Below are 70,013 nucleotides of genomic sequence, written 5' to 3' on the forward strand. Positions count from 1 at the left end.
CACTGCCCCCATGAGTGGGCATGAGGACCACCTCGTCAATGCACCCAAACTCTCTCAGATACCTCTGCATCTAGTCTGTGGTGTACTATTGTGCTGCTGCCAATGCTGTCACTGTGAGCTCCAGAGCTCTTCAACAAGAGGCAAGGAAAATAAAAGAGAAAAAAAAAGACAAGGAAAGAGAGAAAAATGGAAAAAAAGCAAAAGCTGGACAGAGCAGACAAGTCCTGGACTCATCATCCCTAAAACACTGCCATCTTACCAGAACCAAATGAGAACCCAAGTCTCTATGGTTTGTTACATGGCCTAATCTATAGAAGACCACATCACATCATGAGCCATCTCCCGACCCATTGACAAAATATTTAGTGTGTTCTCAACAGTTAAATACTGCGGATGCAGGAAACCCGAGATAAAAAGAGAAAGTGTTGGAGAAACTCAGCAGGTCTGGAAGCCCCTGTGAAGCGAGAACCAAAGTTAACATTTCCAAAACAATATGAGTCTTGAAGGACATTGAAGAGTCATGTTAGGCTTGATACACTGATTCTGTTTCTGTCTTCACAGAGGCTGCCTGACCAGGGGAGTTTTCGGTTTTAGTATGGGAACAATGGGCTCCAGTGCAGAACTTCAACCTGAGCTACAAATCTTTTCAAAACTCGCTGAATCAGTACCATGTTAGACATCACTGAGAAGAACTGACAGTGGCACGAGTACAGAATTTATTCTGGGTGGAGGTCACGAATGTTCAATACCAAGAGCAAACTTGGTTGCATAGTAAGTGGGCTAGTAACTCAGAGACCAAATGAATGCTGTGAGATCCATATCTGAGTCTAAACATTGTAGATTGTAGAATTTGAATCCAGTAAAATCTGGAATTACAGATAGCTGACCATGTAACCATTGTTTATTATTGGAAAAAATCCATCTGATTTACTAATACTCCTTGCAAAATGAAATCCGCTGCTTTCTGGGGGAATTTAGCATGTATCACCAAGAGGGATTTTGTGATTTCACTGACTAAGCTGGCCAAATCCTGAAGGACATAGCTACTAGACTGGATCTGCGGTAACTGTGTTCAGCTGTAATCTGCAACCTTGTGGCATGGCATAGCCTTCACTTATCATTAACTTTAAGCCAGGGGCTCAACCCTGATTCAATGGAGTGTGCAGGCATACCAGGAACAGCACCAGGCATACTGAAAAATGAGGTGTCATCCCGGTTACCCACCCAAACAGCGTAAGTAACAAGTGTTAGGAATTCCACTATCTAATCTGTAACCTCCAGTCATGGATAGAAGTGAGTACCCAGCTTACTGGAGCAGAAGGCTCAACATATAATCCTGACCTCAATCCTGACGTCACTAGATATATACAAACAGCTCCAAGTTACACCATGTCCTGGTGTGGAACTCCAATAGTCAGTGGGGAAACTGAGGGACAGCATCTGCAGTCCTCACTTTCTCCTTGGACACATGGGTGGAAAAATAGCAAATGGAATTTAATCTGGACAAATGCAAGACAATGCATTTTGGAAGATCTAATGCAGGGGGAAGTAAACAGTAAATGGCAGAATCTTTAGTGGCTTCAACACATGGAGGGATCTGTGTGCACAGGTCCACAATTCCCTGAAAGTGGCAACACAAGTGGATAACGTGGCCAAGAAGGCAAATGGCTCGCTTGTCTTCCTTAGTCAGGGCATAGAGTATAAAAAATTGGCAAGTCATGTTGCAGCTGTATAGAACTTTGTTTAGGCCACATTTAGAATATTCCAAACTGTTCTGGTCGCCAAACTACCAAAGGATATAGAGGTTTTGGAAAAAATACAGAAACAGTTTCCAGGATGTTGCCTGGTTTGGAAAGTATTAGATATGAGGTGAAATTGGACAAATTCAATTTGTTTTCACTTGAACCTCAGAGGCTGAGGGCTGGCCTGATAGAAGTTCACAAAATTCTGAGAGGTGAGGATAGAATGGATAGTGGGAGTCTTTTTCCCAGGATAGAAATGTCAATTACTAAGAGACATAGATTTAAGGTAGAAGGGGGTATGTCTAAAGGAGATGTGAATGGCAAGTATTTTTTACACAGAGGGTAGTAAGTGCCTGGAATGTGCTGCCAAAGGAGGTGGTGGAGGTAGATACAATGACAACATTAAAGAGGCATCCTGATAGAGACATGAACAGACAGGGAATAGAGAGATACAGACTGTGTAGAGGCAAAAAGCTTTTATTTTGAAAGCAGGCACTTTGTCTAGTTCTGGGCTGAACACTTTAGGAGGGATGTGAACACATTGGAGAGAATACAGAAGGAGATTACAAGAATGGTTCCAGGGATGAGATACATTAGTTATGAGGAAAGGTTAGAGAGGTTTTCTTTGGAGGACAAGGCTCAGAGAATATCTGATAGAAGTTTTGAAAACCATGAGGGACTCTGGACGGAGCAGACAGGGAGAAACTGTTGCCACACTTAAACAGGTCGAGTACCAGAGCTATGCGAAAGAAGCAAAGGTGAAGTGAAAACAAAGAACTCCTTCATATGGAAAGTGATTGGGGTCTGGAATGCATTTCCTGGAAGTGTGCTACAGGCAGAGTCAAGTGAGGTATTCAAGAGGACACTGGATGAGTTTTAAAATCAAAACATTATGGAGAAAATGTAGGTGATTAGGGCTGGCACAGTGGCTCAGTGTCAAGATTAGAGTGGTGCTGGAAAAGCACAGCAGGTCAGGCAGCATCCGAGGAGCAGGAAAATCGACGGTTTGGGCGAAAGCCACAGTGACTCAGTGGTTAGTGCTGCTGCCCAGCAACACCAAGGACCCAGGTTCAATTCCAGCCTCAAGGTGACTGTCTGCGTGGAGTTTGTATAATCTCCCTATGTCTGTGTGGGTTTCCTCCCACAGTTCAAAGATGTGCAGGTTAGGTGGATTATCCATGGGAAACGGGGGCTTGTAGGGTAAGGAGAGTGGATCGGTTTGGATTTGATGGGCTGATTGGTCTGCTTCCACTCTGTGAATTACTATCACATTAAAATGCTCAGAGAGTTAAGGCAGATGTAAGGGCTGAATAACCTCATTCTACCCCATAATGGTTTTGTGATCCTGCGTTATAACATGTTCAGGGGAGCATGACAGCCCAAGATCAGGTTAGTTCATAGGAGAAAACAACATTTGATATCAAGCCACATAAAGAGCTGTTTGGACACATGACAATACGTTTGGTCAAAGGGTTTGAAGGACAATCTTCAAAGTGGAGCTGGTTAGGGGGCAGTTCCAGAGATTATGACCCCAGCAGCTGAAAATGCAGCCACCAATGGTCGTGGAATTAAAACCAGGGAAGTGCAAATCCAGAACCAGGGAGGTCCAGCGATCTTGGAAAGTTTAGGCTTGTCAAGGTCACAGAGATAGACAGCAGTTCATGTTCAACATTCAACATCACTGTGTCATCCCAAGAAATAGTGAGAAATTAAACTAGAGCTATATAACATCAGCTTTTCAATAGTGACAGGGTGAGAGGGGAAAGCTTTAAAAGGGACCGAAGAGACTTTTTCCACACAGAGGGTGGTGTGTGCATGGAATGAGCTGCCAGAAGAAGTGGTAGAGGCTGGTACAATTACAGCATTTAAAAGGCATCAGGATGGGTATATGAGTAGGAAGGATTTAGAGGGAAATGGGCCAAGGACTGGCAAGTAGGTATAGATTAGTTTAGGATATCTGGTCGGCATGGATGAGTTTGACTGAAGGGTCTATTTCCGTGCTGTACATCTCTAATACTCCATGACTCTATTTATGAAGACCACTGTACAGGTCTTTGACAGTATTAAATTCTGGCCGTTGCTCATTGGGGGGAATCCGCCCCTGTTTCTCTCTTAGTCTCACCCTACTTTCTCTTAATTCTAATCCCCAAACCACTCCTCAATTGCAATTCAAGCTCCTACCCAAGCAGTTTCATCCTTTCTTTCTTTAATCCCACTTCCCATTCTCCCTTCAGGCCCAGTTCCAAATCTCAGTTTTATCCCTAGCTCTCCTCTCTTGTTTCCAACCATCAGCCCATTACCCTCCTCCTCCTTGAAGTCTCAGTCTTGGCTCCTCCCCTCAGTCCTACACTCTGAGCAGAAAGTCCCACCAGATCGTTAGATTCTTCAGTGAAACCGCAACAGAAACAGGACAGAACTTGGAGGTGGTCTAAGGAGGTAAGGGAGGAGATTGTCCACGTGGGGAAACATGCCAAATGGAAGTGGTGAAGGGCAGGGGGAGCAGTTTGAATCTTCAGCTATGCTGGTTGAGATCTGGATTATTGTCTGCTTTGGTACAGTAGTATCGTGTACAATTCTATACTATGCTGTGAGCTGAGGCATTTTGTTGTGCAGAATGAAGGGAACTCTACTCTGTATCTAACACCGTGCTGTCCATATCCTGGGAGTGTTTAATGGGGACAGTGTCGAGGGAATGTTCTATCTAACCTTGTGATATCCTGGTCCCGGGAATGTTTGATGGGACACTTTAGAGGAAGCTTTATTCTGTATCTACCCCCATACTGTCCCTGTCCTGGGCATTTTTAATAGGGCCAGCATGGAGAATGCTCTATTCTGCATTTATCTCCTTACTGTACCTGCCCTGGGAGTGTATGATGGAACAATGTAGAATGCTTTCTAGTCTGTAATTAATGCTGTCCTATACCTGCCCTTGGGTTTTTTATTATGGACAGTAAAGAGGGAGCTTTACCCTGTAACCAACCCCAGGCTGTCCCTGTCCTGAGAGTGTTTAATGGGGATAGTGTAGAGGTTGCTTTACTCTGTAACCAACCTCATGCTGTCCCTATCCTAAGAGTGTTTCATGGACACAGTTTAGAGGAAGCTTTAATCTCTATCTAACCCTGTGCAGTCCCTGCCCTGGGAATGTTTGATGACAGTTTTGAGGCAGCTTCACTCTGTATCTAACCCCATGCTGTGCTATACCTGGCATGGAGGGTGGATTTTGTGGAATGGTTATGGGGCAATGTAGAGGGATGTTTTCTCTGTATCTAACTCTGCGCTGCACCTACCTTGCAAGTCTTCAATGGAGACAGTGTCGAGAGAGATCTAGTCTGTATCTAACCCTGTCTTTTACTTGTACAAACTAATACAGCTCACGGTTAATACCTGTACTGGGAACATTTGGTGAATAAGGCATGGAGGGAGCTTTACTCTGTATGCTGTACATGTCCTGTGTGTTTGAAGGAAAAAGTATAATGGGAGCTTTACTTGGACATACTACATTCTACACCTAACTCTGTAAAGCTCCAGCAATACTCTAGGGAAGATATAGTTTGACTCAGATACAAATTAAAGCTCACCCTGCATTGCCCTATTTAACAGCCCTCACCCAGCTGACATATAAGGCACTGAAATTGCAGGGTTCAAGAGAAGGTGAATTTTTTTTCTATTTCAGTGCCTGCTTACTGATAAAGTTAAGGCAGTCCTACCAGCAATGGAGAGCAAGAAATATAACTAAGACAAAAGTAGTTTGTTCTCAGTGACCTTGTGGTTGATAAAACTGAACTAAAATCCTGGAGAAATGACGTTTCTGTGAAAACATTGAAGTTTCAAGGACATTTAGAAAGCTGACTAAGATCAGTAAAGAGTCTGACAAGGATAAATTGGCTTGTTTGGATTACAAAACTGTGCTCACACATCCATCAGCATCACCACAAAGCTGTGAATAATTTCTAAATATAATTTATAGAAGCAGTTGCTTGAAACAGGGATATTGTAACAGAAAGGAGAAAGTGAGGACTGCAGATGCTGGAGATCAGAGTTGAGAGTGTGGTGCTGGAAAAGCACAGCCGGTCAGGTAGCAACCGAGGAGCAGGAGGATCAATGTTTTGGGCATAAGCCCTTCATCAATGATTCTGGGAGCAACAGAGCCCCATTCCTGATGAAAGGCTTATGTCTGAAACGTTGATTTTCCTGCTTCTTGAATGCTGCCCGACTGGGCTGTGCTTTTCTAGCACCACACTCTCGATATTGTAACAGAAAGTGAAGTCGGGAGGGCAGATGGCAGGAGTTATCCTGGAAAGCTGTCTTAAAATAATATAATAAGAATAAAATACAGCAGTTTCAGAAAATCTGAAACAAAATGCTGGCGAAACACAGAAGGTCTGGCACCATCTGTAGAAACAGAGTTAAACAATGTGTTTAAAGGAAGATAATTAAACCCATGAGAGAGAAAGAGAGAAAGTTGTTCAGAGAGCCATCTTACTTCTTTATCAACACCAGAAGTCACACGACACCAGGTTATAGTTCAACAGGTTTATTTGAAATCACAAGCTTTCAGGCAACCTGATGAAGGGGCTGTACTCCGAAAGCTTGTGATTTCAAATAAACCTGTTGGACTATAACCTGGTGTCGTGTGACGTCTGTGTCCACCCTTTCCAACAGCGGCACCTCAATATCATTACTTCTTTATCAGCGGTCGTAATACATTTGAAAACGGCATTAATAATGTACCGGGTTTATATCAATGCTTGTTAATAGGATTAGGTTTGATATTGAATCTGGGATGGGTAAGAGCACAGATACTAAATTAAGTAAGACAATCTTTGATGAGGCAGGAGGTTATTTGTCACAGTGCTGTTGACCTGCTAATGGAAGAGCCTAGACTGAAACAGGAGCATTTGATAGAATACCAAGCAAACACATGAACATAAAAGACAACAGCTTCATTTAAATTAATGGAGCACTAATTGAGTGTCTCACAGAACATGTCTGGTGGGGTTGGGGTAAAGGGGAGGAGGAATGTGGATCTAATGGGGTGGAGGCATTAGAGAGACAAATTAGTCTTCAAAGCCAGTGACCATAGGAAGAGGACAAAACTGTCACAAATTGAGATTTAATTCAAGGTTTGGATCCACCTGATCTCTATGTTGTTCTCCAACTTTTACAAGAGCAGGAATGACAAACCACATGAGGGGCTAATCACTAGAAAAGAGAAAGTTGATGTGGGACATGAGGTCATGTGATAAAGGATAGATGAAGTGAGGAAGAATCCAGGGTGGCATGGTGGCTCATCACAGCGCCAAGGGGCATGGGGTCAATTCTGCCCTCGGGCGACTGTCTGTGTGGCGTTTTCACATTCTCACTGTGTCTGCACTGGTTTCCTCCCACAGTCCAAAGATGTGCATGTTAAGTGGATTGACCATGGGAAATACAGGGATAGAGTTGGTCTGGATGGGACGCTCCTCAGCATGTCAATGGGGGACGCAATTAGCCTGCTTCTGTGCAGTAGGAATTCTATGATTTATTTGGATGCTCAATAAAAAGCTTTGTTAATTGAATAATAAATTCAGGGCAACATAACAACAATGTGTTTAAAGGAAGATAAATAAACCCATGAGAGAGAAAGAAGTCAAAGAATATCCTGCTAAAGTGAATTGCAGAGGGACATGGAGCAGAAACACTGGTCAGGACATATCGATCTACTTTGGGCTGTGCTCAACCATAATGTAGGTAAATAAGGTAATATGTTTTTTAAAAATACTTACTGTGGGTATCAAAGCCAACAGGAATTAATTGGTGAGAGGCCTCACCAATGTTCCTGTACATGACATCCCAGCCATTATACTCAAAGGTCTGAAGAATGATGGCAAGCGTGGTAAATACCTCTTCACCAGCCTGTCAATATGTGACCCAAATTTCAAAGAATTATGCAGCTAAACCTCTGGTTCTTTCTGAACTCCAACACTTGTCTTCACTGTAAAGGAAGCACAAATTCATCTGTTCAAGGGTCTCTGTGATTGAAAATAACACTTCCAAACGGTAATGGACAAAATGTTGGAACTTAAGTTTGACAAATTTCTGAGGACCTGATATTTTTCCCTCCAGGCTATTAAGAGGAATGGGTAAGAATATGTTGATCTGAGGATGTGCTATCATGGTAATGTCACTGGATTAGTAATCCAAAACCTCAAACTAATGTTCTGGCAACATAGATTTGAATCTCATGATGGCAGATGGTGAAATTTGAATTTACTCAACATGGAATTAAAAAGCTAGTCCAATGGTGACCATCTAGATCAGTAACATCCTTCAGGAAAGGAAATCTGCCAGCCTTATCTGGACTGCATTTAACTCCAGACCCATGACAGTGTGATTGACTGTTAATTGTCCATTCCAATGGCAAGCCACTCTGATCAAGGGGTGATTAGTCCTAAATTTCCAAGCTTGTCAGATTCAGCAAATTGGTTTACATGATGGCAAATGCCATCCCAATAATTAAAGTTGAAGGAAGAAATCAGTGGTACATTTTCATTCTTAAAATGAGTCACACCAGGATGATTTTCATGCAATGAAGCATGTTCAGGGATTGAGGGATATCAACTAATTATAGTGCAGGATGCACGTTGAATCTGGGGTGATTTGAAGATCTGTACAGGATTATAATGGAGGGATTGGCACAGTGGCACAGTGGTTAGCACTGCTGCCTCACAGCGCCAGAGGCCTGGGTTCAATTCCTGCCTCAGGCGACTGACTGTGTGGAGTTTGCACGTTCTCCCCGTGTCTGCGTGGGTTTCCTCCGGTTGCTCCGGTTTCCTCCCACAGTCCAAAAATGTGCAGGTCAGGTGAATTGGCCATGCTAAATTGCCCGTAGTGTTAGGTAAGGGGTAAATGTAGGGGTATGGGTGGGTTGCGCTTCGGCGGGGCGGTGTGGACTTGTTGGGCCGAAGGGCCTGTTTCAACACTGTAAGTAATCTAATCTAAGCTCGTGGTATTATGAAGCTGCAATGCCTGTCACATCTTCTTTCTTCCTAGGTGTTTTGTTTGTGGTTTCTGAAATACACAGTAAGATTATCTAAGAAACTGTTACCGAAGTCAATAGAATGTGTACCAGAAGCATGAAGAAGCTCTTGTTTCTGAGCACCATCCTCACGATCACAAGGGCAAAAACCTTTGACAAGTGTGAGTTAGCTCGAATCTTCAAGCGTGCTGGATTGGATGGTTTTGAAGGATACAGTCTACAAAACTGTGAGTTTCAGTAGCTGCTCATAAATAAATGCCCCAGTTATCATCATAGTCTGCCTAGTATCTCCTTCTGATTATTCTGAATGACATTAATGAGGTTTTTGGATAATAGCTTTGACTTTGTAACATTCTAAGTACAATTATATAACTTTTTTAAAATGAAGGAATAATTATGTATATATTGACACATTTTTGGAATAGAATGATTGAATAAGAGAAGGTTCACTCAGCCTTCTGAGATGTTGGGTTGTCTTCTGTGGGAAGGTTGGATAATTTAGGCCTGTATCCATTAGAGTTTAGAAGAGTGAGTGGCGATCATTTTGAAATCTAATGATCCTGAGGAGAATCGACAGGCTGGATACTTACAGCACATTTCCCCTTGTAGGGAGACTAGGGCCAGAGAACATACTTATGAATAAGACATCTCCTGAAAGAACTGTGGATGCTGTAAATCAGAAACAAAAACAGAAGTTGCTGGAAAAGCTCAGCAGGTCTGGCAGCATCTGTGATGAGAAATCAGAGTTAATGCTTTGGGTCCAGTGACCCTTCCTCAGAATTGGGGAAGAATCCTTTCTCTCAGATAGTCATTAAACTGTGAACATCTGTTCCCCAAAGTGGTGGAAGCAGGACGTTTGAATATTTCTAAGTCACAGGTGGACAGATTCTTGATTGATAAGGGAATCAAAAAGAGTAAGTGCAACATTGGGATTAAGGCCACAATCAGGTCAGTCAAAATTATTAAATCTGATCTTAGAGCTGGCACAACATTGAGGGCTGAAGGGCCTGTACCGTGCTGTACTGTTCTAGGTTCTCTGTTCAAATGGTGGAGTAGGCCTGAGGGGCGATTTGGCCTTCCCCTGCACCTAATTTGTAAGTTTATATGTCCATGCCATGGGGCAGCAAGGTGGCTCAGTGGTTAGCACTGCTGCCTTACAGTACCAGGGTAAATTGCCCATAGTGTTAGATGCATTAGTCAGAGGGAAGTGGGTCTGCGTGGGTCACTTGTCGGAGGGTCGGTGTGGACTGGTTGGGCCGAAAGGCCTGTTTCCACTCTGTATGGAATCTAATCTAATCATAAAACAACATGATGAATGAGCCACTATGGCTTGATTCCGAATATAGAAACATACAACCAGACAATACAGATCAGGCCCTTTGACCCATCGAGTCAGCACTTGCATAGCACAGATCGTTCTGCCATAGTGCGTGTTTCGTTAACATGAATTCACTGTAACGCGTTTGACGAATTGAGGACACTCTTTGTAAAACGCAAACTTTTAAAACATGTGTTGGCTGTAATACGATTACGTCACCAACACTTTAAGTTCTGTTTCTAAAGCGCGATTTTTCTATAGCACAGGGTTGCACAAGAACGCAACCATTGTATTATAGATTAACTATCTGTAGTCCTACTTCCCTGCATTGGGGTCACAGCTGGGTGCTGTGCTTTTCCAGCGCCACACTTTTAGACTCATAGTCTTGAATGTTATTACATTTGAAGTGCTCATCCAAGAAACTTTTCAAGGTTATAAGGTTTCCCAGCTCAGTTTTAATTGAATACTGGATCAAACTGAAAAGGCCGACTGGGTTTGCTTATCTCTACCCACCCACTTTAAGGGTCAAGTTATGAAGAGAGATGATACAAACTAGACCTATATTCTCTCAAAGTTAAAAACTTAAAGGGTGAGCTGATCAAAATCCTCAAGATATTAACAGGAAAGGACAGGCTTTATAAAGATAAACTGTGGGTGGCACGGTGGCTCAGTGGTTAGCACTGCTGCCTCACAGCACCAGGGTCCCAGGTTCGATTTCAGCCTCGGGTGACTGTCTGTGTGGAGTTTGCACATTCTCCCTGTGTCGGTGTGGGTTTCCTCCGGGTGCTCCAGTTTCCAAAGAGGTGGGGGTTCGGTGAATTGGCCATGCTAAATTGTCCATAGTGTGAGGTGCAATAGTGAGAAGGAAATGGAACTGGGTGGTTGACTCTTCGGAGGGTCGGTGTGGACTTGTTGGGCCGAAGGGCCTCTTTCCACACTACAGGGAATCTAATCGAATCTATTTTTACTGGTTGGGGATTTTAGAACTAGGGGCTTAGTCTGAGAATAAGGGCCAGACCATTCAGGAGAGATTATAGGAAACACTTCTACGCACAAAGGGTGAGAGAGGTTTGGAACTCTCTTCCACAAACGGCTGGGGATGTCGGATGAGTTGTTAATTTTAAAAATGAGTTGGATGCATTTTGTTCAGTCAAGGTAATAAAAGAACCCACAAAGAACTGTAGTTGCTGGAAATCAGAAACAAAAGCAGAAATTACTGGAGGAATTCAGCAGGTTTGGCAGCATCTGTGGAGGAAAAGCAGAGTTAATGTTTCATTACCCTTTTGTGTGTACCTGGGAAAAGTATGCTGAAGAAGGGCAGCAAAAGGAGGAGATGGAGCTCAGAGGGTGCGATGGACAGTTGGCCAAGTTCAGGGATGGGTAAAGGTTAGCCTGGAAGAATAAAGAGCTGCTAATGGGGACCATCAGTGGCTGATAATGGGTTGTTTCTAAGAGCAGCCCTTGTGATGACAAGGCCTGGTGGGGGTTGGGGTAAGGTCGTGACCCTAAACTGATTGCACTCGATATTGTGCTGAGCTTCACTAGACTGCAAAAATGACCCTGAGCTTCCAGTTGCCTGCCATTTTAACACCTTGGCCAATATCTGTCTCAGGCTTGCTGCAGTGATCCAGTGAAGCTCAGTGTAAGCTGGAAGGACAGCACCTCATTTTCCGGATGGGAACCCTGTAACCTTCAGGACTCAATATCGAGTTAATCATTTTAGGGCCTGAGCACCATTTCCTATGTCGCTACCCCAACCCCCACATGCCAGGCCTTATCATCACATGGGCTGCTATTGCAAACAACTGATTGTCCGCCATTAACGGTCCCCATCAGCAACTATTGATTCCCCTAGGCTGACCTTCACCCATTCCTTTGCCCCTCTGTTGTTCTCTCTCTGTGGGCTCCATCTCCAACTATGTTGACTCTTCCTGTCTCCCTCCCACCCCACCTTCAGCACATATACCAGCCTTTTCTGAGCTATAATCAGTTCTGAAGAAGGGTCACTGGATCCGAAACATTCACTCTTCTTTCTCTCCAAAGATATTAAGGGATATGGGCTAAAGGCAGGTATATGAAGTTAGGCCTCAGATTAGCCATGATCTTACTGATTGGCGGAAAGGGGTCAATGTTCTGAATGGTTTTCTTCCATTCCTATGTTCCTCCTTTTTCTCTGATCCCCAGGGGTTTGTACCGCCTTCTATGAGAGTGCATACAACTCTGCAGCCCTCAACATTGAATGGCACCAGGGGAAAATCTTGTCAATGGATTGTGGCATATTTCAGATCAACAGGTTCTGGTGGTGTCTGGATAATGATACTCCTGTTACATTAAGGAACTGTGGCATGAGCTGCTCAGGTAAGACACTCTTTTGTCATTCCTCTCTAAAGTTAAATGAAGTGCAGAAAATAGCTTACCTGTAGTTTCTTTAAAGTTCTCAAGGCGAACCTGGTGGGAAACTGTCCATTAGACTCGAATTTCCCCAATCCTTCCCAGGACCATCTTGGACATGCAAGGAACGAACAAACTAATTCTGAATGCTGCTGTGAGTGCACCCTCAGAGATAAACAGCTGAGTTTAATAAAGCCTCTGTGCTGTTCATAAAAACTTTCTTGAACTCCTCAGCGCCAACAAAAAATTTGGAGAATGAGAGACAAGGCAAACGAGAATTCAATCACTAGCAGAACACTAAGAAGTTCGGAGGAACAGAGGGATTCAGGGCACTTTTCCACAAATCCGTGAATATAGCAGGATAGGTTAATAGGATAAGAACAAAGAAAGAATGAAGAACAAAGAAAATTTACAGCCCAGGAACAGACCCTTCGGCCGTCCACACCTGAGCCGATCCAAATTACTGTCTAAACCTATCGCCCAATTCCTAAGCATCTGTATCCCTCTGCTCCCCACCTACTCATGCATCTGTCCGGACGCATCTTAAATGAATCTACCGTGCCTGCCTCTACCACCTCTGCTGGCAACGCGTTCCAAACGCCTACCACCCTCTTTCTAAAGTTCTTGCCGTGTGTATCCCCCGTAAACTTTTCACCTCTCACCTTGAAAGCATAACCTCTCGTTACTGAATCCTTCACCCTGGGAAAAAGCTTATTTCTATCCACCCTGTCTATACTCTTCATGATTTTGTCGACCTCAATCAGAACCCCCCTCATTCTCCTTTTTTCTAATAAAAACAATCCTAACCTACTCAACCTCTCTTCATAGTTAGCACCTTCCATACCAGGCAACATCCTCGTAAACCTTCTCTGCACCCTCTCCAATGTGTCCACATCCTTTTGGTAATGTGGCGACCAGAACTGTACACAGTATTCTAAATGCGGCTGAACCAATGTCATGTACAATTTTAACATGACTTGCCAGCTCTTATACTCAATACCCTGTTCAATGAAGGCAAGCATACTATATGCCTTCTTGACCACTCTATCCACCTGTGCAGCAAACTTCAGGGTACAATGGACCTGCACTCCCAGATCTCTCTGCTCATCAACTTTTCCCAAGACTCTTCCGTTTGTTGGATGATTTGCTCTAGAATTCGACTTCCCAAAATGCATCACCTCACATTTGCCTGGATTGAGCTCCATCTCCACTGCTTCGCCCAACTCTCCAGTCTATCTATATTCTCCTGTATTCTTTGACATTCCCCTACGCTTTCTGCTACTCCACCAATTTTTGTGTCATCCTCAAACTTGCTGATCATACGAACAGTGACTTCTTCCAGATCATTTATGTATATCACAAACACCAGTGGCCCCAGCACTGACCCCTGTGGAACAACACTGGTCACCTTTCTCTATTTCAAGAATCTCCCTTCAACTACTACGCTCTGTCTCCTGTTGCTCAACCAGTTCTTTATCCACCTAGCTAGAACACCCTGCATAACATGTGACTTCACTTTCTCCGTTAGTCTACCATGGGGAACCTTATCAAACGCCTTACTAAAGTTCATCTTTATGACATATAAATAGACCCTATCCCTCAGTACCTTCTCCAACAACTTTCCTACCATTGACATCGGGCTCACTGGGTCTGTAGTTACCCAGAATACCCCTACTACTCGTCTTGTACAGGGGAACAACATGAACAACCATCCAGTCCTCTGGCACCTCACCTGCTTTTAAGGATGTCACAAAAGATATCTGTCAGGGCCCCGGCTATTTCCTCTCTTGCCTCCATCAGCAACCTGGGATAGATCCCATCTGGTCCTGGGGATGTGTCCATCTTAATAACCTCTAGCATACCCAACATATCTTCCCTACATATGTCAATGTGATCCAGAGTAGTCAAATGTCTATTTCTAATCTCAACTATTAGTTAATAGTCAATAGTATGCAAGGCACTTGCCTTTATCAGTCGTGGATGGATTACAAGAGCAGGGAAGTCACCTTGGAGTTGTACAAGACTTTGGTTTGACCACATCTGGGGTATTGTGTGCAGTTCTGGTCACCACACAAGAGGAAGGGTGTAATTGCACTGGAGGGAATGCAGAGGAGATTCACTAAGATGTTGCCTGGGATGGAGCATTGTTGCCATGAAGAGAGGCTGGACAATCCCAGATTCAAGAGAAGGTTGAGGGGGACCTGATGGATGTCTATAAGATTAGGACAGGTATGGAGAGGTTGAATAGAAAGCAGATGTTCTCTTCATTGAAGAGTCAATAATAAGGGGTATAATCTTAAAGTGAAGCGCAGAAGGTTTAGAGGGAAAAGATTTTTCACTCAGAGGGTGGTGGGATCTGGAACACACTACCTGGGTGGGCCATTGAGGCAGGAATGCTCACAACCTTGAAAAAGAACTTGGGTGAGTATTTAACATGGTATAACATTAAAGGTCGTGGGTGGGAAAGTGGGACTCAGGCAGATCATAGCATAACTTTGACAGGACAGACTTGATGGGCTGACAGTACTGTATGATTTTATAGAAGGTATATGAGGTTATGAGAGTATGGACAGGATGGAGAGGAAGGCACTTTTCCATTGGTAATGATAATAATAACCAGAGGAGAAAAATTTAAAATGAGAACACCTAGAGGAGATTAAGGGAGAATTCTTTTCACTCAGAGGGGTGTGCAAGTCTGGAGTACAGGGTATGAATAGTTGTGTCAGATAGAAGACCTCATTACACTTATTTAGTATTTAGATATTCACTGTTTTTTTAAGCTACTTCATGTGATGTGGGCATTAATATTTATTGCCCATCTGTAATTGCCCAGAGGGTAGTTAAGGGTCAACCATATTGCTGTGTTTCTGGAGTAACATGTCGACCAGACTGGGTAAGGATGGCAGTTTCCTTCCCTCATGAACATGAGTGAACCAGATGGGTTTTTAGCAACTGTCAACAAGGTGACAATTAGACCATCTTTTTCCCCAATTTTATTGCAATCAAATGTCACCATCTGCCATGGTGAGGGTTCAAATCCACATACCCAGCACATTGACCTGGGATTTTGTGTCACTAGCCCGGTGATATTATTACAACGCCACTACCTCCTGAACTATGGGCCAAAGCTAGAAACGGGGAGTAGGGTAGTTAGATCTTTGTTGCCCCATACAGACCTGATGGGCTGAATTTTTTTTCTGTGAAGTAAACACCTGCGATTCTATGACTCCATGACTTGGCAGATAAAAGTCCATTTAAAGAGAAAGTGAGGACTGCAGATGCTGGAGATCAGAGTTGAAAAGGGTGACACTGGAAAAACACAGCATCTTGAAATAAGGAATGCCAGAAAAATTGACTCTTCTGCTCCCTGGATGCTGCCTGACCTGCTGTGCTTTTCCAGCGCCACACGTTTTGGCCCCAAAGATCCATGTAGTCAAGAACCATCCAACCAGTAATGACTCAGATTCTCAATTGGCTGAGTGCTGGTTGACCAATGATATGGGATGTGTGGAGATGTGGATGACTTTAGAACAGTCCAGCACAGTACAGGCCCTTCGGCCCTTTGTTGGAAGTCATGGGATGAAACCTCCAGGAATATGTTCACCCGAGTTGTTGAAGCTACCAGGTATCTGACAATGCCAAGCATACAGGAAAGGGTTGTAAGTTTACTCACTGAGCTGGAAGATTTGTTCTCAGACATTTCGTCACCATGCTAGGTGCCGACTTGCTTGGCTCAAGCTTTCTTCATCCTAAAGGTGGAGAGAATTTCCTCCGTCTTGGCCCACTGCTGTAGAAGGGAGTTGATTAGCTCAATTGGCTGGATAGCTGGTTGTCTAATACAGAGTAACAGCAGTTTCCACATTGGCTGAGGTTCCAGTGAAGAGCTCTCCTACTCAACCTCTCCCCTTCACTGAGACGTGGGGTCACCCTCAGGTTAAAGCATCGTTGTTGTCTCTACAATGACTGAGCAGTGCGACAGTTCAGTCAGACTGTGGTAACTTTAGCTAATAATGGTCTATGTTACAAAGGTGAATTTTGAACATTGATGCTTCTGAAGAAAGTGATAGTGGAAGTTGCAGGTGCACGCTCAGCTTTGCGAAGGCAGTGATGACTCAGTGATACCAACATTGTCTTGGAAACTTCTTGTGATCACCTTCCTCCAGGACCACCCATTGCTAAGTGAGATGAAACTTGACATGGGAGAAAATTCAATTGTCAAGGGACCATTGATGGATATTAAATCATAAGTTTCTTGAAGGTCACTTGGACTACACTTTAAAAAGCTGGTACAGGTAGACAACCCTTTTCCGAAATCCCGAAATCCAAAAAGCTCCAAAGTCCAAAGGTTTTTTGTGAAGTTTTTGTTCTTATTAACAAGGCTGTTTGGCATGCAAACAGTTAACCCAACTCCACACCCACTCGATGCGTTTAACTCAGATGTGATGCTTGTGGGCGTGGCCCAACACTGGCAGGCCTCAATTCTGTTTCAGGGCCCATTTTACTCACAGTAAGTCTGTTCTTCGGAAAGATTTTAAAATATTTCATCATCGAACTGTCACTTATTCTGAAATTCGAAGAATTCTGAATTCTGAAAACCAGCTGGCCCTGAGCATTTCAGATAAAGGATTGTGCACCTGTACCAGTTATGGTGAAGCCAGACAATTCTGAGTGGAACACAGAGTCACCCCAGTGCAACCCTGAGGGAGCACTACACTGTTAGAGGTCCCATCTTTCAGGAAGTCATTTAGCCAAGGTCCCATTTGTTCTCTGAGAGGTGTGTAAAATATCCTTTCACCTCAGAAGTGGGAAGTGTACTCTGGTGTCCTGGCCAATATTTATCTCTCCATTAAATTAATAGATTATCTGCACATGTATATAATTGCTGCTTGCTGGAGTCTACTGGATGGTTTTAAAACAAAATAATGTGCCAGAGACAAACCCAGTATTTGTTGCACTCTTTGAATTGCCCTTGAAATTAAAATCTTGATCCAGCCATTTGCAAGGGCAGTTGAGAGTCAACCACATTAACATGGTAAAAACAATAACTGCAGATGCTGGAAACCAAATTCTGGATTAGTGGTGCTAGAAGAGCACAGAAGTTCAGGCAGCATCCAACGAGCAGCAAAATCGACGTTTCGGGCAAGAGCTCCTGATGAAGGGCTCTAGCCTGAAACGTCGATTTTGCTGCTCGTTGGATGCTGCCTGAACTGCTGTGCTCTTCCAGCACCACTAATCCACATTAACATGGGGCTAGAGTAACATGTAGACCAGACCAGGTAAAGATAGCACATTTCCTTCTCTAAAGGCTATTAAATTTGTTTTTATGACAGTCAATACCAGTTTCATTGTCACTGATGGCTTTATGTTCCAAGTTGTATTAAATTCAGACTCCACCAACTGTGCCTGAGGGATTTGAACCAATATTCGTAGGGCAATAGCCTGGGTCTCTGAAATATGGGTCCAACAATGTCACAGTACTTCTAGTGTAGTGTGGATATTATCTATGTATTTCCTACATTGCAATAGCATCTACATTTGAAATGCAAACCATTGGCTGTCTGTAAAACACTTTGGTATTAGTCCCAAAACTGCTGGATGAATGTAAAATCTTTCGACGCATTCTAATATCATACTTATTACCCTCTATTGCAGCTTTCCTGGATGATGACCTGACCGACGACATTATATGTGCGAAGAACATAGTCAAGTTGCATCCTGGAATGTCAGCCTGGTACAGAGCACCCTGTTTCTTCTCTCTTTCTCTCACTAAAACTTTGACATTTTTTAATGACATCATGTAAAGTATCATTTTGGAGAACCAGTCCAAAATACTGTTCACTCCCTATTGAAACTTCCAATATAAAAAATGAGTCAAATTTCAGCTCAAGGAATTGGTGCCCATCCAACACCCTCAACATTCACTCTCTCCACATCGATGTCCAATGACAGTAGGGTATACCATCTACAAGATGCACTGTGTTGTAGTGGTGCAGCTAATGTGAGTCTTCAGCTGACCACCACTGCCACCATGTTGTACAAGCTAACTAAACAATTTGGCATCAAAAAGAAGGTTTGTTGCTACTTTCCTCCTGTAGGGTTGGGATCTATGAGGCCTGCTTTGTCTCATGTGGTAGAGGAAAATCACAAGGGTCTTAAACAAGACATTGGTTTATTGTATGACAACAATCAGGTACAAGTCACTTTGGTATGATGGGAGAAAATGAGGACTGCAGAAATCAGAGGCAGAAAGTGTGGTGCTGGAAAAGCACAGCCAGTCAGGCAGCCTCCCAGGAGCAGGAGAATTGACGTTTCATAGAACATAGAACAATACAGCACAGAACAGGCCTTTAGGCCCTCGATGTTGCGCCGACCTGTGAACTAATCTAAGCCCATCCCCCTACACTATCCCATCATCATCCATGTGCTTATCCAAGGATTGTTCAATTCTCCCTAATGTGGCTGAGTTATCAAGAAGCCCTGATGAAGGACTTTTGCCCAAAATATCAACTGTCCTACTCCTCGGATGCTGCCTGACTGTCTGTGCTTTTCCAGCACCACACTTTTTGACATTGGTATGATAGGCAATGGGGATTCTAGATGTGGTCAACCTCTCCTTTGATATCTAGAGCTGTTCTGCCTTTCCCCATACAAATATTTATGATATTGTCCCGTTGGGTGCAGTTCGGTGCAGCCTTCAGCATTAACTCTTTCAGAATCGTCCCCTTAAAACAACACATTTCAGCAATTGGCCAAAGCTTCTTCAAAAGTGGGCACAATTACAATGTTCCAAAGACATTGGATAAGTACATGACTCAGAAAGGGTTGGAGGGATATGGACCAGGAGTAAGCTGGGGGGTCTAGTTTAGTTTGCGATTATGTTCAGTATGGACCGGTTGGACGAAGGATCGATTTTCATGCTGCATGGATCCATGATTCTATGACTCCATGAGTTAGATTGTCATAGTTTGACTTCAAATTCAGCACCTTCCAAATCTACAACTTCTACCACATAGTCAGCAAGAACATGTCAACAACAGGAGCTGCAAGGTCCTCTCCAAGTCACTCACAATCCTGACCTGAAAATATATCTTCATTCCTGCAGTGTCACAGGGTAAAGATCTTGGAACTCCCACTCCAACAACACAGAGGGTGTCCCTACACCAAATGGGCTGTGGAAGTTCAAGGAAGTGGCTTGTCACCAATATCTAGATTAGAGTTGTGCTGGAAAAGCACAGCAGGTCAGGCAGTATCCAAGGAGCAGGAAAATCAATGTTTTAAGCAAAAGCCCTTCATCAGGAATGAGGTAGGGAGCCTCCAGGGTGGAGAGATAACTGGGAGGGGGGTGGGGCTGGGGAGAAGGTAGCAAAGAGTACAATAGGTGGATGGAGGTGATAGGTCAGAGAGGAGGGTGGGGGAGGGTAGCAAAGAGTACAATAGGTGGATGAGGGTGGGGATGGAGGTGATAGGCCAGAGAGGAGGGTGGGGGGAGGGTAGCAAAGAGTACAATAGGTGGATGGAGGTGATAGGTCAGAGAGGAGGGTGGGGGAGGGTAGCAAAGAGTACAATATGTGGATGGGGGTAGGGATGGAGGTGATAGGTCAGAGAGGAGAGTGGATTGGATAGGTGGGAAGGAAGATTGGCAGGTAGTACATGGTTGAAGAGCTTCAGGGCAGAGGAGATGACCTAGGGGTTGCAGTGAGAGAGAGACTAACTGAGATTCTTGTGGAGAGAGGAGGAGAACTTCTTTAAGAACTTCTTGCAAGAGGATTCACAGTCAGGTTAAAATCATCGAGGCAAAAGTGAGGACTGCAGATGCTGGAAACCAGAGTCTAGATCAGAGAGGTGCTGGAAAAACACAGCAGGTCAGGGAGCATCCAAGGAGCAGGAAAATTGACGTTTCAGGCAAAAGCCCTTCATCAGGAATGAAGGCAGGGAGTCTCCAGGGTGGAGAGATAAATGGGAGGTGGGGAAGGGTGGGGGAAGAAGGCTGGGGAGAAGGTAGTCACCAATATCTCAAGGGGCAATTAGGGATGGGCAATAAATGCTGGAATAAATAAATAAATGAAAAAAAAAGCAGGAGATGTGAGAGTTTCAGTTTAAACTTGGTTTGAGAAAATTTTGCTGTCATGGATGAGAATGGAGAGCCAGGATTTGGAGCTCACTAAGATGTTGTTACACTGTGGAGACCAAAGAAGGGAGACTGAGTCCTTGAAAGACACGAAGAAATTATAGCTTATGGAATCCAAATAATTAAAGGGTTTTGTCCGTGACCATCTCTAAAACTCCAGCAAATGTATTTCATTGGCTATAAAAGGTTTTTGGAGCTCCTGGGTTAGTGATAAGCATTGTGCTAAAGGATTGGAGATGGTAGCACTGTGGGAGTTGGTGTAGGTTGTGAATGCAATGTTGAGCTGCCATTCACGAGTGGATAGATTTGAGTAACACATGGTGGTGGAAGAATCCAATGTTCTTCACTCCACCTGGGATAACAGCTTTCCCCTTTCTCCCTTTCTCCCTCCTTGAGATGGTCCTCAAAACCAAGACGTTGGCCACCTTTCCTAATTGGTGATTTTGTGTGATTGGCACTGAGCAGATTTACACAGCTATTGCTGGGACAGGAGGGTTTGAGCTATAGGCTGAGGCTGAATAGGCTGTGGCTTTTTTCGCTGGAGCATTGGAGGCGAAGGGCTGACCTTATAGAGGTTTATAAAATCAAGAGGGTCATAAATGAAGTGAATAGCAAAGGTCACTTCCAAAGGGTAGGGGAGTCCTAAACTGGAGGGCATAGTTTTAAGGTGAGGGGGTAAGATTTACAAGGAATCTGAGAAGCAACAATTTCTCACAGAGGTGATGTGTGTATGGAATGAGGTGACAGATGAAGCGGTAGAGGTGAGTACAAATGCAACATTTAAAGGACATTTGAACAGGTACATGGATAGGAAAGGTTTAGAGGGATATAGGCTAAATGGGATTAGTTCAATTTAGAAAATCTGGTCAGCATGGACAAGTTGGACCGAAGGGTTGAGAGTATGGTGCTGGAAAAGCACAGCAGGTCAGGCAGTATCTGAAGAGCAGGAGAATCGACATTTTGGGCAAAAGCCCTTAATCAGGAAGCCCTGATGGAGGGCATTTGCCCGAAACGTTGACTCTCCTACTCCTTGGATGCTGCCTGACCTGCTGTGCTTTTCCAGCACCACACTCCCGTCTCTAATCTTCAGCATCCATAGTCCTCACTTTCGCCAAGTTGAACCGAAGGGTCTGTTTCCATGCTGCATGATCCTATGACTCTATAGCTGTCAAACATTGTCCAGTTGCACTCCTGTGAAGTACTCAGTGTTCTTATTTGCAAATTAAAAGTGCTACATCAACCCCAGGCATTACTGCTGTAAAGAAGAAGCAAAGGCCAAGCCTTACATGAATGTCCGAGTTAATGTAAAATCAGTCTGAAGCTGAGTTATCTGAAGGAATAAGAGGGAGCCATGGGACAGAAAGATCGATCAATATTTACTGAGCCAGTCAAACAGTATCACATCTTGGACTTAGTGAGTAGCAGCAAAAACAAGCACTTGTATTTAACACAATAAACCTGCTGTGCTCACAGGAAGCAACGTGTGTCAATGAATAGCAAGGTGAGAGGGATGTAGGGAGAGAAGATCAAAGCTACAAGCAGATGTTTTGATTTTGAGGAGTTTCAGTGGGACTGGGAAGTCACGGAATGGAACTGCGAGTCTTGTGCTCGGCCCCTTTGAATAGTCAAACACCAAAGGTAGTTTTGGAGGGAAAGGCTGTTTGCAAAGAATCCTATCCTCAGCAGATTGAGAACTGGAGACTGACTCTGGACTGAATGCTGCCATTTACCTTTTGCAGGGCCACCTGGAATAGCAAGTGCAATCGGAAAGGTATTGACCACTTTGTGGCCGGATGTAACATTTAAAGATGGCGTAGACCCAGTTGGTTTGGAACGTTTTGGATCAGCGGAAGACGGTGTTTACACAAGTTATTTATGCCTTGTTGGAACCTGGTAAAGGGGTGATAGAGGTTGTCTTTTCAAATTGCATTAACTGCAGACATGGATTATTCAATCCCTTTCTCCTCTTTCTCATGGCCGGACAGCGATTGTATCATGCTATTCTAATGCAGTTAACTTCGGACAGATACAAAGGTCCAACCTTCCAGTTCTTAGAGATAATTCTCAGTCCGTTGAGGAGAGTGAGTCACACTGAACAGAAGGGTTTCACATTTATAGAATGAGACAGCACAGAAATCCAGTGACCCATTAGAATTGCTAACATAGTGGTTATTTAGTCGACTAGTAATCTGGAGAGCTGGTCTGATGTTCTACCACATCAGTTGGGCCATTTAAACTCTAAGATTAAATAAATGTGAGTTAAAAATCAAGTAATAATAAAGATAACCATCTGAATGTTTTTATAAAAGCCATCAATTCACAGCCCTTAAAGAACGACACCTGTCCTCCCTTACCCGGTCTGTCCTACAGGTGTGACTCAAGGCTCACGTCAATGTGGTTCATATTCTTCTGAAAGGACTGACAAGCCCCTCAGAGAGAAGGGCACTGAGTGATTGACAATCAAAGCTGCTCTTTCCAGCAATGCCCAGAGTTGAGGAACAAATAAAAAATATGTATGTGATGTTCCTTTCAAAGAGTCTGACCTTCTTGCTGAGTCTCAGAGGCCTTTAAATGATACCCTTTCAAATATGTGTCCAATTGCTTTCTGAAACTGAGTTCTGCATCGATCTTCACCTGCCTTTCGAGCAGCACGTTTTGGATCCAAACGGGATGACATAATGTCCATTCCTCTGTCTGCTACTTCATTTGTCAATTACCTTTAATCTGTGCTCATCTACCTTCCTACCAATGACACAATACCTCCTTTTACACCCTATCTCTATTGAACATTCTTTAAATATCTCCATTTAATCGCCCATTTAACCTCTTTGCTTTCCTTTATTCATTTATGGGAGGTGGGCATGTCTAGCTGGGCCAACATTTATTGCCCATCCCTAATTGCCCTTGAGAAGATGGATGAGCAACCTTCTTGAACTGCTGCAGTCCACCTGCTGTCTATCATTAGGGAGGGAACTTCAGGATTTGATCCAGTGACAGTGAAGGAACAGTGATATATTTCCAAGTTAGGATGGTGAGTGGCTTGGAGGATGGGTTCACCATGTATCTGCTGCCCTTGTTCTACATGGGAATGGTCATAGGTTTGAAAGGGGCAGACTGAGGATCTTTGGTGAATTTCTGCAGTGCATCTTGTAGATAGTACACACTGCGGCCAGTGAGCATCAGTCATGGAGCGAGTGGATGCTTGTGGATGGGGTGCCAATCAAGTGAGCTGCTTTGTCCTGGATGGTGTCAAGCACCTTGAGTGTTGTTGGAGCTGCACCCATCCAGGCAAGTGGGGAGTATTCCATCACATTCCTGACTTGTGCCTTGTCGATGGTGGACAGGCTTTAGGGAGTGAGGAGATGAGTTATCACTGCAGAATTCCTTTCCTCTGACCTGCTCTTGTAGCTGCTGTTTTTGTGTAGTTGGTCCAGTTCAGTTTCTAGTCAATGTGCAGCCCTACGATGTTGATACTGGGTGTATTTAGAGTGAGTGGATCCGCAATGTCATTAGGCTGGGAGGTCTGCATTGTAGATACATCAAATAGACAGCACTGGTTCAGGAAGCGGCCCTTCGGAAGGGCAACTACAGACAGGCAATAAATGTTGACCAGCCAGCAACGCCCATGTCCCATAAATAAATAATTTTAACAAACGCTTAATCTTAGCTTATCATGTCTCTCCATCCAACTGAAGTTCTTTATCTCTAATATGATTGGGAAACCTCCTGTGAACTCTCTGAAGGCCTTGATAGCTTCTTTTAAAGTTAGCCACAATATTTCAGCTGAAACCTGTGTTTTGTAAATGCTTTATATGATTTCCTTGTTTCTGTCATCTGAGCTTCTATTCATAATGCAGTCAGCTATACCTTTGGCTTGACAACGTTATCAACTTTATGTCATCGAATCAGTGAATCAGAGAATCACACAGCACAGAGGAGGCCCTTGGGCCCATCTACTCTGTATTAGCAAAGAGACACAACCACATGCAATAATCCCACTTTCTCGCACTGAGTCCATAGTCTTGAATGTTGTGACACCCCCAAATGCTCATCCTAGTACCATTTAAAAGTTGAGAGGTTACCACATCTCAACTACTCTTTCAGGCAGTGCATTCTAGACTCTCACCATCTTCTGGTGAAAAATCTTTTCTTCAAGTACCCTCTAAACCTTAAAATTATGCCCCCTTTTTGTCATCCCCTTGTCACCTTTGAAGTTTGGTAAATCTCAAACTCTCAGGTCTCCCTGATCTTGCACCTCTTTTGAAGTTGTATCATTGAGACCTTCTGAAATATTTGTTCAATATTGACATTAACAGAATAATATTAAATAATCCTTGAGGTAGATTTTCCACTGGCCAAACAGTTATTAGGCATGTGTAGGTGGGAGCTATGGTTGGGGACCCTGCAGAATGCCCATCATGGCACACTCCAAAGGAATTGCTCAAGAACTTATAGACCAGTGAACTTTACTTCAGTTGTTAATAAAGTGTTGGAAAACATTATAACCTACACCCTAAAGGTTATAAGAGATAGGATTTATAATCATCTAGAAAATAATAATTTGATTAGGGATAGTCAGCACGGTTTTGTGAAGGGTAGGTCATGCCTCACAAACCTTATTGAGTTCTTTGAGAAGGTGACCAAACAGGTGAATGAGAGTAAACCAGTTGATGTGGTATATATGGATTTCAGCAAGGCGTTTGATAATGTTCCCCACAGTAGGCTATTGTACAAAATGCAGAAGAATGGGATTGTGAGAGATATAGCAGTTTGGATCAGTAATTGGCTTGCTGAAAGAAGACAAAGGGTGATGGTTGATAGGAAATGTTCATCCTAGAGTCCGGTTACTAGTGGTGTATCGCAAGGGTCGGTGTTGGGTCCACTGCTGTTCGTCATTTTTATAAACGACCTGGGTGAGGGCATAGAGGGTGGGTTAGTAAATTTGCAGATGATACTAAGGTCAGTGGAGTTGTGGATAGAGACGAAGGATGTTGTAGGTTAGAGAGAGACGTAGATAAGCTGCAGAGCTGGGCTGAGAGGTGCCAAATGGAGTTTAATGCGGACAAGTGTGAGGTGATTCACTTTGGTCGGAGTAACCGGAATGCAAAGTACTGGGCTAATGATAAGATTCTTGGTCGTGTAGATGAGCAGAGAGATCTCGGTGTCCAGGTACACAGATCCTTGAAAGTTGCCACCCAGGTTGACAGGGTTGTTAAGAAGGCATACAGTGTTTTAGCTTTTATTAATAGAGGGATCGAGTTCCAGAACCGTGAGGCTATGCTGCAGCTGTACAAAACTCTGGTGCGGCCGCACTTGGGAGTATTGTGTACAGTTCTGGTCACCGCATTATAAGAAGGATGGGGAAGCTTTGGAAAGGGTGCAGAGGAGATTTACCAGGATGTTGCCTGGTATGGAGGGGAGGTCTTACGAGGAAAGGCTGAGGGCCTTGAGGCTGTTTTCATTGGAGAGAAGAAGGTTGAGAGGTGACTTAATAGAGACATATAAGATAATCAGAGGGTTAGATAGGGTGGACAGGGAGAATATTTTTCCAAGTATGGGGACGGCATACCTTTAAATTGAGAAGTGATAGATATAGGACAGATGTCAGAGGTCGTTTCTTTACTCAGAGAGTAGTAAGGGTATGGAATGCTTTGCCTGCAACAGTAGTAGATTCGCCAACTTTAAGTACATTTAAGTCATCATTGGACAAGCATATGGACATACAGGGAGTAGTGTAGGTTAGATGGGCTTCAGATTAGTATGATAGGTCGGCGCAACATCGAGGGCCGAAGGGCCTGTACTGCGCTGTAATGTTCTAATTTCTATGTTCTATAACTTGAACATGAATCTGGGCAAATGAACTGTGCCTAGAATCCTATGAAACTCGCTACAAACATCAGAGAGTCTACAGTCTATCAATATCTCTACTTCTTCAGGAGGCTAAGGGAATTCAGCATGTCAACGATGAGTCATAACACTTTTGGCAGATGCACCATAGCAAACATCCTATCCGCATACACCATAGCTTGGTACTGCAACTGGTCTGCCCAAGATCACAAGAAATTACAGAGAGTTCTGAACGCTGCCCCAGTCCATCACAAACCAACCTTCCATCCATTAACTCCATCTACATTTCCTGCTGCCTCAGGAAAGCAACTAACAATCAAAGGACCCTCCCACCCTTTTCCATTGGGCAGAAGATAATAATGTTTGAAAACGTGTGCCAACAGATTTAAAAACAGCTTCTTCCTAGCTATTATCAGACTTATGAACGGATTTTTCTCTGGACCTTTCCTGTAACACTATCTACTGAATTGTGTTCCATTACTCTGATGCACTTAAGCAAGATCTGATTTGTCTTGTTAGCACGCAATGCAATACTGCATCTTGGTAAATGTCAATAATGAATCAAATCAAATTGAGTTAGATAAGATGGTTACTCAAGGAGAGTAAGACTATTAAATGCATTACCTCTCGATTAACTGTTAAACAAACCCAATACTTACCTTACACACAAACCCCAAACCCCTCACACCCTCAGATTTTGACCTGACATTCCTCCAGGACTGAAGAACCACATCCCCGAGCCCTACTCCTCCATCCTGCCACCACCCCCTCCAGCTGAAGCCAATCTGATCCTCTCACCCACCCCCCACCGTTGCTGAGGAACCTGACCCATGACCTGACAGCCCTCCGTCGGACCAGGACACCTCAGACGGAACACCAGTCCTCCCCACTGAACCTGTCCAGCACAAACCGACTTGCCCTCAATGCGTACCTGTCCTCTTGTCACCTTGCATCCTGGCACTCTGCCTAGCTATCATCTTACCCAGCAGGCACAGTAATTGCTGGCCACCTTGGCACTCTACCCTCCTTTACCTGTCTGGCAACTAACACCATAGCATCATCACATTTACTTTTGGGTATTTACTGTTTGAGAGCAACTGCCAGGAAATGTAAATGTCGGAATACAGTGGCTGGCTGCTGTGAAAAGGGGCCACGTTTCACGTTTCTCTGACAATTCCACAGACAGGAGAGCTGTCAGGGTGGATGCATGGCTCTGCATTTCTGAGGGAGAGAGACCGGAACAGACTCTCCATCTTTCCTTATAAAAAAAGACGAGCCAGACCAGTAATCTGTAAAAGTTGAGAGTGTGTTGCTGGAAAGGTACAGCAGGTCAGGCAGCATTCACGGAGCAGGAGAATCGATGTTTCAGGCCGGAGCCCTTCATCAGGAATGAGTTAGATTTTCCTGCTCCTTGGATGCTGCCTGACCTGCTGTGCTTTTCCAGCAACACACTCCAGCTGTGTCTGGAGCAATGGAAGCAGTGAGAAAGGGAGATGGAAACATCAAGCATTGCACCTTCTGCAATTGCAGATGCAACACCTGCCCATTTAATTCCTCCTGCCTCACTATCCAAGGCCCCAGACACAACTTCCAGGTGAGGCAGCGATTTTCCTGCACTTCACTCAATCTAGTCTCCTGTATTTCCTGCTCACAATGTGGTCTCCTCTGCACTGGGGAGATGAAACGCAGACTGGGTGGCTACTTTGCAGAACACCAACATTCTGTCCACAGAAATGATCCTGAGCTGCCAGTTGCCGCCACTTTAATGCATCACCCTGTTCCCTGGACACCATCTCTGCCTCAGGCTTGCTGTCGTGCTCCAGTAAAGCTCAGCCCATGCTGGAAGAACAACACCTCACTTACCGCTTGGGGAACCTCCAGCCTTCTCTGCTCAATATCGAGTTCAATAATTTTAGAACTTTGAACACTTTCTTCCATGTCCTTCACTCACCCCCACACCCCGGGCTATGTCCTGATATGAATTGTTTTCACGTCAGCCAATCGATTCCCACCTACTATTGGTTCCCATTATCAGTGTTTCTTTCTCCCTGGTTTACTATTATCCATCCCTTTGTCTGACTAACTGACTTTCTCTCCCAGTAAGCTCTGTCTCCACCTGTCATTTACGCCACTTACCCCCCACCGTCTTCAGCATTTGTATCACCTTTTCCCAATTATTAGTTCTGTAGCCAGACAGAAAATGGACTCAAAATGTTAACTGTGCTTTCTGTCCACAGATGCTGCCAGACATACTGAGTTTCTCCAGCAATTTCTGTTTCTGTTTCAAATTTCCAGCATCCACAGTTCGTTGTTTTACTAAATTACCTGTTTTGTTTAGGATTAATACCTTTTCATTTCTTATAATTCTGTTTCATGCATTAAATTAAAAAAAAATAGTTTTGCGATGTATTTTTTCCAATTGCAGTTCAAACGGAAACTCCTACCCCTGTTTTACATCTGTGCTTTTGAGAGTTCGTAAATAAATAAGTGCAACAAATAACAGGCCTTGAGTGTTACATTCCTATTGTATGAAACAATTCTTTGGAATATGATTTGGAGGTACCAGTGTTGGACTGAGGTGTACATGAACCTAAGGTCCCAGTTGAGGCCATCCATGGGTACTGAACATGGCTATCAGCCTATGCTCGGCCACTTTGCGTTGTTGCCTGTCCCGAAGTCCACCTTGGAGGATGGTCACCTGAAGGTCAGAGGTCGAATGTCCCGGACCGCTGAAGTGTTCTCCGACTGAGAGGGAACACTCCTGTCTGTTGATTGTTGTGCGTATGTTGCAGTAGCCTCTGCTCGGTCTCACCAATGGACCATGCCTCAGGGCATCCTTGCCTGCAATGTATGAGATAGACAACGTTGGCTGAGTCACATGAGTACCGACCGCGTACATGTTGGGTGATGTTCCCACGTGTAATGGTGGTATCCGTGTCGATACTCTGACACGTCTTGCAGTGTCCACTGTAACAGGGTTGTATGGTGCTGTCCTGAAAGCCAGGCAGTTTGCTGCAAACAATGATCTGTTTTAGATTTGGAGGCTCACACACACGCACACACACACACACACACACACACACACACACACACACACACACACATACACATACACACACACACACACCCTCTTCCATACACTCATACATCAACACCCATGCTCAGACACGTACCCTCTCACAGCCTTATACCCCTTTACACTCACACTCATACTCATACATATACACACACTCTCTTACAGGCACTCATATCCCCCTCCCCTCCCCAAACACGCGCACACGTAAGTTTGTGGGGTGAATTTGTACTTGCAGAATTATATTTTATTTTGCTCAAAAACTGCAGGTATCTATGTAATATTCTGTAAATCCGTTTTTTTTAGAAATTTAATCAGTCTGAACATTGGGGCACAGACAGCCTCACACAGGGCACCTCACACCTTCAATGCAGTATCTGCGCTGACATGGCACCTATTGTTAAAGTTCACTTGGGAATGTAACTTTAAAAAGGTTCTGGGATTTATATGTGAAAGAACTGAAACCAATATGGTCATTCTAAAAGATGAGAGACTTAACAATAAATCCAGGTCTTTTCCAATATATAATCTCAGTTGCATCACACTGTAAAATGTTAGCTATAAATTCTGTGTCTTACGATCTTATACTCCACAACCACCTGACGAAGGAGCAACGCTCCGAAAACTAATGCTTCCAATTAAACCTGTTGGGCTATACCCTGGTGTCGTGTGATTTTTAACTTGGAGTGTGGGCATTGCTAGCTAGGCCAGCATATGTTTCTCATCCTGAGTTGTCTTGAATCACATCACTTCATGCATTGTATGTACAGGTACATCCACAAAGTTGTTAAGGAAGGAATTCCAGAATTTTGACCCAGCCCCCATTGAAAGAATGGTGATATATTTCGGAATCAGGATGGTGAGTGAATGGCAACTTGTAGGCGGTGGTGTTCCCGTGTATCTGGTGCCCTTGTCCTTCTAGGTGGTAGCGGTTGTGAGTTTGGTAGGTGCTGTCAACCCAGTTGTAGTGAGTTGCTGCAATGAATCCTGTGGGTGGTTGTGGTGGATAATGTTAGAGGATGAATTTCAGGAATTTGACCAGTGACAATGATACATTGCTGACCATTCCATCTTCATGGATAATGCTATGCCTGAGGTGAAATGTCCCCTTCATGGGTGAACTCATAGTAGTAAGGATGCAAAGCTCGAGTGTGGAAATATTGCAGGCAGGGTTGTTGGGTATGAGGACACCACTGTACTTCCAAGAGGATGGTTTCCTGGTTCTGGAAAGTCTTGAACTACACATTGCAGTCTCAGGGTAAGGAATCATCCGTTTCAGATGGAGAAGAACAACATTTTGTTCATACAGAGGGTTGTGAACTTTTTCCTGCCCGAGAGGTCTTTGGGTGCTTTGTTGTTGAATCTATTCAATATATATTCCATGTTGACTTTCAGAATAAAGTTTGATAGATTTTAGGATTCAAAAGAATTCAAGGGTTATATACTTGGTAAGGAAAATGCAGTTGCAATAGAAGATTGTACACGTTCTTATGAACTGGCTGAGTAGGCTTGAAGGCCTGAACAGACGACTTATGTTATTTTTCTTATTCTCTTACGAGGCTGGTGGCAGGAATATGGCAAATTTACCTGATTTAGAATCGAACTAATGAGCTGCAGAAACCATGAGAAGCCTCAGATGATGCTGTCTATTCTTGACTGGGAAGGGATCTGCAGCAGGGTGAGAGTCACAGATTCGTAGAGATGTACAGCATGGAAACAGACCCTTCGGTCCAACCCGTCCATGCCGACCAGATATCCCAACCCAATCTAGTCCCACCTGCCAGCGCCCGGCCCATATCCCTCCAAATCTTTCCATTTCATATACCCATCCAGATGCTTTTTAAATGTTGTAATTGTATCTGCCTCCACCTCATTGGACAAATAACATAAAAATAAGGGGTACAATTCTGAAAGAGGTTCAGGGGTAGAGGGTCTGGATGTACATGTGACAGATTATGAAAAGTGGCAGCACAGTTGGAGAGAGGAGGAAGGAAAGCATACGATGTTCTTGTCTTTATTAACAGGAGCACAGGGTACCAGAGCAAGGAGGTGAGGTGGTTCTTGTACAAAGACACTGGTTAGACCTCAGCAGGAGGATTGTGCTCAGTTGAGAGTTCAAGACTAGAGGAGCGATGTAAAGGCACTGAAGAGAGAGTGCAGAAGTTGAGCCATTCCTGGAGGACAAGAGCTCCAGGAATGAGCAACATCAGTTCTGAGATAGGTTGAAGAATTTGGGGGCAGCACAGTGGCTCAGTGGTTAGGACTGCTGCCTCACAGCACCAGGATCCCAGGTTTGGTTCCAGCCTCGGGCCACTGTCTGTGTGGAGTTTGCACATTCTCCCCGTGTCTGCGTGGGTTTCCTCCAGGTGCTCTGGTTTCCTCCCACAGTCCAAAGATGTGCAGGTCAGGTGAATTGGCCATGCTAAATTGTCCATAGTGTTAGGTACACTATTCAGAGGGAAATGGGTCTGGGTGGGTTTCTCTTCGGAGGGTCGATGTGGACTTGTTGGGCCAAAGGGCCTGTTTCCACACTGTAGGGAATCAAATCTAATCTAATAGGAATCTAATCTAATTTAGGACTGTTCTCCCTGTTGCAAAGAAGGCTAAGTGGAAATTTGATCGAGGCTTCATGAACATAGAACATAGATTGTTACAGCGCAGTACAGGCCCTTTGGCCCTTGATGTTGAGCTGACCTGTGAAATTCATCTGATGCTCATCTAACCTACACCATTCCATTATTATCCAAATGCATGTCCAATGCCCATTTAAATGCCCTTAATACCAATGAGTTACTACTGTTGCAGGCAGGCCGTTCCACACCCCTACTACTCTCTGAGTAAAGAAAATACCCCTCATATCTGTCGTAAATCTATCATCCCTCAATTTAAAGCCATGTCCCCTTGTGTTAGCCTTCACCAGCTGTGGAAAAAGGTTCTCGCTGTTCACCCTGTCTAACCCTCTGATTATCATATACGTCTCAATTAAGTCACCACTCAACCTTCTTCTCTTAGTTCCCTCAGACTTTCCTCATAAGACCTTCCTTCCAAAGCAGGCAACATCCTAGTAAATCTCCTCTGAACCTTTTCCAAAGCTTCCACATCCTTCCTATAATGCAGTGACCAGAACGGCACACAATATTCCAGGTGCAGCCTTACCAGAGCCTTGTACGGCTGAAACATGACCTCGTGGCTCTGAGACTCAATCCCCCTACCATTATATATCAATGCACGCATTTGCTCGGTAGTTAGCACTGCTACCTCACAACGCCAGGGACCCAGGTTCAATTTCCACCTCGGGTGAGTGTCTGTGTGGATTTTGTACATTCTCTCTGTGTCTGCGTGGGTGTGCTTTGGTTTTCTCCCACAATCCAAAGATATGCAGGTCAGGTGAATTGGCCATGCTGAAATGCCCATCATGTTGGGTGTATTAGTCAGGAGTAAATGTAAGGTAGGGGAATGGGTCTGGGTGGGTTACTCTTCGGAGGGTCGGTGTGGACTTGTTGGGCCGAAGTGCCTGTATCCGTACTGTAGGGATTCCAATCAAACACCATACGCCTTCTTAATAAGCTATCCGTGTGGGTGGTAAATTTCTGGGATTTATGCACCTGGACACTGAGATCTCTCTGTTCATCTACACTGCCAAGAATTTTACCATTAGCCCAATACTCTGAATTCCTATTACTTCTTCTGAAGTGAACTACCTCACACTTTTCCTGATTAAATACCATTTGCTACTTCTCAGCCCAGCTCTGCATCTCATCTATCTCCCTATGTAACCCACAACATCCTTTGGCACTATTGACAACTCTGCCTACCTTTGTGTTATCCGCGAAATTACTAACCCATCCTCCTACACCCGCATTCAGATCATTTATAAAATTAACAACAGCAGTGGCCCCAAAAAGATCCTTGCGGTACACCTCTGGCAACTGAGTTCCAGGATGAACATTTCCCATCAACCACCACCCTCTGTCTTCTTTCAGCTTGCCAATTTCTGATCCAAACCGCTAAATCACCTCCAATCCTGAAACTCCATATTTTCTACCAAAACCTACCATGTGGAACCTTATCAAACACCTTACTGAAGTCCATATACACTACATCAACTGTGTTACCCTCATCCACTTGTTTTGTCACCTTCTCGAAGAACTCAATAGGGTTAGTTAGGCATGGTTGGAATAGTGCTGGAAAAGTACAGCAGATCAGGCAGCATCCAAGGAACAGGAAAAAAGCCCATTATCAGGAATGAGGCTGGGAGTCTCAGGGGTAGAGTGATAAATGGGAGGGGGTGGGGCTGGGGAAGAGGTAGCTGAGAGTGCAATCGGTGGATGGAGGGGGGGGTAAGGGTGATAGGTCAGAGAGGAGGGTGGAGTGGATAGGTGGGAAGGAAGATGGACAGATGGGCAGGTCATGAGGATGGTGCTGAGCTGCAAAGTTGCAACTAGGGTAAGGTGGGGGAGGGGAAATGAGGAAACTGGTGAAGTCCACATTGATGCCCTGGGGTTGGAAGGTCCTGAGGCAGAAGATGACCCACTTTCACTAAGTTAGGCATGACCTACTCTTCACAAAACCGTGTTGACTATCTCTAATCAAATTATTCCTTTCCAGATGATTATAAATCTTATTTCTTAGAACCTTTTCCAACACCTTACCCACAACCGAAGTCAGGCTCACTGGCCTATAATTATCAGGGTTGTCCCGATTCCCCTTCTTAAACAAGGGACAACATTTGCTATCCTCCAGTCTTCTGGCACTATTCCTGTTGACAATGATGACATAAAGATCAAAGCCAAAAGCTCTGCATTCTCCTCCCTGTCTTTCCAGAGAATCCAAACGTAAATCCCATCTGGCCCAGGGGTCTTATCTATTTTCAGATTTTCCAAAATTGCTAAAATCTCCTCTTTGTCAACCACAATCCCATCTAATTCAGTAGCCAGTATCTCCATATTCTCACTAACATTGCCTTTTTCCAATGTGAATACTCACAAAACATATTCATTGAGCTCTTCCCCTCTGGCCTCAGATTCCACACACAACTTTCTACTACTATTTTTGATGGGCCCTAAACTTACTCTAGTCATTCTTCTATTCCTGATATACCTATAAAAGGCCTTAGGGTTTAAGTCATACAGATGTACAGCATGGAAACAGACCCTTCAGTCCAACTTGTCCATTCCTACCACATATCCTTATTTAATCTCGTCCCATTTGCCAGCATTGGGCCCATATCCCTCTAACCTGTTCCTATTCATATACTCATCCAGATGCCTTGTAAATGTTTGTCATTGTACCAGTCTCCACCACATCCTCTGGCAGCTCATTCCATACACGTACTACCCTCTGTGTGAAAAAGTTGCCCCTTAGGTCTCTTTTATATCTTTCTCCTCTCGCCCTAAACCCTCCAGTTCTGGACTCCCCAACCCAGAAAAAAAATCTGTTTACTCTATCCATGCCCCTCATGATCTTATAAACCTGTATAAACTCATCCCCTCAGCCTCCGGCACTCCAGGGAAAACAGCCCCAGCCTGTTCAGCCTCTCCCTTAAGCTCAAATCCTCCAACCCTGGCAACATCCTTGTAAATTTTTTCTGAACCCTTTCAAGTTTCACAACATTCTTCTTATAGGAGGGAGACCAGATTAGGTAGAAATTGCTCAGAAAAGTATCAAGAATCTGTGGAATTCATTGCCACAGAAGGCTATGGAGGCCAGGACATTGAGTACATTTAAAACAGAGATGGATAAGTTCACAATTGCCAAGGGGATTAAAGGTTATGGGGAGAAAGTGGGAAAATGGTGTTGAAAAACCTATCAGCCATGATTGAATGGCAGAGCAGACTTGATGGGCTGAATGGCCTAATTTTTGCTCCTATGTCTTATGGTCTAAGAACAAGAGAACATAGGTTGGAAATTAAGAAAGTGTAATGTGAGAAAAAAAATAACATTTTCCCAAGAGTGGTTTGGATCAGGAACAGATGTATGCTTTTATCAGATTCAGTTGAGTCAATCAAGAGTGCAGTAGCTAATTATTGCAAAGGCATAGGGAAAAGGCAGGACAATAGCACAAGGTAATGATGCTCCTATGGAGAGCTAGTACCCATTCAATGGGTCAAATGGCCTCATTTTGTTCTATAACTTTGTGATTATGTGACCTGACCTGTCCCAAAGTCCATAAACTGTGATCCTAGGATTAGCGATTATTCCCTGATTAACATTCTGAGGAGCAGTCAGATGCTCACTATGACTAAAGTTTGATTTAAAGGCAGGCAGCTATTGAAAAATAATGTGGACACCGAACAATTTGAGTATGCTCTTGTATTTATTCATTTCCTAATCCTGTGGGAACATTTGGAAAATGCGTGGGTTTCCTCTACGTGCTCCGGTTTCCTCCCACAATCCAACGATGAGCAGGTTATGTGAATTGGCTGTGCTAAATTGTCCCTTAGTGTTCAGGGCTGTGTATGCTAGGTGCATTAGTCATGGGAAATGTAGAGTAATAGGGTAGGGGAATGGGTCTGGATGAGTTACTCTTTGGAGGGTTGGTGTGACTTGCTGGGCCAAATAGCCTATTTCCACACGGAAGTGATTCTATGATGATTCTGTGATTCTATTTGCCAGATCAAAACAGAACAGGAGCTCAATACATTGCAGAAGCAGAAGTCAAACAATGAAGGGAATTGGTGTGAGGTTGGAGCATGTTAATAGACCTTCTCAGGGACTCTGTCCCTTACCACCACACTCTTATCATTTGAAATTGTGAGATTAATAGCAACATCTTGAAGAGAGGTTTTGTTGTTGGTCTCAAATAGAATATCCAAGGCTGAGTTAGATTTTTGCTGAGGAAGGGACTCAAGGTTTAAGGGGAGAAAGCAGGAATTTGGAGTTAAGGATTACCAGCTCAGCTGTAATCTCATTGAATGGCAGAGCTGACTCGATGGGCTGAATGGTCTACTTCTGCTCCTGTATCTGATGGTCTTTACGGGTCAGTCGACTGTTTTATTTCATCCTGTACAGCCCAGTGACACTGAAGCTCATTGAAGGCCATCACCCCTCTCTCAGCAGGAGGAAGGGGGAACTGATTCAGGAACTTCATGGCAGTGAACCACAGATGAAAATTCACAGTCCCACGCTGCCTTCCAAACACTGATCAGGTTGGGGGGTCAACAGCAAATGATCCCCAGGCCTGACTAATTAGCAGCTCCTGCAAGTCCTGGTTAATGAGATGTAAATGCGCTGGCAATGTGAAGCTGTGAGAGGTGAGGTACAAAGTGTAAAGCTGAGCATTGGATCTTCTGTCTTCACATTCTGCAACTATCCAGAAGATGACTGAGATCTTGCCCCATGCACTTCTTCTTCCAGCCAGACCTGCAATGGAAAACATTGTTAAAGCTGGAAAAAGCAGGGATTTTGAACAAGAAAAGTCCCATTCATTCCACTCAGTTATATGCCATTCTAGTCCAGAAATAGGTCATTCAGCCCTTTGGGTCTCACATTTAGAATATTGTGAGTAATTGTGGGCCCCATATCTCAGGAAAGATGCACTGGTCCTGGAGTGAGTCCAAAGGAGACTCCTGAGAATGAAGGCTGAACATATGAGGAATGTTTGAGGACTCTGGGTCTATACTTGATAGAGTTTAGAAGGCTGAGAGGGGATATAATTGAAACTTACAGAATGCTGAAAGGCCTGGATGGAATGGGGTTTGGGAAGATATTTCCATTAGCAGGGGAAACCCCCTAAGACCGGAGGCCACAGCCTTAGAGTAAAGGGAAAACTCTTTAGAATGGAGATGAGGAGACACTTCTTCAGCCAGAGAGTGGTGAATCTGTGGAATTCACTGCCACAGAAGGGTGTGGAGGCCAGGTCATTGAGTATATTTAAGACTGAGATAGATAGGTTCTTGAGTATCAATGGGGATCAAAGGTTACAAGGAAGCATCCGTGCGTATTGGGTTGTGAAACTTATCAGTCATGACTGAATGTCGGATTAGACTCGATGGGCCAAATGACCTAATTTTTACTCCTATATCTTATGGTTTGTAAACAGCATGGTATTAAAGTGAAGTCCAGATTCAACCTTCCCCAGTCAATTGATTTTTTATCTCCCTGCCAAATGGTGCAGAATCCTGGTTCTACTGGGGCTGTCACTTCAAATCTCTGTTATGTCTACACCACTGAGGCCGACCAGGATTCATAGTGTCCCTACAGTGCAGAAAGAGGCCCTTCAGCCCATTGAGTCTGCACTGACTCTCTGAAGAACACCCCACTCAGCACCACCCCATCTCTATAATCCCACATTTACCATAGCTGGTCACTTGCCCCACAGATCTCTACAAACTACGGGGCAATTTAGACTGAGGAGTGACCATATAGAGTGGCAGAGATACGGTAAATAGACAAGGGCTTTTCCTTGGGGTAGGGGAGCCCAAAACTAGAGGGTGTAAGTTTCCGGTGAGAGGGGAAGGAGGGACCTATGGGGTAACTTTTTCACACAGAAGGTGGGTGGTGCATGTCTGGAATAAGCTGCCAGAGGAAGTGATGGAGTCTGGTACAACTACAACATTTAAAAGACATCTGGATGGGTATATGAATAGGAAGGATTTAGAGGGACATGGGCCAAATGCTGGCAAATGGGGCTTGACTAATTTAGGGTATCTGGTTGTCATAGATGAGTTGGACCAAAGTGTCTGTTTCCCTTCTGTATATCTCTAAAGCTCTAATCCACCTAAATTATGTAAGTTTGGACTATGGGAGGAAACCCACACAGCCACTGGGAGAATGTGCAAACTCCACACAGACAGTTGCCCAAGGTCCCTAGCACAGTGAGGCAGTAGTGCTAACCACAGAGTGACCTAAAAGGTGAATCTGATGGCAGGGTAAAATCACAAATAATCTTAGTGTATGTGCTGACAATATTAATAGCAGAAAGCTGAGCCAATCCCATCAAGTCGTTCAACGCAATTGATATAAGGGCACGCTGCCTCAGAAATGGCTGCACTGTGGATCTCCCCTTTTGGGAAAACAAACTTCTACCTTTTTAAGAAAGTGGGGCAAGCATTGAAACTTGCTGGTGCATGTTCTCAGGAACGGCTGTTCAAATCTCTACCCTCTGGCATGACCATGAGAAAAGCCTGAGGTGTCACCAGCTGCAGAAAGTTTGCCGAATACCAACATTGACGACATTGGCTGCAAGTTCCATGGGTGTCCACTAGTCCCTTTGGTCCTGAGAGAATTCATGGTAGGTAATGACATCCTTCATAGTTCAGGCATATTCTACCACAATAATATCCTAACTTATTCCTAAAAGTCTCAGATCCCATCACCTTGTCCAGTTCCCACCTTCGAAACAGGCAACCCTGACTTTCAATTTCACCGTTTCTCTGATTTAATCGACTTTCTTCATACCATGATGATGTATTGTACTGTGAACCCTGGCTCTTCACCTTGCATTCCCTTTAAGTCTGGTTTCTGTCATATTAAATTGTCATCATGGTTCACAGAGGCAGCAATAAACTAAATAATAAAGCAGGGCTCATAACATACCAGATATCCATTCCAAGCTGAGTAACAACCACAGACTTTACACATTGAATATCATCAGTGATATCGTCATCCAGCAAACCTACAATAAGAAATGAATAAATTTAGTTTTTAGTTTTTAGTTGCTCTTTTAGAACAAAACCATTGTGCCATTAGAGAGAGCCAAGCTGAAGTTAGGGGGTATTTAGGGCAGGCCACACAATCCCAGCAAACAACTCAATTGATAGACTCAAATAGAGTTCACATCATTAAAAAGTGCAACTTCCTCTTGCCCCACTGTGTCAACAGAAAGAGAGGACAAGTGGCAGTTTAACCTGATGGTCAACCCATTTCAGACAAAGGGTCAGCTTCAGAAGGTCGGGCCATCATGGTGGGGATTGAACTGATGTTGTTGGAACCATCAATAAATCTCAAGCCAGCCATCTAAACTAACTGCCCCCAACATCAATGATACCTCACAAACAACAGTGACATCTCTTTCTAATAACAAGGTGATTTCCCCAGGAAGGAATGGTGACTGAAGGAGAGTTATGTACTGAGCATTCCATCAATCGAGAAGCTGTATTTGGTTGACCAATATCTCACCTTTCAGGGAATATCTTGTTATCTGAAATCTAAGATGGCCCATGTTCTAGGGAAGGACAAAGAAAAATCTTCAAAGACACTCCATTCCCTCACCCCCCCGGAAGTACAGAAACTCTGTTATCAATAACCCTGGGAAGCACTGAGGACCAGAGGGACCTTGTATGACTACTGGTCCCTTAAGGTATTAGGACAGGTAGATAAAGTGGTTAAGAAAGCATATGGGATATTTGTCTTTATTAGTCGAGGCATAGAGTTTAACAGCAGGGTGTGTTATGCTGGAAATGTATGAAATGTTGGTTGGGCCACAGCTGGAGTATTGCATGCAGTTCTGGAATCCACATTATAGGAGGGATGTGATAGCACTGGAGAGGGTGCAGAGGAGATTTACTCCTGGTGCCTGGGCTGGAGAGTTACGAAGAGAGATTGGATAGACTGGTGTTGTTTTCCTTGGAGCAGTGGAGCTGGAAGGGAGGGCATGATTGAGATGGATAAGATTATGTGGGCATTGACAGGGCAGACATGAAGATACTTATCCACTTGATGGAGGGATAAGTGGCCAGGGATATAGTATCACAAAGCTAGTCCCTTTTTGTTTCTAAAAGCTGTTCCTTGGTTCAAGGAGACTCTGTCCTTGATTTGTTTCAGAGGGGTAATAAACAGGCTGGGCTCGAATCAGTCTGGTTTGGTACAGAGATGAAAAGGATTTTTTTGAGAGGCCTTTTTTATATGTGTAAACAGATGAGACTTCAGGCCAAAGTGGTCGTGTTTTGGAAGTGACCTGTATAAAGAGAGGAGAGTGGTCAGCTCTTTAGCTGAACTGAGCAGTCTTAGTTCAGTCTTGAACTGGTTGGAAGTTCAACAGGGAGCTGTGTGGAAACTCTCGCTCTCTTTCTGCCCTTCAACTTCAGTCTGTAAGCATGTGATCCATTCAAACTGGTTTTTAAAGGGAGTTTGTTTATTGGGGCAGTTATGTATATTTGGAACAGAAAAAAAGAACCCCTACAGAACTCAGTCTCATTGGATAGGCTGAGTTCTGTAGGGAGTCTTTATTCTGTTCTTTGTGTTTCATTGCACAATTTTGTGAATACATTTTTGTCTGTTTTAAAATCTAGGAGCCAACCCAACTAACTTAATCCGGATAATTTTCACTACACCTACTGAAACAAATTGCAAGGTTATGGGCTGAGCTGACTGCTGAAGCAGGTTTTGAGTGGTCTAGCTGAGCCCATAACAGACTGGGGGCTCTTTGCAGGACTGTAAACAGTGAGTGGTCGGTGTTAGTGTTTGTATTTCGGGTGTTGGTTTGGGTGGGTAGACAAAGCTTGGGATAGGAATGGCTCTTTCAGTTACCAAAAGGTTTCTGGATGTGAATGCAGTGACTATGGATGTTTTGCAAAAATTGAATAAGATCAAGCTGCAGGAATTAGCAGGCAAGCTGGAATTGGAAGTGTCTGCTTCTGTGGGGGAATGAGAGATAATTACATCAATAGCTCAGCATTTAAACTTGCTGGAGAAACCATCAGAATCTATAGAGATGGCAAGAATTCAATTGCAGATGAAGCAGCTTGTGTTAGAGGCGAGAGATAAGGAAAAGGCAGCAGAAATGAAAGTTTGAGTTATAATTAGAAGCAGAAGAGAGGGAAAAAGAGAGAGCAGAGAATGAAAAAGAGTGTTTGAACTTCAAAAACTGACACTTAAAAAGGAAAGTCAGCTAAAAAGGCTGGAGATAAAGATTGAGGGTCGGCTCAGTGAGGAAGTAGTGCAAACACATGTGGAAGAGCAGAGAGTTAAAACAGCAAGGTCAGCAGCTGAAGGGGCTGATGACTATGAGCCGGTCCACAAAACATGGATTGGCTTCCAGAATCAATTTCAGTCGCTGAGGGATAGAAACTGGGGTAAAGAGAAATCCTCATGTGGAAAGGGAATGGTAGATCTCAGTGAAGATCATCAGGATAACCTACCACAGGGTAAAAAAAAACCTTTGAGGGGGACAAAGAAGTTAAAAAGCTCCGGTGTTTTCATTGTAATAAAGTAGGCCACATAAAAACACAGTGTTGGTGTGCTCAGAGAAAGCCAGATGTAGGAAAACCCAATGAGTAGCAAAAAGCTCAAGGGAAGTTAGACAACTGCTTCAGAGTGTACAAGATGATCAGAGGTTGATTAAGGAGGAAGTGCCAGATCTGCTTAAAAAATATACATGCACGGGTAAAGTTTATTCACATAGGCCAGGAGTAGTAGGGAAAGAGGTTACAATATTAAGGGACACAGGAATCCTTTCAGTCTAAAAGCTGAAGGATGAGGGACTATTGCTAGAAAAGGTTCTGGTAACAGGAATTCATTGTGAGACAAAGAGTGCTTAGTTATGTAAAATGAGGCTAGAGGATCCAGAGAAACTTAGAGAATTTGTAGTTGGAGTACTGGACAAACTCTCAGCTTCAGGAATTCAATCTGTCCTTGCAAATGATAAAGCTGATTCACCGGTAGGTGTGCTGCCTACTCTAGTTGAAAAGCCAGTGGAGATGCAGGCAACTGAAGACATGAAGAATGTTTATCCAGGAATTTTCCCTGATTGTGTGATCACAAGATCACGGAGGCACAAGTTGAAGCAGAAGAGATCAAAAGACACAGATAAGGAAGCTTACATAGCATTATCTGAGACCTTTTTTGATCAGATAAGTGGAACAGAGAAGAAGCAAATAGATAAACATGCCAGTATCTTTAGCTCTACTAAACTGATTGAATTACAGCAGAAAGATGAGGAGTTAAAACAGTTAAGTCAAAAGGCATTTTCAGATAAAGAAAGTTAATGCATTCCTGTGTGTTATTACTGAACAAATGATGTCTTAATGAGGAAAAAGAAACCATCAAATATTTAAGCAGTTTATAAATGGACAGAGATTCATCAAATTGTTTTGCCAGTAGGGTCTCAAAATGATGTGCTGAGGGTGGTGCATGAGCTATCACTTGGAAGTCGTTTCTGGGTGAAAACACAGGCTAAAACGTAAAGGCATTTTTACTGTTCAACAGTACAAGTTGTCATTGAATTACTGCAAGGTGTAGTTGAATTTTGCCAGACGTGTCATGCATGTCAGCTAATTGGAAAACCACAGGCAATAATAAAACATGCACCTTTAATACCTATTCCAGCATTTGAGGAATCTTTCACAGATTTTTGATTGATTGCGTAGTTCCCCTACCTCAAACAAAAAGTGGGAATAAGTATTTATAAACAATAATGGATGTGTCAACTAGATTTCTAGAGGCAATCCCATTACGCAACATTACAGCTAAAAGGGTTGTCAAAGAACCACTTAGAATTTTTACTCGATATGGCCTGCCAATAGAAATCCAGTCAGATCAAGGATCAAACTTCACATCCAAACTATTCATAGATAACTTGGGAATAAAACAATTCAAATCTGCCGCCTACCATCCAGAATTGCATGGAGCACTAGAGAGATGGCATCAAGCATTAAAGGCAATGTTGAGAGCTTATGGCCAGGATTATCCAGATGTTTGGGATAAGGGGATTCCATTTGTACTTTTTGCAATCAGAGATGCACTGAATGAATCGACCAAATTCAGTCCATTTGATTTAATTTTGGGGCATGAAGTAAAAGGACCATTAAAATTGATTCAGGAGAAATTAATAAGTCAGAATTCAGAGATCACCCATTTGGAATATTTGTCAAATTTTAGAGAATGACTAAATAGAGCTAGAGAATTGGCTAGACAGCATTTAAAAGTATCAAAGTATACAATGAAACAGGAAGTGGATAAGAAATCAAAAATTCACAATTTTGCAATTGGAGCTGAAGTATTGGTGTTACTTCCAGTAACAGGAGAGCTTTCAAAAACAAGGTTAAGTGGACCTCATCAAATCGAGAAGAAATTAAGTGAGGTGAATGACTTGATAAGGATTCCAAACAGGAAGGAATCTCACAGAGTGTCTCATGTGAATATGCTCCAAAGTTATTTTGATCAGGAAGGTGTTCATGATTATAGCACAGAAGGAAGAGCCAATTTCAGAGGATTCTGAATTGGACATTCCTCAAATCAAATTGGACATGCTGTTGGATGGGGATGAGGGACGGAAGCAACAGCAAGGAAAATAGATGGTCAAGGAGCGAAAAGCAAGGGAATAATAGCAGTCATGAAGTGATATCGGTAAAGAGTAGGTGTTAATAGCAGAAAATAGATCAGCTTTTCTGAGAACAAATCCCCATTCCAATAGGCCACTTTGATTTCATGCTCATATTTCTCTTACAGGTCTCAAAGCAAGTTGAAGGAGCAGCACCACATTTTCCACATTGGTAGAAACTCTATTGATGCTGCCAGACCTGCTAAGTTTCTCCAGTGCTTTCTGTTTTTATTTCAGGTCTCCACCATCCAAGGTTCCTTGCCTTCCATTGGCATTGTACTCACTGGGGTTCAGAAGAATGAGAGGTGATCTTTCTGAAAACCTGCAGCTCTTGACAGGGTGACTGCTGCGAAGATGCTTTGACTCTTACATTGACATTCACCATAGTTGCTGAGATTAATTCAATGGTGGATTTTCTCACATATTCATTTGTTCCACGATTAGTGTGGTGTATCATTCACAAAGTTCACTGCAACAGCTTACCAATCCTCCTTTGACAGCTGCTTCCTTAGCTCGAAGGACAAGGGCAGCAGATACATGGGAACGCCACCACTTGAAATCTAGCACCAAACCCCCCCAAACCACTCGTCATCCTGACATACAAATATATTGCCATTCCCCTAGTGTTGTTTGGTCAACGTCCTGGGAGAGATGTTCTCCCTCTAATGACAGTGTGGGTGTCCCTGCTCCCTTGGGGTGCAGGGACCTTCTCATGACCTTCTTGAGAATGATTAGGGATGAAGAATAAATATTGGTTTTGAGCCTCTTGACCCATGTTCCTGCCAGGCAGGTGCCCACTTCCCCAACCTACTCTTCAGGCTCCATGCCATCGTACACTGTAGGCCGGGAAACTGAAACACTGAAACATTCAGAAAGCACCTTTTACATTTTCAGGGCCTCTCAAACTGTTTTACAGCCAATCAAGTAATTTTTGAAATGTGCCAGTTTTGCATTGCAGGAATTTTTTTTATTCACTCGTGGGACATGGGCAATCCTGGCAGGACCAGCATTTATTGTCCATTCTTATGTAACTTTGAGAGGCTGATGGTGAGCTGCCTTCTCAAGTCACCACAATCCATGTGCTGTATGTCGTCCCAAAATGTAAGTTCCAGGATTTTGACCCAGTGATGCTGAAGGAACGGCGATATATTTCCAAGTCAGGATAGTGAATGACTTGGAGGGGAGCTTGCAGGGAATGGTGTTCCCATGTATCCGCTGCCATTGTCTTTCTAGATGATCATGGTCATGAGTTTGGTAGATGCTATTTAAAGATCTTTGGCGAATTTCTGCAGTGAATCTGAGAACATAGAACAATGAACTTGGAACATTGAACTGTCATAGAGTCACAGAATCTTACAGATGTACAGCATGGAAACAGACCCTTCAGTCCAACTCGTCCATGCCGACCAGATATCCCAAACAAATCTAGTAGTACCCAGTACCCAGCACATATCCCTCCAAACTCTTCCTATTCATAAACCCATCCAGTGCCTTTTAAATGTTGCAATTGTACCAGCCTCCACCACTTCCTCAGGCAGCTCATTCCATACACACACCACCCTCTGTATGAAAATGTTGCCTATTTGGTCTCTTTTATATCTTTCCCCTCTCACCCTCAACCTATGCCCCTCTAGTTTTGGACTCCCCCACCCCAGGCAAAAGACTTTATCAATTTACCCTATCCATGCTCCTCAGGATTTTATAAGCCTCTATAAGGTCACCCATCAGCCTCCGACACTCCAGGGAAAACAGCCCCAGCCTGTTCAGCCTCTCCCTCTCACTCAGATCCTCGAACCCTGGCAAAATCCTTGCAAAGCTTTTCTGAACCCTTTCAAGTTTCACAACATCTTTCCAATAGGAAGGAGACCAGAATTACATGCAATATTCCAGCAGTGGCCTAACCAATGTCCTGTACAGCTACAACATGACCTCCCAACTCCTGTACTCAATACTCTGTCCAATAAAGGAAAGCATACCAAACGCCTTCTTCACTATCCTATCTACCTGCGACTCCACTTTCAAGAAGCTATGAACCTGCACTCCAAGATCACTTTGTTCAGCAACACTCCCTAGGACCTTACCATTAAATGTATAAGTTCTGCTAAAATTTGCTTTCCCAAAATACAGCATCTTGCTTTTATTTAAATTAAATTCCATCTGCCACGTCTCAGCCCATTGGCCCATCTAGTCAAGATCCTGTTGTAATCTGAGGTAATTCTCTTCGCTATCCACTACACCTCCAATTTTGGTGTCATCTGCAAACTAACTAACTGTACCTCTTATGCTCACATCCAAATCATTTATGTAAATGACAAAAAGTAGAGGGCCCAGCACCGATCCTTGAGGCACTCCACTGGTCACAGGCTTCCAGTCTGAAAAACAACCCTCAACCAACACCCTCTGTCTTCTACCTTTGAGTCAGTTCTGTACCCAAATGGCTAGTTCTCCCTGTATTCCGTGAGATCTAACCTTGCTAATCAGTCTCCCATGGGGAACATTGTTGAACGCCTTACTGAAGTCCATATCGATCACATCTACTGCTCTGCCCTCATCGATCCTCTTTGTTACTTCCTCAAAAACTCAATCAAATTTGAGAGACATGATTTCCCACGCACAAAGCCATGTTGACTATCCCGAATCAGTCCTTGCCTTTCCAAATACATGTACATCCTGTCCTTCAGGATTTCCTCCAACCAGTTGCCCACCACCGAGGTCAGGCTCACTGGTCTACAGTTCCCTGGCTTGTCCTTACCACCTTTCTTATTCAGTGGCATCACGTTAGCCAATCTCCAGTCTTCTGGCACCTCACCTGTGACTATCGATGATACAAATATCTCAGCAAGGGGCCCAGCAATCACTTCTCTCGCTTCCCACAGAGTTCTCGGGTGCACCTGATCAGATCCTGGGGATTTATCCACTTTTATGTTTTTCAAGACATCCAACACTTCCTCCTCTGTAATATGGACATTTTTCAAGATGTCACCATCTATTTCCCTACAGTCTATATCTTCCATATCCTTTTCCACAGTAAATACTGATGCAAAATACTCGTTTAGTATCTTCCCCATTTTCTGCAGCTCCACACAAAGGCTGCCTTGCTGATCTTTGAGAGGCCTATTCTCTCCCTAGTTACCCCTTTGTCCTTAATGTATTTGTAAAAATACTTTGGATTGTCCTGATTTACCAAAGCTATCTCATGCCCCCTTTTTGCCCTCCTGATTTACCTCTTAAGTATACTCCTACTGCCTTTATACTCTTCTAAGGATATACTTGATCTCTCCTGTCTACACCTGACATATGATTCCTTCTTTTTCTTAACCAAACCCTTAATTTCTTTCAACATGCAGTATTCTCTATACCTACCAGCCTTCCCTTTCACCCTGACAGGAATATACTTTCTCTGGATTCTTGTTATTTCATTTCTGAAGGCTTCCCATTTTCCAGCCGTCCCTTTACCTGCAAACATCTGCCCCCAATCAGCTTTTGAAAGTTCTTGCCTATTACCATCAAAATTAGCCTTCTCCCAAATTTAGAACTTTAACTTTTATATCCAGTCTATCTTTTTTCACCACTCTTTTAAAACTAATAGAATTATGATCACCAGTCCCAAATGCTCCCCCACTGACACCTCAGTCACCTACCCTGCCTTATTTCCCAAGTTTTGCATCTCCTCTCATAGGTACATCCACAGAACTGAATCAGAAAATTTTCTTGTGCACACTTAACAAATTCCACTCCATCAAAACTCTTAACACTATGACAGTCCCAGTCAATGTTTGGAAAGTTAAAATCCCCTTCCATAACCACCCTATTATTCTTATAGACAACTGAGATCTCCTCACAAATTCGTTTCTCAATCTCCACTGACTGGTCTATAATACAATCCAAATAAGGTGATCATCCCTTTCTTATTTCTCAGTTCCACCCAAATAACTTCCCTGGATGTATTTCCGGGAATATCCTCCCTCAGTCCAGCTGTAATGCTCTCCCTTATCAAAAACGCCACTCCCCCTCCTCTCTTGCCTCCCTTTCTATCCTTCCTGTAGCATTTGTATCCTGAACATTAAGCTGCCAGTCCTGCCCATCCCTGAGCCATGTTTCTGTAATTGCTCTGATATCCCAGTCCCAAGTTCCTAATCATGCCCTCAGTTCATCTGCCTTCCCTGTTAGGCCCCTTGTATTGAAGTAAATGCAGTTTAATTTATTAGTCCTACCTTGTCCCTGCCTGCCCTGACTGTTTGACTCACTTCTGTTCTCAACTGTAACTGTACCAGTCTCAGATTGATCTCTTTCCTCACTATTTCCTTGAGTTTCCCCCCCAACGCCTCCACCACCCACCACCCACCCCACCCCACCTTACTAGTTTAAATCCTCCCAAGCAGCTCTGCTTGTATTTTAGTCCCCTTCCAATTTCGGTGCAATCTGTCCTTCTTGTACCGGTCACTTCTACCCCAAAAGTGATTCCAATGGTGCAAAAATGTGAATCCTTCTCCCATACACCACCTCCTCAGTCATGCATTCATCAGCTCTATCATCCTAGTCCTGCCCTCACTAGATCATAGCACCAGGAGTAAACCAGATATTACTACTCTCGAGGACATCCTTTTTAAATTCCTGCCTAACTCTCAGTATCCTTCCTTCAGAATCTCAACCTTTTCCCTTCCTGTCTCGTTGGTTCCAATGTAGACAATGACCTCTTGCTGGCCCCCCTCCCCTTTGAGAACATTCTGCACCCTCTCTGAGACAACCTTGATCCTGGCACCAGGGAAGCAACACACCATTCTGATTTTTCGCTGCTGGCCGCAGAAACGTCCGTCTGTACCACAGAATAGAACGTCCCCTAACACAATCGATCTCTTGGAACCCGTGTCAACTATACCAATCTCAGATTGATCTCTTTCCTCACCATCTCCCTGGGTCACACCCCCCTTTGCATTAAAACCAGTCTCAATACTAGAAACTTGGCTGTTTGTGCTACATTCCACTGACAATCCATTACCCCTACATTTTCCAAAACAGCATACCTGTTTGAAATGTGGATAACCACAGAAGACCTCTGATCTACCTACTTACCTCTCTTACCTTTCCTGGAGTTAACCCATCTATATGACTGTGTCTGCGACTTTTCTCCCTCCTATAATTGCCATCCATCACAGCCCCTTGCTCTTGTAAGTTCCTCATAGCCTCAAACTGTTGCTCCAACTATTCCATTCAATCTGATAGGATTCACAGCCAACAGCATTTATTGCAGATATAATCCTCAGTAAACATAAACTCTCCCTAAACTGCCACATCTGACAAGAAGAGCATATCACTCTACCAAAGGCCATTTGTACTTCCAAGCGACAGACCCAGAAAATAGCACTGTCTTATTCCTCTACAAAACACTGCTCCAGGCTAACATAATACTTATGGCTTATATTTTATGGTCAATCAAGAGACATATCTCAATAAAACATAGAATCAAGAAAGAACACATTATATTCATTACTGCTGACTGAGAGCAAGGCCCCAAAGCCACATTTAAATCTATTCACTTCTCTGTCTCTGTGCTCTGACCTCTCCCAAAAAGGTTCCTCATGCTCAGTTGTGAAGTTCACTGTTTGTACATTTTCCCAGATGCAGTTCGGTGTTCGGTGATACATGAATTAAACAGCAAAGGCAGGAACTGTGCAGGTTCACTGCTGTGTCGGGGAGCAGTGTGGGTTTCCCTCTCTCTCTCTTTCTCTCTCTCTCTCTCCCCCTCTCTCTCTCTCTCTATCTGTTCTGCACTGACCTCACCAATACAGCACAAGATCAGGCCCTTTGGCCCATCATGTCTGTGCTGACCTTAACATTATTGTAAACTAATCTCACATGCCTGCACATGGTCTGTACCCCTCAAATCCCTACCTATGTCTGTCTGAATGTCTCTTAAATGTGGCGATTGTCTCTGCTTCTACTGACTCCCCTGCCAGTGCATTCCAGAAACCTACCATGCTCTGCGTAAAAATCCTGCCTCTCACATCTTAGAACATAGAACATAGAACATAGAAGAATACAGCGCAGTACAGGCCCTTCAGCCCTCGATGTTGCGCCGATCAAAGCCCACCTAACCTACACTAACCCACTATCCTCCATATACCTATCCAATGCCTGCTTAAATACCCATAAAGAGGGAGAGTCCACTACTGCTACTGGCAGGGCATTCCATGAACTTACGACTCGCTGAGTGAAGAACCTACCCCTAACATCAGTCCTATATCTACACCCCCTTAATTTAAAGCTATGCCCCCTTGTAATAGCTGACTCCATACGTGGAAAAAGGTTCTCACTGTCAACCCTATCTAACCCCCTAATCATCTTGTACACCTCTATCAAATCACCCCTAAACCTTCTTTTCTCCAATGAAAACAACCCCAAGTGCCTCAGCCTTTCCTCATAGGATTTTCCTACCATACCAGGCAACATCCTGGTAAACTTCCTCTGTACCCGTTCCAGTGCCTCCACATCCTTCCTATAGTATGGCGACCAAAACTGCACACAATATTCCAGATGCAGCCGCACCAGAGTCTTATACAACTGCAGCATGACCTCAGGACTCCGGAACTCAATTCCTCTACCAATAAAAGCCAGTACGCCATATGCCTTCTTCACTGCACTATTTACCTGGGTGGCAACTTTCAGAGATCTGTGTACATGGACACCAAGATCCCTCTGCTCTTCCACACTACCAAGTAGTCTACCATTAGCCCAGTAATCCATCTTTTTATTACTCTTACCAAAGTGAATCACTTCACACTTAGCTACATTGAACTCCATTTGCCACCTTTCTGCCCAGCTCTGCAGCTTCTCTATATCCCGCTGTAACCTGCCATATCCTTCCTCACTGTCTACAACTCCTCCGACTTTCGTATCATCCGCAAACTTGCTCACCCAACCTTCTAACCCTTCCTCCAGGTCATTTATAAAAATGACAAACAGCAATGGTCCCAAAACAGATCCTTGCGGAACACCGCTCGTGACGGCACTCCAAGATGAACCTTTGCCATCAACTACTACCCTCTGTCTTCTTCCAGAGAGCCAATTCCTAATCCAAACCTCCAACTCACCCTCTATGCCATATCTCTGTATTTTCTGCAGTAGCCTACCATGGGGGACCTTATCAAACGCCTTACTAAAATCCATATATACCACATCTACCGCTTTCCCCTCATCTACCTCCTTAGTCACCTTCTCAAAGAATTCAATAAGGTTTGTGAGGCACGACCTGCCCTTCACAAAACCATGCTGACTATCCTTGATCACATCATTCTTATCCAGATGTGCATAAATCCTATCCCTTACAATTCTCTCTAAGACTTTGCCCACAACAGAAGTGAGACTCACTGGCCTATAGTTACTAGGATTATCCCTACTCCCCTTCTTGAACAAGGGAACCACGTTTGCTAGCCTCCAGTCCTCTGGCACTACTCCTGTCGACAAAGAGGACACAAAAATCAAGGCCAATGGCTCTGCAATCTCCTCCCTTGCTTCCCAGAGAATCCTAGGATAAATGCCATCAGGCCCAGGGGACTTATCTATTTTCACCCTTGCCAGAATTTCCAACACCTCTTCTCTACACATCTCAAAGCCATCCATTCTACTTATTCGTGCCTCTTCTTTAATCTTTCCCCCCCCCCCCCACTTCAAATGTAATCCTCCTAATATTTGACATTTCCGGTCTCTGACGATCCACCCTACCCTTGACTCTCATAATTTTATCTACTTCTATCAGGTCACCCCTCAGATTCTGACACTCTAGTGAAAACAATCCAAATTTGTCCATCCTCCCTTTATATCCGATACACTCCAATCCAGGCAACCTCCTGGCAAACCTCTTTCCCACCCTCTCCAAAGCCTCCACATCCTTCCTGTAGTGTTGCAACCAGAATTGCACACCATACTCCAAAATGTGGCCTTCCAGCTGTAATATCACTTTTATACTCAATGCCATAACCAATGAAGGCAAACGTACCAGGTGCCTTCCTTACCACCTTATCCAGTTGTGTTATTACTATCAGGGAGCTTTGAACTTGTACCCCAAGATCCCTCTGTGTATCAATGCTCCTCAGGGTCCTGTCATTTACTGTACATTTTCCATTGCATTTGATCTGCCAAAATGCATCACCACATACTTGTCTAGAGTAAACCCCATTTGCCATTTCTATACCCAACTTGCCAATTGATCAGTATCCTACTGTATCCTTTGGTGACCATCCTCACTATCCACAACTCCATCAATGTTTGTGTCAGCTACAAACTTACTAATGAGACCACTTACATTTTCATTGAAACCATTTATACATTTTACAATCAGCAGAGTTCCCAGCTCTGAACCTAACATAACACTAGTAATCACAGAGCTCCAGTCAAAACAACTATCCTTCACAACTATCCTCTGTCTCCTGTGACCAAACCAATTTTTTTATCCAACTTACCAACTCACTGTGGATCCCAAGTGATTTAATCCACTAGACCAGACTACCATGAGGAACCTTGTCAAATGCTTTAGTAAAGTCCATATAGACATCCCTATCTTTGTCACTTCCTCGAGAAACTCTATCCATTTTCTGAGATAAGACCACCCTTGCAGAAATGCTGACTATTTCTGTATAGCCCATTCTTTCCCAAATGCGAGTAATCCCAGTCCCTAATAGTCTTCTCCAATAATTTGCCTACCACGATGTAAGGCTCACCAGCCTAAAATTACCTGGGTTATCCCTCTTGTCCTTCACAAACAACCAACCAACATTGGCCTCTCTCCAGTCTTCGAAGGCCTCACCTGTGAGACCTCACAGGAACGTGCTGGTCCTGAACTCTGATCAACTGGCCTTTGAAAGATTTATCCTCAGACTCCCCCAATCTAATTTCTCCAGTTCCTGCCTAATTTTGTATTCATATTACTGATCGTCTAGATGCTGCTACTGTACATTGGTGAGAGAGGTGATTGATGTTAGGGATGGTGTAAATGAAGTGGGCTGCTTTATCCTGGATGGTGTCAAGCTTCTTGAGTGTTGTTGGAGCTGCACCCATCCAGGCAAGTGGGGAATATTCTATCACACTCCTGACTTGTGCCTTGTAGATGATGGACAGGCTTTGGGGAGTCTGGAGGTGAGTTCTTGCTGCAATATTCCTAATGTCTGACCTGAACCTTTAGCTACTGTATTTACTGTACATACTCGAGTAATAGTCATATTTTTATAACTACTTTTTAAGGTAAAAGTTTGGGGGTCAACAATTACATGGATACTACTTTTGAAGGGCTGAAAAAAAATGAATTTTGGTAATTCCAAACACCTGGAGTGGAACTAACAGCCAGTGGACTGGAAGACCGGGAGCAGAGCAGAACAACCGGCAGATTGGAAAGCTGGAGCGGAATATGGCGGCCTGCACACTGACTCATAAACGTTGATCTATTATCTGTGACGAACTGGGGTCAACATTTACATGAGATAAATGGAAAATCCAAGGTTATTTAGCCAAAAGTAGGGGGTTGACTTTTACATGAGATCGACTATTACTTGAACATATACGGTATATGGCAAATCCAATTTAGTTTCAAGTCAATGGTAACCCCCATGAAGTTAATAGTGTGGGATACAGTGATGGTAACACCATTGACTGTCAAGGAACAGTGGTTAGATGTTAGATGTCTTGTAGTTGAGAATGTCATTGCCTTGCACAAATGTTGCTTGCCACTTGTCAGCCCAGGCCTGCATACTTTCCAAGTCTTGTAACATTTGGACTGATTCAGTTTTTAGGAACTGCAAACTTAGTAATCAATTTGCAAACCACAAACTCCCACAGACGGCAATTTTAATGGCCAGATCATCTTTGTTCTTTCAATTACGTTGGTTCAAGGTGAGAAATTAACTCTCCTGCTCATCTTTGGAAAAGTGCAGCTACCTGAGAGGGCAACCAGGGTCCGTAAGGCTGTGCCACTGACAGCGCTGCACTCTATCAGTATCGCAGGAGCTAGAAACGCTGCCTTGGCAGTTATGCTTTGGAGAACACTTTAAACTCACATCCTCTGGTTCAGAGGTTGAGAGTGCTATTCATGGAACCACAGCAGGTACAAGACAAAAACAAAATGGATGTCGTGTTGGTCAACTTACTGCTACAGTTGATTTGACAAAGATTGTAGCTGAATGTAGGTGTACCATCATTGCACCACTCCTTGTTGTTAATCTGGAAAATCCCATTGTTAGTTGATGTGATTATTCCAAGATAGCGGTAATGTCTTTTTAACGTTGTGTTGTATCCACTTTCAATGTCAACCATACACACCCCTAAAATTAAAACAGCACAAGGACACGATTGGCTGTAATATTTCACAAACATAAGTTTGACTCACTTTTAACCTTTACTTTTTTGGTTTGCTCACAGTCACAAGAATTTGGTCAAGTGCACTCGCTGAAAGATTTTCCAACTATCGATGATTCCTCGGACATCCCCAGAAACTGAAAGTTAATTCCATGAGCACTGAAGATTGGCAGCAGCCCTGAGAAGCAGATTCACAGGAGAGGTGTTATTTTTGCCTACTTTGTAATGTTTTTGATGAATCTAGAAATGGAGAATTAAAGCCTATTTGGCAGAATTAGGTGATTGGTGACGCAAAGTAACCAGGAAACTACCTAACCAGAAATCAATGTCCAATTCCGGAATTTTGCAGTGTTGTTGGTTTTCAGCACAAAGAGCAAATTGTGCAAAGATTTAACTCGAGTTAACTTGGCATTTGTAAAATGTTTCAAATAGCTTGGCCATCCATCGCTCTCAGATAATTGCAGGTTCTTATTTATACTTCAGTTAGTGTTAACAGTGAATGCATACTGTACGGAGTCACGTGACAGCTAAAATGGGCACCAACCTCACTGTTTGGAAAGTGATTGGTGAATTCCTTCTATTGTGTTCATCATATACCAGCTCAGAAATGCCCAGAAGGTCTCTGCTGGTGTTTCTACTCCATGTAAGCCTCCTCCCACTTTGCTTCATCCCACCCTTTCACCGTAACCTAAATCCACCAACCCATTTCATCGACCATCTCTGTCGCTCAAATTGCGGGGAAGGTTTAGATCAATTTTTGGAATGTTAATTCAGGATCTCTGGACAACATTTTCAGTACATGTAGAACACTACATTGTTCAATGGCCCCAAAATCTCCTGCAGTTGAAATCTTCTTTCATTTTGTTTTGTTGCTCCCTCTGTTGTTCTGTCATAAATTTGCTCCACTTAGATTTCAGTTACGTTGCACCTCAGGCTTTTCTCTCGCTTTTATTTTGATAGTTAAGTGTTCTCTAGGGAGTAGTGATGGTGGAAATTCAAATTCAGTTTGAGTGAGAGCACCTCAGGTCTCAAACCAGTGTCCTCAACCTAAACAAGGCCAATTACTGAGATATGGAGAAAGAGTTGCCTAAAGCAGGAAAAATTGACTGAGGGGAAAATTAGCAGAAAAGCAGTGGCAGATGTTTCAGCAATATTTTGGAACACTTAGCCAAAATTTATTCGGGTCTAAAACCATGATTAAATAAGAAGGATGTACCACCTGTGATTAGCAAAGGTAGACAAGGAGAGTATGCAATCAAGAACCAAGGTATACAAAGTAATAAAAATTATTGGTAGGCCAAAGGATTGGGAATCTTGAAGGAACCAGCAATGCATGACTAAACTGCCAATGAAAAGAAAAAAAAACTGTGAAACTAAGTTGACAAGAAACATAAAAACAAACAGAAAGAGCTTCTGCAAGTTTACAAAAAGAGAGTAGCTAAAGTGAATGTGAGGCTCTTGGAAGATGCAACTCTCGGGAATTAATAAAGGGAAATGGCAAATGAATTAAACCAATTTTTTGTTTTGGACTTTGAGTGAGAATGCTGTGAGCATCTGAAAGATAACATGTAAGCAAAATGCTAATGGGAACAAAATTCTTCAATAGTCACCATCAGGAGGGATAAAACATTTGACAAATTTATAACTGACTAGTTGCCAGGACCTGCTGGCTTGTATTCAAGAGCTTTAAAGGAAGTGGCTTAGAGGTAGAGGAAGCATCGGTTGTAATATTCCAGAACTCACAAGAAACTTGGAGGGTTCCAGCAGATTGGAAAATCACTAACGTGCCACCCTTGTTCAAGAATGGAGGGACACAGAAAGTAGAAAACTATAGCGTAATACATTGACAGAAGTTACATGACACCAGGATCTCGTACAATATGTTTATTTGAAATCACAAACTTTTGGAGCGCTGCTCCTTCGTCAGGTGTCATGTGACTTCTGACTTTGTCCACACCAGTCCAACACTGGCACCTCCACATCACACCTACCATTGAAAAAGAGTTAGAGTCCATTATCAAGGAAGACATTTGGAAAAGCTTAATGCCATCAAGCAGTGTCAACATAATTTAATGAAATGGATTTGGAAATGGAGGGATAGAGATGAGGTGGAGATCAAACAGAGCACTACAGAACCTAACATCAAATCTGATGAAAAGTCACAACCTAAATCTCTTTCTCTGCCTTCAGATACTGACTGAACTGTTGGGTTTCTCTGGCCACTTTCTGTTTTTATTTTTGGCCTACCTGCAGTTTCTTATTTGCTGAGACCTGAAGATGCACCGACCTGAGGAAGGTAAAACCTTTTTCAGCTGTTTCCTCCTTCTCTCCTCTCATGCTTTCTCTTCCTGGTAGCGGCTGGCCCCCTGTAGCTGGGGGCTCTGTATAGCCCAGCCCGACATCACACAGTGCATTGACTCTCTAACTCACTGACAGGAACCTAACATGAACACTATTGTGACCGGCAATGAGGTGAAAGAGAGGGCCTAGTGTGGCTACGTAAATGCACTGGGCTTTGTTAAAAAGCAATGAAACAGTGAGACTCACAGTCCGCCAATCTGTGCCTGTGAAATCCATCTAATCCTTTATCCTTCAAAATCCGAGCAAATTCGCATTTCTCATAGACCTTGGCACCTATTGACATAAGCAGGAGACTGAGAAGTAGGAGTGCCCTCATTAGCTCAGCCGTCTCAATTGATTCTGCTCTTACACGGAAATATTATGTTCAGCTCACAAAGTTCTGCAAAGACAAACCTGGAAAATAATGAGAGAAAGAAAATGCATTTTGAATGACAAAATGTGCCAATGATTAAAGATAATCGAACTGTGGAATCAGGGGAAGGAAGAGAAACAGCTGGGGGACCAGGACAGCTTTGCTTAATCTCTCCCCTCTATCTTTCTGAAGGCTGGATACAACAGCTTTACTTCTCATTGCCCAAGAGATGCATTTGTCATACGTTGGACAGGTTCTCTGCCACAGAAAGTGGTTGAGGCCAAAAAACACTGAATGTTTTCAAGAAGGAATTATTGACCTTAGGGTGAGAGGGATCAAAGGGCATGGAGGTAAAAGCAAGAACAGGGACTGAGTTGAATAATCAGCTCAAAGGGCTGAATGGCCTCCTCCTGTTTTCTATGAGCGACTGAAGTCTCATCACGTGATTTTAACTAAACCTGTTGCACTATAACCTGGTGTCATGTGAATCCTGAGGTTGTACAGGACATTGGTAAGGATTCTTCTGGAATACTGTGTCCAATTCTGGTCACCCTGTTATAGGAAGGGTTCAGAAGAGATTGACCAGGATGTTGCTGGGTATGGAAGATTTGAGTTAAAAGGAAAGGCTGGGACTTTTTTCCCTGGAGTGTAGGAGGTTAAGAGATAATCTTGGAAAAGTTCATAACATAATGAGGGATATAGGTAAAATGGAAATTTACACACTGAGGGAATCAATGAATATAGGGATGTCAGGAAGTTGAGAATGAATTTCAAGATCAACCATGTTGTCTTTTCTCTAGGATGGGGGTTTTCAAGGCTCGGGGGCACATTTTTAATGTGAGAGGAGGGAGATTTTAAAAAAAATACATGATGGGTAAATGTTTTTACACAGAGATTGATACACATGTGGAATGAACTTGCTGAAGAAGTGGGGGATGTGGGTAAATTCCAATGTTTTATAAACATTTAGATAAGTACATGGATAGGAAAGGTTTGGGGGGGATGTGGGCTAGGAGCAGGCAGGTGGGACTACCTTAGTTTGGGATTATGTTTGGCATGGACTGGTTAGACTCAAGTGTCTGTTTCTGTTCTGTATATCTCTATTACTCTCTGACCACGGCTGATCTTGAACTTCATTCCCAACTTCCTGACTTACCCCTACATTCATTGATTTCCTCAGTGTGTAAATTTCCATTTTTTAAATTTAAGTGTGGGATTAGGCACATTTGGTGATGACTAACACACCATCCCCATCACTGCGAAAAATGTCCAACTGCCCATTGATCAGATCTGCTAATTTACTCTGCTAGTAATCTGTACTAAATGTGAAGTGATGGTTGTTGTCAATGGACTAAGAATCCAGAGACCTGGGAAATGTTCTGGACAACTGGGTTTAATGGAAAATGATGGAATTTTAATTTATTTTTTGAAATCATCTGGTATCAAAAATCTGATGACCACAAACCATTGGCAATTATTGTAAAATCTGTCTTCCAGATGGGCCTAGCTTATATTTGACTCCAGACCCACAGCAATGTTATTGACTCTTACCTGCTGTCTGAAATAGCCCAGCAAACCACTCCGTTCAAGGGCAAAGAGAGATTGGCAGGACGTGCTGGCCCAGGCAGCAACATTCCCATCCCATACATTAATTTAGAAAAGGAACCCAAAGGAGGAGTGGCCTACAAAATGTGCCCTAAAAGTAGACTGCCCACTGACTCCAGGCAGGGGAACAATAATCTACAAAGTCACAATCTTGAAGAAGGAAAAGAAAGTACCACGGTCCAGATTCTACTTCCTTGTCAAATGTCCTGCCCATGTCTCTGACATCTGCATGTTGAGAGTCAACCTGTTGAGTCCGCAGTAGAAACCCATAATCCTGAGAAGGTATTGTTCTTGAATTGAGGGACAGCTGAGGAGTCACTTGGTTCTGCTCCAGGGCTGACAACTTGGATTTTGTGCTCAGTTCCCAGGAGTGATAATTGAACCAATGACTTTCTGACTCCCAGGTGGGATAGTCTTACCCCATTGAGCTGGGCAACTTGGATCATCCTTGACTAGGCAGTCATTCCTTTAAAGATACACAGGGTGTGACAGACGGCAATCCATCTGACATGCATAAAATTGGAACCAGTCCCACCCAATGACTCAGCTGAGACAGTGCAAAGATATTAATGTAAGATCACAGAAATTAGGAGAAGGAGCAGGTCATTTGGCCCCTCAATCTTGCTCTGATAGTCAAAAAGATGCTTTCATTCATTCACAGGCTGTGAATATCATTGGTGAGGCCAACATTTGTTGTCCATCTCTAGAGGGCTGCTAAGGTTCAACCACTTTGCTGTGGGTCTGGAGTCACTTGTAGGCCAGACAGTGTAAGGATGACAGATTTCATTCCCTGAATGGCATTAAGGAACCAGATGGGATTTTCTTGATAATTCACAATTAATTCATGTTCGCTATGAGACTCTTAATTCCAAAGTTTTATTGAATTGAAGTTCTAGTATCTGCTGTGGTGGGATTCAAACCCAGGTCCCCAGAACAGTAACTGAGACCTGGATTGATTGTCTCGTGATAATAGCACTGGGCCATCACCACACTCCCCCATCTTTAACTCTACATTTCTGTCAGCACTCACACCCTCAATCCTCTTGTCAATCAGAAGTCTATCCAAGAAGAAGCGAGGACTGCAGATGCTAGCGAGTCAGAGTTGAAAGGTGGGGCGCTGGAAAAGCACTGCAGGTCAGGCAGCATCCGAGGAGCAGGAGGGTGGACATTTCGGGTGTAAGCCCTTCATCACGAATGTGGGAGGTGGGAGAGGAGCGGAAAGATAAATGGAGGGGGGTTGGAGCTGGTGGCAAGGTAGCTGGGAAAGCAGCTGGGAAAATAGGTGGGGGTTAATTGTGATAGGTCTGTGGGAAAGGTTGGAGTGGTTAGGTGATTATGTTCAATGGTTCCACTGTGCTATTGGAGGGGAGAATTCTGAACACTGGCAACTCTCTGAGATTTTGTATTATCTGTGTCTTATATGGGAAACCTCTTATTTGAAACTGTGCTCCCTGGTTCTAGATCAGCCCCATGAGGTAAACATCCTCCCAATACCCACCCTACCAAGCCCCTCATATTTTACAATCCAGTCTCATTCTTCTAACCTCTCATCTGCCAATCCCTTCACTTAAGACAAATCCCTCAATCCCTGAAACATTTTCTGAACTGCCCACAATGCAGATGTGCCCCTCTGAAAGTAAGATGTACAAACCTGCACAAAGTATTCCAGCAGAGGTCACACGAGAGAGAGAGAGAGAGAGAGAGAGAGAGAGAGAGAGAGAGAGAGAAAGAGTTTTAAAGAATAGATTTTATTTGTCATTTCGACCTATCCAACTGATACAGTAAAAACGCGACAGCATTCCTGCAGGACTGAGGGTGGTACATGGACAGCACAAACTACACGATCGTACACGGCATAAAGTGCATAAAAAGTGCAAATAACAACAAGTTACAGAGTAACAGAAGGATAATGAATAATAGACATTGCTCTTGCAGCAATTCGAAGTTGTGAAAAGAATTTCAGATGGGAAAGAGTCTGATTATACAATGTTAAGGAGCCTGATGGCTTGGGGGAAGAAACTGTTTCACAGTCTGACCGTAAGAGACTGAATGCTCTCTGGTATCTTCTGCCAGATGGCAGGAGGGAGAAGGGTTTGAGTGAGGGGTGTGTGGGGTCTTCCACAAGGCTCTTCGCCTTTCGGATTAGCTTCCCTCTGCTTCCTGTCCAAATGAACACACTCACTTTTTCCCAAGTTATGGTCCATCCGACAAATTTTGGCCAACTGACTTACTTCCCTTTGCAGCCTTTTCTCCATTCCCCTCACTACTTGGTTCCTACCACTTATTGTATGGTCAGCACTTAGCAACATGACAAGCTGAGGTTTGCTTTCAGTCCTCAGTTGGAGCCAGGTCAACCAGACTGGGTGAGGATGACAAGTTCCTGCCCTTAAGGAATTAGTGAACCAGATACTATCTTCCGACAATCAACCACAATTTCATGGACACCTTAATTCCAGATTGTTATTGAATTCAAATTCCACCATCTGCCATGGTGAGATTTGAACCTGGGTCTCTGGATTAATAGTCTAGCAATAAAACCATGAGTAACCCAGACAGATCGGGATAATTGCACCAACTCACCATGTGCTTGATTGAAGCAGGCTGGATTTATAGGCGATCCATCAGACTTTGCTACTGAAGCAAAGAGTATTGGCAAATATCCCCACCTTCAACACAGAGGGAGGTGTCATAGTGTCTCATTCTTCATTTTCAAACCTACACCCCTGAGATTATGCTCCTCTCTCACTACCAGCCATGAACCAACGTAACATATCCACTGACAGAACCCTGGTTTTGCCAAGTCTGGAGGGAGGTGGCGACTAGTAGACGAGTAGGAGGGGGAATGATAGGGAACATGGGAAGGGGGCTGGTGTGTGCAGAGACATGCCCGATTCATATTCAATCGTACAGACCTATAACAGCACTTCAAAACCCAGGATGACATATGATGTCAAAGTTAATATGATCGGCTATTATAATTAACTCAATGTCCTGCTCAGGATAGAATATCATGTCCTTGCCCTAACAGATCGATGGTTAAACATTGCAGTTGCACAACACATCAATAAGTAATAAGATAATAAGTGATAAAGATAGGTGGTTAGAAGTTATCACACAACTTCAATTTGGGACCTCTGGCCTGTTGGAGTGTATCAAGTGCAGCACAATCTATAAAGAGACAACTCCTTAACCTGTTGCAGAGTTCTAGATTTCACAGTTCCTATCTTGCCTCAACTTTCCATAATCACCTGGAAAGCCAATGGAGAAACAATCTTTCTGTTAGGGTGAGAGAAAAGCCCAACCATCATTGTGTTAAAAAATCAGGCGATCAAAACCTAGAAGGAAATTCAGAAAAAGGATTAAAGGAAACTATTGTCAACAAAGCATCAAAAATAAAACAGAAATGCAAACCCAAATAAACAGGATGTCAGCTATGAAATTATTGAGAAGTAGCAATGACGCCAAACATTGAAGAAATTGTTGTGGTTCTGTTCGCCGAGCTGGGAATTTGTGTTGCAGACGTTTCGTCCCCTGTCTAGGTGACATCCTCAGTGCTTGGGAGCCTCCTGTGAAGCGCTTCTGTGATCTTTCCTCCGGCATTTATAGTGATTTGTACCTGCCGCTTCTGGTTGTCAGTTCCAGCTGTCTGCTGCAGTGGCCGGTATATTGGGTCCAGGTCGATATGCTTATTGATTGAATCTGTGGATGAGTGCCATGCCTCTAGGAATTCCCTGGCTGTTCTCTGTTTGGCTTGTCCTATAATAGTAGTGTTGTCCCAGTCGAATTCATGTTGCTTGTCATCTGCGTATGTGGCTACTAAGGATAGCTGGACACCAACTAGCCACAAAACAACATGACCAACATCAATAAGCACATCGATCTGGACCCAATATACCGGCCACTGCAGCGGACAGCTGGAACTGACAACCGGAAGCGGCAGAGACAAACCACTATAAATGTCGGAGGAAACATCACAGAAGCGCTTCACAGGAGGCTTCCAAGTACTGAGAATGTCACCTAGACAGGGGACGAAACGTCTGCAACACAAATTCCCAGCTCGGCGAACAGAACCACAACAACGAGCACCCGAGCTACAAATCCTCTCCCAAACGTTAAAGAAATTCTCCAGACTCAGACCTTGAGCATTGACAAACTTTATTGCATGAGATCACGGGGAGCACACGTTTCCTTAGTACAGTCTGGTGGTTCTTCAAAGTGTTCCAGGTCACCACGGATTTATATAGTCCAACAAATGCTGCGCTGACAGCTACTCAAACAGACACAAAACCACAAGATAGTCACTAGATGGCATATGTGAGCATAAACCAGGCAGAGTCCAGAGGCCGGCCTTGCCAAATATTGCATATAACGAGGTATCATTCTCAGACTTTGAATCAATGCACACTCTAGATACTACATTCGTCCATTGATAGCATCTGACTGGGTTGTGCTTTTGCACAGCAGATATCAGATAAACAGTTCATGAGTTATATGGAAAAACAGAATGTTCTAGCAGGCTAGGGGCCAGCCAAGGCAAGGGGTCAAGCTAGGCGAAAGCAATATCATGACTGACCAAACTGGCTGCAAAACAAGCAGGCCAGCAAAAAACAGTTTCCACACCAAAGTACAACACAGGGATGGTTTTGCAATTCCGATTTTCACATTTAAACTCAAGTAGCATCAGAAATGTAACAATTAAATTAGAAAGAGAAAGACCTGACATTCACTCAAAAACATGGAAAAACACCTGTATGTGACCTGGATACAAAAAGCAGGACCAATCCCGTTCAGCTGATTTCTACCTCATCAGTCTACTCTCGATGACCAGGGTAGTGACTGAAGAGGCATCTACACAGCAATAATCTGGTCATGATGCTCACTTTGGGATCCACCAAAGTCACTCAATTCTGGGCCTCATTATAGCCTTGGTTCAAACATGAATAACAGGTGGTGAAAGTGACTGCCTGTGATATCCGAGTGCATTTGGCTGAGTGTGGCATCAAGAATCTTTGCAAAAACACTGGAAGGGAATCAGGGGGCAAAATCTCTCCTGGCTGGAGTCTTATCTGGCATAATGGAAGATGGCTGTAAGGTTATAGGTCAATCACCCCAGTCCCAAGTCATCTCTCCAGGCATTCATCAGGATGATGTCCTGGGCACTACCATCTTTGACTGCTTCATCAATGACTTTCTTTCCAGCATAAAGTTAGAAGTGGGAGGGTTCACCATTATTGCAGAATGTTTAGCACCATTTGCAAGTTCCCCTCCAAGCCACTTATCATTCTGATTGGAATTACAGTCAACTCCCGGGTTGTGAACAGATTCTGTCCTGAAGTCTGTTCACAATTCAATTGATCCACAAGTCAGAGCACAATGCAGGACAAGATAAAATAGCCGATCATAAGTATGAGGAGAAGTCTGTATGTCGGATGTTTGAAATTACAATTAAAATATGCCTGGAGAGGATCACGTTCATAAATTCGAGTGTTCATAAGTAGGACTTTCTTAAATTGAAAACCTGTTGTATATCATTGTTTCTTGACTCTGGACAGTAATTAACTCAATGTGCTGCTCAGGATAGAGTATTGTATTCTCACCCTAACACCTCATTGTTTAAATATTACAATAGCACAGCATGTTGCTAACCAGTAGTTAGTATGTGATAAGTAATGCAGGTGCATCCTCTTTGCTGGCAGTAGTTACTACACAAACCCATTTTAGATTCATTCATGGGATGATGGCATCGTCAGCTCTCGACCAGCATTTGTTGTCCATCTCCAAATGCCTTTGACAAGTTGGTGGTGAAGTGCCTTCTTGAACCATTGCGGTCAAGATGTTTAATGACACCAACAGTGTCGTTAAGGAGGGAGTTCAAGATTTTGTCTCAGCGACACTGAAGGAACAGCGATATATTTCCGAGCCAGTATGATGAATAGCTTGGAGGGGAACTTGTGAGCAGTGATGATCGTGTGTACCTACTGCCCTTGTCCTTCTCGATGGAAATGGTCATGGGTTTGGAAGGTGATGTCTAAAGAGCTTTGATGAATTTGTGCAGTGAACTTGTGAGATGGTACACACTGATGCTCCTGTGTGCTGCTTGTTGAGGGAATGAATGGTGCTCATGGTCGATAGATTGCCTATCAATAGCCTGCTTTGTCCTGGGTAGAATCAAGCTTTTTGAATATTGTTGAAACTGCTTTTATTGAAGTAAGTGGGAAGCATTCCATCGCAGTCCTGACTTGTAGATGTTGGGCAGGCTTTGAGCACCAATCGGAGGATAACTAATTGCAGGATTCTTAGTTTCAAAAATGTTTTTGTAGCCATAGGAATTACACGGCCAGTCCAATTCAGTTTCTGATCAATATGAACAATGAGGATGTCAATTTAATGATAAAGATGCCATGAATGTCAAAAGGAGATAGATCGATCTTTTCTTGGTGGAGGTGGTCAGTTCCTGGCACTTGTGTGTCATGAATGCTGCTTGCTGCTTATGAAACTAAACCTGGATATTGGTCAGGTCTTTGGAAGGAATTGCTGTTTGTAGACAAACACGTGAACCAATTGTGAGTAACAAATACAGCCAATCAAATCTTTCTTTTGTGTCAATTTTTAGCCTATCTTACTGTCTCTCCCTACAGTGTGACTTTGGCATCGTTTTCCTCATCAGGAAAGGCAGATGCAAAGTCCTCCTCTCCTGTCTGCTCCCTCTGCCAACTTGCATAGATCCGCATTTTGTTCCTCATTACATCCTGTCAACGTTGCTACCCTTTTAATATTTGTTGACGACTCTTTGCTTTCTCCCCCCTCCATATTTAGTTACAAGCCTCTGAGAAAAGAACAGGTTTGGAAATGAACCTACTTTTCACAGGTTCTGTAGAAGGGTCATTGAACTTTAAAAATGAAGAACATAAAACATAGAAGAGTACAGCACAGGAACAGCCCCTTCAGCCCTCCAAACCTGTACTGAAAATGATGCCATTCAAAACTAATCCCATCTTCCTGCACATGGGTTCATATCCCGCTATTTCCTGCTTGTTCATACATTGTATAAAATGTTGCTCTCCCATCTCCTTCTAATACCTCCTCTGGCAGCGTGTTCCAGGCACCCACCACCCTCTGTGTAAAAAACTTGCATTGGGCAGCTGCTTTATACTTATCCCGTCTCACGTCAAACCTATGTTTCCTCATATTTGACTTTTCTAGTCTATCCATGTCTCTCATCATTTTATATACTTCTATCAGGTCACACCTCAACCTCTGACAGTCTAGTGAAACCAATCCAAGTTTGTCCAACTTTTCCTTGCAGCTAATATACTTCAATCCAGGCAACATCCTGGTAAACCCCTTTTGAACTTTCTCAAAGCATCTAACTCCTTCCTATAGTGTGCTGAGCACACAATATCCAATTGTGACATAATTACATTTTATATAACTTTAACATTACCTCCCAACCAACAAAGGTAATTATGCGATACGCCTTCTTTACCACATTATACACTTGCGTTGCCACCTATGGACTTGTATCCCAACTTCCCTCTGTATTTGAATGCTCCTAAGGGTTCTTCCATTTACTGTAATCTTTCCTCTTGCATTGATCTCCCAAAATGCATCACGTTACACTTGTCCAGCTTCAACTTCATCTGTCATTTGTCCGTTCAACTTTCCAACTGATCTATATCCTTCTGTATCCTTTGACAACCTTCCTCATTATCCACAACTCGACCAAACTTCAGGTCATTAACTTTGCTTTTCTCTCCAGAAATGCTGCTGGACTTGCTGAGTTTTTACCGGTGCGGTCTGTGTTCATTTCAGAATTCCAGCATCTGCAGTTTTCTCTTGGTTGACTGTGTGCTTGGAAAAATAACAATTAAATAAATGCTTCAAGGTACTTTCGAAAACAATTGCTCTCTTCCACTGTGGCAACTTTTAAGTCGATTAGATTTCCTACAGTATGGAAACAGGCCCTTCGGCCCAACAAGTCCACACTGACCCTCTGAAGAGCAACCCACCCAGCCCCATTCCTCTACATTTACCCCTGCCTAATGCACCTAACACTATGGCAATTTAGCATGGCCAATTCACCTGACCTGCACATCTTTGGACAGTGGGAGGAAACCGGAGAACCCGGAGGAAACCCACGCAGACACGGGGAGAATGTGCAAACTCCACACAGACAGTCGCCCGAGGCTGGAATTGAACCCGGGTCCCTGGCGCTGTGAGGCAGCAGTGCTAACCACTGAGTCACCTCTATACATGGATTACTTATGATTGAACAGGACTTACAGCATTGAAAGAATCTGTTCTGCCCAACCAGTCCATGGTTGTTTGTATTCTACTTAAACCATCTCGCATTTCTCCTTATCTAAATCTACCATGTGACTAATAATTTCCTTCCCCATCATTTGTTTGTTTAGTTTCTCATAAGGTGCATCTAAATTATTCAGTTCAACCGCTTCTTGCTGAATAATTGAGGAATCCATATTAGATTTCTTGGTGACTAATTTTTTTTTTATTTGCATGTTGCCATCACTTAATGCCAATCCCTAGTTGTCTTTATTGAGTTGACTTCTTGAACCACTGCTATCTGAGTATAATGCCATTTGGGAGGGAATTTCAGGACTTTGATTCAGCAACACTGAAGGAACAGAATATATTTCCAAGTCAGGATGGGGAGTGACCTGGAGGGGAACTTGTCAGGGATGGTATCCCTGTCCTTCTGGATGGAAGTGGTCATGTGGGCGGCACGGTGGCACAGTGGTTAGCACTGTTGCCTCACAGCGCCAGAGATCCGGGTTCAATTCCCGCCTCAGGCGACTAACTGTGTGGAGTTTGCACGTTCTCCCCGTGTCTGCGTGGGTTTCCTCCGGGTGCTCCGGTTTCCTCCCACAGTCCAAAGATGTGCAGGTCAGGTGAATTGGCCATGCTAAATTGCCCGTAGTGTTATGTAAGGGGTAAATGTAGGGGTAATGGGTGGGTTGCGCTTCGGCAGGGCGGTGTGGACTTGTTGGGCCGAAGGGCCTGTTTCCACACTGTAAGTAATCTAATCTAATCTAAAATGTATTTGGAAGATGCCATCTAAGGAACTTTGGTGAATTTCTGCAGTGCATCTCGTAGATAGTACACACTGCTACTCCTGAGCATCAGTTGTGGAGGGAGTGGATGCTTGTGGATGTGGTGCCAATCGAGCAGGCTGCTTTGTCCTGGATGGTGTTAAGTTTCTTGAATGTTGTTGGAGATGCACCCATCCAGGCAAGTGGGAGTATACCAGCACACTGCTGACTTGTGCCTGGTAGATGGTGGACAGACATTGGGATATCAGGGGGTGTTCATTGCCACCAACAATGCAAGAGGAAACTCTGTCGGCCCCCACTCAAAACCTTTCACAATTATAAAATCTCCATTATGTCAGATCTCAGCCTTCTTTTGTCAAGAGTGGAGACATCCAGACTGTCAATAATTGAAAGTATTAACCTTTGAAATCTTCTCTGCATGCTCCCAGTGCGTCTGTATCCTTCATATACTGTGGAGATTGGAATTGCATGCAGTTCTCTAAGTGTGGTCCAGCTCATATTCTAATGCAACCATTCTTCTATAAAACGATGACTGTTCTTGTGCAAGCCCGCGTTACAGAAGAATCGCATGTTACTAGTGGCGCTGAAAGTGTTGACACTACAATCGCGTTACAGCAAACACACGTTTTAAAAGTCTGCACTTTAGAAACAATGTCCCTAATTTGTCAATAGCGTTGCAATGAATTTGCATTGATGAAATGGGCATTATAGCAGAATAATGTGTATTCTAATGTTCAATATATTTTAGCATAACTTTCCTGCTTTATAATTTGGACTCTCAAGAAATGAACTAAATGCTTTGTTTTTTTTTAAAGGCATTTCTAACCTGTGACACAACTTTCAAGTGTTGATGTATTTGTACTCAGATGTCCTCAAACCCACCAAGACTTGCACTTCCCAGTTAATAATCGTCCTTTGTACACTTCTTTCCAGAAGGCACTGTCACAGACATACCTGTGCTGAACTTTATTTGTTCATGAATTGCGGGTCATTAACACCCTCCTGTAATGTGCTTCGCTCCATCTTGGAATTGACTATCAGCCCCATTCATCAATTTATTAAAATTTTAGCAACTTTGGAAATTTTTGAGTTCAAAATGTTTGATGTAAAATCTTACCTGTGAATATTTATTGACTTATCATGAATATTGACACTTTCTCATCCCCATATTTTAGGCTGGAGCAGAAGATATAAAAGATTTTAATAATTGCCAATTCTAACTTAAAAGTCTTGAAAATTATGTTACGTCACACTCCTATCGCTAACCTTCTATTTCTGGTTTTTGCCCTTTGTCTCTGATATTTGTATCAATAAGAAATCATACATTCCTGCAAAGAAAAACACAAGATATTTCATCTTGAATCTCCTACTGCATCATCCTGGAGACTAAGCTTTAATTTTTGGAGACCTGCAGGCTATGTTGAGGATTTGATAACACCATTTTGAAGTGTAAATGAGTTACTTTTACCTTACCAACATTTGCCAAATGAGGGCTCTTTTCATTTCAGAAGGAAGAATTGAGGGGTAACAGATTGTGAAAGGATTTGAGGTGGAAGCCAAGAGAAAGGCATTTCTTTACAGAAGGAATCAAAACTATCATACATTTTGTCAGGAAGAATGCAGAAGCAGATATTATATAAAGGGATGAAAGCAAAGAAATAAAGCAAAATAGAGTGCATGCTGGAAATCTGAAATGCATGCAGAGAATGCTGGAAAAACTCAGCAGGTCTGGCAGCATCTGTGGAGAGAGAAAGAGAGTTAACATATTGAGTCCAATATGAATCTTCTTTAGCTGAAACCAGGCAATGCTTCTGGACAGGTAGATCTTGGTGATTTCGACATGAATTGTACAAAGTTTATCATGTAGGTGCAGCAGGTAGACAAGTAGAATGTTAACCTTTATTGTATTATCAGAGGGCAATTAAGGCTTGCCAGGGCCATGCCAAAGGGCAATTAAGAGTACAAATACATTGTTGTGGGTCTGGAGTCACATGGAGGCGAAATCAGATAACAATAACATCTTTTCTTCCTTAAAATGCAGAAGTGAACAAGTTAGTTCTTTAATGATGGTTATCTGGTCACGACAAGACTGGTTTTTAATTCCAAATTTTTATTGAATTGAAATTTTAACATTTGCCCCATTTTGGAATTTGGAGCATATTTCCAGACCTTTAGCTAAGAGGCTCAGGACTCCTAGTCCATTGATTTTGCCATTACACCACTCACCGCTCCTTAAAGTGCTGGAGGTGGATAAGAGAAGGTCACCCAGGCTGACTCCTGGAATGAAGGTCTTGCGTTGTGAGGAAATGTTGTGCAGCTTAGACCAATACTCATCGAAGTTTGGAAAATTAACATGATCTTATTGAAACATGTAAGATTCTGAGAGGGCTGGATGTGAAGATACTACCTCATGTACAGGAATCAGAACTAGATGCACAGTTTTATAATAAGACATCTTCCAATCAAAGTGCAGATGCAGAGGAATTTCTTCTGGTGATTCAAT

The 70,013-nt window shown here is 43.4% G+C and overlaps 2 protein-coding genes across 2 annotated transcripts; one reads left to right on the forward strand and one right to left on the reverse strand.

The window, feature by feature from the left end:
* Window positions 1-8,842: 8,842 nt before the first annotated feature.
* On the forward strand, window positions 8,843-22,580 carry LOC140485934 (lysozyme C-1-like). The gene is made up of 4 exons (XM_072584379.1): window positions 8,843-8,987; window positions 12,263-12,436; window positions 18,122-18,200; window positions 22,337-22,580. Exons 1-4 carry the CDS (start codon window positions 8,843-8,845, stop codon window positions 22,401-22,403), a joined length of 465 nt encoding a protein of 154 aa, XP_072440480.1. The 3' UTR covers window positions 22,404-22,580.
* Window positions 22,581-36,812: 14,232 nt separating this feature from the next.
* LOC140485877 (lysozyme C-2-like) lies at window positions 36,813-56,798 on the reverse strand. The gene is made up of 4 exons (XM_072584328.1): window positions 56,669-56,798; window positions 53,875-54,087; window positions 39,055-39,133; window positions 36,813-36,879 (listed from the first exon to the last, which is right to left on the reverse strand). The coding sequence occupies exons 1-4, from the start codon at window positions 56,796-56,798 to the stop codon at window positions 36,813-36,815; spliced, it is 489 nt and encodes a 162-aa protein (XP_072440429.1).
* Between the last annotated feature and the right edge of the window lie 13,215 nt (window positions 56,799-70,013).

Source organism: Chiloscyllium punctatum, chromosome 15 (genome assembly GCF_047496795.1).
Source record: "Chiloscyllium punctatum isolate Juve2018m chromosome 15, sChiPun1.3, whole genome shotgun sequence".
Lineage (NCBI taxonomy): Eukaryota > Metazoa > Chordata > Chondrichthyes > Orectolobiformes > Hemiscylliidae > Chiloscyllium > Chiloscyllium punctatum.

Excerpts from the sequence above, each read along its gene's own strand:
- LOC140485934 (XM_072584379.1), top strand. The coding sequence starts at position 8,843 with ATGTGTACCAGAAGCATGAAGAAGCTCTTGTTTCTGAGCACCATCCTC. Across the intron at positions 12,437-18,121 it reads CTGTGGCATGAGCTGCTCAG|CTTTCCTGGATGATGACCTG; the intron begins GTAAGACACTCT and ends CCTCTATTGCAG. Across the intron at positions 18,201-22,336 it reads CATCCTGGAATGTCAGCCTG|GGCCACCTGGAATAGCAAGT; the intron begins GTACAGAGCACC and ends TACCTTTTGCAG.
- LOC140485877 (XM_072584328.1), bottom strand. The coding sequence starts at position 56,798 with ATGAGGGCACTCCTACTTCTCAGTCTCCTGCTTATGTCAATAGGTGCC. Across the intron at positions 54,088-56,668 it reads CAGGCACAGATTGGCGGACT|GGGTGTGTATGGTTGACATT; the intron begins GTGAGTCTCACT and ends TTTTAATTTTAG. Across the intron at positions 36,880-39,054 it reads CAGCTTGGAATGGATATCTG|GTCTGGCTGGAAGAAGAAGT; the intron begins GTATGTTATGAG and ends TTTCCATTGCAG.